This window comes from Buteo buteo, chromosome 4 (assembly GCF_964188355.1).
Source record: "Buteo buteo chromosome 4, bButBut1.hap1.1, whole genome shotgun sequence".
In the NCBI taxonomy this organism is placed as follows: Eukaryota; Metazoa; Chordata; class Aves; order Accipitriformes; family Accipitridae; genus Buteo; species Buteo buteo.
Genome location: NC_134174.1, coordinates 65582143 through 65654025, shown reverse-complemented (window position 1 = coordinate 65654025; position 71883 = coordinate 65582143). Strand labels below are relative to the sequence as shown.

The 71883-nt window shown below is 41.4% G+C and overlaps 1 protein-coding gene across 6 annotated transcripts; it reads left to right on the top strand.

Moving 5' to 3' along the window:
• The first annotated feature begins 13572 nt into the window (after positions 1-13572).
• Positions 13573-61889, top strand: CHST15 (carbohydrate sulfotransferase 15). Of its 6 annotated transcripts, XM_075026575.1 has the most exons (10): positions 16582-16653; positions 17265-17528; positions 17628-17737; positions 41545-42623; positions 43382-43721; positions 47597-47743; positions 52604-52760; positions 56846-57002; positions 59871-60018; positions 61232-61889. In XM_075026575.1, the coding sequence occupies exons 4-10, from the start codon at positions 42036-42038 to the stop codon at positions 61420-61422; spliced, it is 1728 nt and encodes a 575-aa protein (XP_074882676.1). In that variant the 5' UTR covers positions 16582-16653; positions 17265-17528; positions 17628-17737; positions 41545-42035; the 3' UTR covers positions 61423-61889. The 6 variants fall into 6 exon arrangements, with proteins under 6 accessions (XP_074882674.1, XP_074882678.1, XP_074882677.1 ...); XM_075026577.1 differs by lacking the exons at positions 16582-16653; positions 17628-17737 and adding an exon at positions 13584-13646 and having other exon boundaries at positions 17268-17528; XM_075026576.1 differs by lacking the exons at positions 16582-16653; positions 17628-17737 and adding an exon at positions 13618-13646.
• The last annotated feature ends 9994 nt before the right edge of the window (positions 61890-71883 follow it).

The following is a 71883-nucleotide window of genomic DNA, read 5'->3' as shown; positions in this document are numbered from 1 at the left end:
CAGAGAAGAACCTGCTGTGAGTCCTTCTCCACCCTCCCCAGGGGAAAGCCCTCGGTCAAACAAGTGGGACAAAAGCTGGATTTTGGTGAATGAGGGGTAGGAACAGAGGTGTTCGAGGCAAGAATCATCCCTTGCAAGCCAGAATGCACTGCCGTCTCTCCGCGGCACATAGGTAATGGGAGTAAGGTCAATTAAAGATGCTGAAAACGTTCCCTGGAGAAAACCAGGCCCCAGCGAGTTCAAGCAGCTGAATTTATGTCATACGAATGCTGCAACTTGATTTTCTGAGGTGGTTGGAGACCCTGCAGAATCACAGACCGCACTGACCTGGGCTTGGCTTCATCCCAACCCCCTCCTCCCAGTCAAATTTAAAAATCACACTCATTTCATCCTATTTTTTATTCCCTGGGCTGTGAGTTCAATAGTCTAGTCACACATAAATATAATCCAAATCTTCTTCCCGTACTGTTTTAGTTGTTATCACAAAAAGGGCTTAGACCGAAAAGAACTTTTACAGAAGATTGTTGATTCTGCTGGGATGGATCAAAGCTAAATCTGTAACATGGAGAGAAGAGAGAATTCAAATAGTAAGGAAAAAGCGAAGGCATCTGGAACATAAAATAAATGTGTTGCTTTAGCTGTGGTTCTTTCACCTCTATGTTTTATCGTGTTCATGTTCTTATTACTTGAAGTAACATCTCCAATACAAATTAAGCGTAGTACCTGAAATAGGAAAAAGCTGCTCAGAACCTTCAAAGTAAGGTTAGCGTACTTCAGAAAATATTTAGCGGAGCAATGTTTTCAAGGTGCGTATGCCAGAACGGTATTGAGAGCGGTGCTGTAACTGATGGAAGTCATGATTTAAAAGGGCAAAGTCCCCCCCTTGGGCTGACCCTGTCCCCACGTCGTGTCCCATCGCAAGCGCAGCCCGAGGAGCGGCGGCTGCCCCTTCTCCTCCCAGCTCTGTATCTTAACCAGGCCGTGCCTGCCAGGATACCTGACCCTCTTTTTGTCTTCCGGAGCAGAAGTGTGAGCATAGGCTTTATATTTCTCTGCAAGCACAGGGCAGCACCCAAGGAGGAGGATGTGAAATGCAGCACCCAAAATCCATCTCCAGTGGGGACCATCAGCTCTCTGAGCACAGAAGCTCCCATGAGCCCACACTTTATTTAAATGTTTTTGCAAGCCCGGGCACCAACAGAGGGTCTTTTTGCTAAAAAGATGAAGGGAAATTTCAGCAGTTTCTGCAGGACCAGCAGCTATGCAGGGGGTGTCCCAGGCAGAGCTGGGGGACAGCAGAAAACCCTGAGAGAACATGGGAATGGCTCTGGGCAACAACACGGCTCTGGAAAAGAGCAGGTTGGGATGTTAGATTTCCTCCTGTGATGAGAGCACTACAAAAATTACTGAAAATAAAGATTTACGGGTATGTGGGATGAGCAGGTATTCAAGTAAATACTTGAGCATTGGTCCAGTCTATCCACAAATAAAATCAGTGAACTGTGCTGGACCAACCAGACAGGAGGAAAACTGAACCTAATTAACATTACACTCTACCATAATGGTATTTCATGTCTTTGTACATGTTGGAAATAAAGCTTGGAGTCCAGGAACATACTATCTTGATTGTACAGCCCACATGCATCATGGAAAATCTTACCCCAGAGTCAATTATCTCAACATCCAAAGCTGAGGGGAACAATCTTTTTATGGCTGGCCATTGGAAAGAGCACAATGCCTTCAACTCCACTGAAAAGAGTTCCCTGCAGAAAGACTACACTGCAAAAAAGAAAAAGGCTTGGCGGTGGAACTTCTCTGGTTGTACCTTCCTAAGAATTCAATTACTTTAGTCAGAGATTGCATCCAATTCAATTAAGACCATATATGTCACTAACTCTTGTCCTCACACTGTTTTGTCCCAGCTTTGGGACAAAAAAGGGGAAACTCTGAATAAGGGAGAGGACTTCTGGAGCAGCTAATAACCAAACTGCAGTCCTCAGCTACAGTGACAGGGGGTATAAGAGGTTGTTGGCCCAGAAAGTTTATCAGAGGTCACCTTTTCAGCTCTCCAGCAGCAGAAAGTACCAGGAGCCATTGCTCAGCTGGTGACCACTTTAAAAGAAAAAATAGATTGTCATTTTCCCCGCAGCAACACTTGCCAGACTCAGCTGCAGCCCGGCGGTGAGATTTCTTGTTGCCTAAGGAAGTCTCCAGCCGAGCGGCAGGGAACACAGCGTACGGGCGGAAAGGACAGCTTTTTGTTTTCCTTTGCTTCGAGACCGCTCTACCTTTGCGTAGCTGCCGGCCCTAGAGCCTGGGTAAATAGCTGAGTATAAAGCTAATCGCTTTTTTTTCCTGGGAAAAAAAAAAAAAAAAAAAAAGCAGGAATAAAACATTGATTACAGAATGGGAAATCGAAGGACGTGCCAGTAGGGAGAGGAAGAGGAGAGCCCAGTTTGGGCTGGGCAGCGCTCCCGAGGGCTGGGTGGGAGTCAGAGGAGCGGAGCAGGGCGGGCAGCATCCCGCTGCAGCCCCCCGGGGAGGAAGCCTTAGCCAGGACAACAGGAAAGGCTCAAGAAATGCAAAGCCGTCGGGACTAAAGCAAATATTGCAACTTGGAGTGGAAATGCTGATGTTTGAATGAATGGTGCCACATCGGTTCTGGATCAGTTTTGTTTCCTTGAAGGAAGCGGGAAATGGACAGAAATGGGGAGTTTTCTCTCGCAGCAGACCTCCCACCTTCAATAAATGTGTGGGGAGCGCGAAGGGAGTTCACAGGGCCCTGGCGACTGCCGAGTGCCTCCTGAAGTTCACCATTCAATACTTTTATGTTATTTGCAGGTAGTAATCGACAGTGGCAGTTTAATTAAACAAAAACAGCAAGACGGTTTCTTGCTAAAAGGGCAGACAATAATCATTTTCTAGAAATGGATCCCTCCAGCTCTCACTGAGGATAAACACTCAAAGCACTTGCAAATTCTGATAAGTGACTTCAAGCCTGCATTGTTATCTTGCTTTTTTTTATACTGTGAAGTTGTTGGGAGGAATAAAAAGAGCCAGAAATCTTTATTATTCTTCCTAAGGGATTCGTTGCATTCTACTTTGCAATGCTTCATCATATTACCAATTTTCACTCTACATGCTTTTAATAAATACTTATTGTTATAAAGATAATAACACTCTTATCACATTAATGACTTTGCAGTAGTGTAAATGAAAATGAATATTAATAAAGTTAACAGTAACCTTGATACAGTAGAACACCAGTAAGTAGGAAATTTTCTCAGTGTTTTATAGTACAAGAAAGCTTTCTTTTCTGTTTTTTCTCTGCCGGCATTGGAAGGGAAAGTATATGAGATAGAAATTTAGATATCTGTGAAAGAAGCTCAATGATTATTTCCTATTATAGATCACTGCAGCCTGTTTTATTAAAAATATCCTCTCAGCCCCAATTCTTCCCTGAGGTATTTCTGCTGCCTACCAGCACTGCAATGAATGAATGAAGGCACCATATGGGCACTTGTCTTCCAGCATGTATGTAGGTCTTTTGGGGTTCCGCATGGATCCCAGCATATGGGTCAGATTGACATTTCTCTTTTGATCCAGATGAAAAAAAAAAAAGCAACAGTGCTACAGCAGCCTTTCTAGCCAGTTCTACATTTTCTCATCTGAACAGCTTTCCTTTTCCATCTTTTTTTTTCCCCTATGGTTTGCATGCCAGCTAAGATGGAAAAGGATGCTAGCGCATGATTTTGCTCCCGTATGGTAAAATAAAGCAAAGCCAGAGGTCATGTCCCAGGACAGCCTCACGCCCAGGGAGTTGAGAGCTTCCAGAAAGGCACAGATGTCCTGTCCGTGGGTGATCTCAAGGCCAGAGCACTTGGTCTGCCACGGCCCAGAACCACTGAACTGGCTGTGAACAATCTCTACGTTTGATCTCCATGACTGTGGGAGACACATCAAACATTTCTAGAGGTCTCGCTGCTTGGTGTGAACCGCTGGAAATCCTGGACAAGTGGACAAAATCCTGAAATTGCAGCCCACCAGAGAAGAAAGTTTGTGGAAGCAAATGCATCATAGAACTCATTTAATAAAGGAGTCAACCACACAGAAGTTTGCTCCCTCTTACATTGCATCACTCTGCATTTTTAAAAAGAGTCAATTCCAAGTAAATCATCAACTACAGGGATTTTTGCATCCCTGTATATTACCCAAGCATTTTTCTTTGTTCACATATAGGCTGAATTTGAGATTGGGAGCACACAAAACTGAGTACCAAAGCATTTTGCATGATTTTACTACAGCATATGCTGTGCTGACCTAAAAACTCCTATAGGAGCAATTGATACCAGTAGTTCTACGTTCTACAAAAGAGAGAATAATCTGTTCTGAACAAAGAGCGCTCAAACATACGGTACTTTGTTAGTCTAACATGAGAGGTATGCCAATTTGCTGAAAGTGCAGTCAGAGGGAATAAGGATATTGCAAGATTTCGAATACTAAGCACAGAGATTTTAAATTTAAAAACCATGGGTTTACGTAAGGTTAAGCCTTGAGATTTTTAAGTCTACAAAATCTGATAATTGTAAAGTTATTGTCCTCATTGCCCCGAACCCTGTCACGTTGCTCATTTGCTTTCATAGTTTGTGGACATTTTTACACACTAAGGCATAAATTTAACAGAATAAACAGTAATGTAAAAAAATACAGATGGCAACTGCAGAGCAGGCAAGCGTTGGTTCTGAGAATGAATTGAACTTTAAGGTTTCCTGGTTTAGCAGATGGCAGATCTCAGGCCTGACATGGCATTAATGTAACTTTCTTGAGTGCAATCTTTTAGTGGAAGGAAGCGCGTGATCAAATTCACAGAAAAGCTGCATCAGCTGATGCTGTTATGTTATCCGAAACGTTCACTGATAATAATGTCTCGACAAAAAGTATGTATGTGTGGATATGTAACTCATCTCAGATATCTGGGGTTGGCTTTCCAGTTTGGGGAAGGTAGCTGGGTTTTACAATGGGATGGAGAGTATCGGCAAACACCTGGAGACAGAAGTTACGAGACATTCACTATGAAGAAGAATTTATTGTACATGACAGCCTAAATAATGTATTTCTCTGTTTCTGACTGGGTGGTAGACGTGAATAAGAAATTGTGACTGTATCTCTGTGGGAACCTGTACTAACTCAGTCAAGGACCTCTGGAGAGCTTAAGGAACTGTGCGAGAGCTCGACCTCGCTCTCAGCGCAGGCTTTTTCTTCCACACTTTTACAACACTGTTACTAGAACTGGGTATAAATGAAATGTAGATGCATTTTATAGGAATACATAGATTCCAGCAGGCACATTCACCTCTCTACATTGGCATTGCTAATCTGTCTTTCTCCACCACTCTGATTTACAATAGTCCTTAAAATGCAGACTAAGACCTCTCAGTAGTGTTTATGTCACTGTCATGTTTTCATTTTGTCTTGCTATTATGATTGCAAGCAGTCAGAAGCTGGCAGCCACCGTCTTAAGCATAAAAGTGAATCGAATGAATTAATAATGGCCAAAGGGTATCGTGGCAACCAGAGGTGTGAAGGAAGGTGTTCAGCTTTCCAAACAGCATGATTAAATATGGCAATATAATCTTGGCGAGTTAATACAGCATCAATTGCCCACAACTAACACGATAATTTTACCATCCAGAAATACTCCAGGGAAATAAATGTTTCTCATCATTGCCAGGAAAGCCGAATCATTAACGAACAGAATGATGATGAAATGCAGAAAGTCTTGGTTCTTGAGCAAAGCACATTAGTTTCTGGGACATGAGGCTCATTTGTAATAGGGATCTAATTCATATAATCAACACAAAGACTAAACACCGAAGAGGAGATTTTCTGAAATAAAGATTGATTTCTGTGCCACTCCTTCTATGTGAAACACACTCACAAACTGTATTTTTGTGTCCAGGAGCGGGTATTTAGATGCCTAAATATCCATTTGTGTATACCGATGGGCAGTTTGCCTGTGCAACTAGAAGAAAAGCAGTAGAGAGATGGGTTTTCCAAATCCGAACTCCCCGGTGGTGCTTCTTGGCTGTCACTTTGAGGAGAGCTGGCTCGGTGTGCTTCTCTGTCCTCAGTATTTTTGGGTAGAATTCACAAGCCATTGAAGAGCTCCATGGCACTGGTCCGAGCTCATTGAATAGGGATGAGACTATCTCTCTGTCTCATCTGCTTTATAGTAATGCTTGACGTTAATATTTCACTTTCCACCTGAAGTTCTCAAAGCTCTTTTCAAGCTTAATTAAGGTTCACATCACACTTAAGAATGAGGCAGATATCCTAATGACAGGAAAAATGAGAATAAGAGAAGCGAAGGGACTTGCTCAATATCACCCAGTTGCAGCTCTGAGACTGAAACGCAAAATCTTAAGTCTCGGTAGTTTGCTCTAACCACTAATGAATAAAAACGACTGACCATATTGATAATTAATAGCACTTTCACTGAGCTTAATACATGTAAAGTGCTGCTGAAATACTAATTTATTCACCCTCGCTGATCACTGGGAGTATGCATGGTCTTCATCCTCCAACCCACTCCACTTTGCGTATGTGGAAAACCACTGAGTTAACCAGATGCTGCTCCGCAGTGGAAAGCTGAGTGTGGAAATGGTTGCAGGATGAGGCACGAAAGAGGATGCTGACAGCGTCTGGCTTTCGACGTGTAACCCAAGTGCCTGATGTAGCGGTGCTTGAGCCGAGAACTTGGTCTCCCTTACCGCCAGCAGAGAGAAGCAGGCTCCGTTAGAAGCCCATTCAAAGCGTCTGAATTAGAAGCTATTTCTCTCTGCTGAGCCTCTGGATAGCCTAACATTAGAGGTCTCAAGCTAGACATGTGAATATTCTCCCTTAAGTGCTTATTATTATTCCCATTTTGCAGGTGGGTGAACTGGAAAGGACAGGACTGTGCTAAATTAAGTGAGCTGCCTGCAATGGTTAGGCTTCCTCTTTGCTTCCCCATAAAACCCCTGGAAATGTGTATGAGAAGAAGAATGCAAAGCTGAATAAATCTCCAGGGAATATGTTTAGGTTGTAAAAATACAGAGACAGTATCGAAATATCTCAAAGTGCTCTTGGAATATATGGTGAGTCATGAGCACTGTATATTAAATGGTCAACGCTTATTCAACAAAAGTAATTTCTCATGCGAGACCACAGGAGTCACAGGAATTGGCTTTGCACCAAACTGCCTGATTCAGCAAGATATTACCAGTGTGCAGAAGCTCTGCTGTTATGTTTCAGCTTTTAGGCACCAGGAGAGAGGAAGTAAGCAGCACGAGGAGAAACTAAGAGATTCCTTACAGATTCAAGTATGGCAGTGTTTTAACTGTGTGAGTAAAAACTTATCAGAAAAAAATATGCATTAAGAATAGATAATATATGTATGAAATTCATCCCTCCCATGCTATTTCTTCAGCTTGTGTGATGGAGACTGAATTTTATCTCTCTGTATTCCCCATCTCTGGTATTCTTTCTAAAGCCAAAATTCAGTTCCAACTATGGTAGTCATTAAAAATTATAATATAAGAAAGTGTTTATCACTTCTATCATTGCAGGTGTACTGGAAGAATGATTGCAAATTGAAATGACTTTGTAACGAAGCCTGAGTTAACAAAAAAAAAAAAAATAAAGGAAGAGAAAAGGAATATTCATTTTTCTGAAATTAACAGAAAGAATAACACTTGGAGAAAACATTTATCATTATGTCAGCAAGGAGGTATGTGATTTATCTTTGTAATAATGGTTTTCATAACTTTGAAGGTAAAGACAGTTGACCTATCTTGGTATTTTTCATATAACATCTAGCAAGTTAAATGACTTTATTTGTGTGTCTAAAATGAGGGCTAATCTAGCAGAAGCATGCTTGGAAATTCATCCCTCTGCAGCTGTGCAGGATCAGGGCCCATCCTCTGGTCCTGAAGGAAAGAAGCGTGGCGTGGGCCATCTCTGCACAAATAAACCCTTTTCTTTGACAAGCAGGCTGACCTCATGCATTGACCTCATTGGTGACGTCATACCTACGGGAACAGTCGCTGACCACACTGTTCCCTGAACCAGGTACCATCTGGGCTGAAATGGAGAGTGCAAAAGCATGCCAGAGTGGGACCTCATAGCTGGGCTCCAGATTTTTCTTATCAGGTGTGAGGGACGCCCGGGGTCCCCCTTGGATCCCCTCTCGTACGGTCCAAGGTTTGCTCTTCCTACATGAATTTCTGTTGCAACAAATGGCAAGTCCATACAGCAAGCACTCATCCCACAAACTCAACATTAACAAACCAGCCTTGGTACTTGAAATATTTATACATTATAGCTAAAAGAGACAGTCATTTTTTTTGTCCAGCAATGCGAGGTGTTTTTCCAGAATGTAAATAATTCTTAAGGGAAGATTCATATGTGCATGCACATCCACGGACGCATATTATATGTATATTTTTTCCATGCCACAATCTGGTTTTTCTCAGCTCTGAAGCCCCTGCTGAAGGCTGGAGTTTGCAGGGAACTTCAGGTTTAGGCATGAATGAGAAGCAACAGATGGGAAAGAGGAAAGGCTGGAGTGTGCAGGGAAAAGAGCTTCTAAAATACAGTTCATCTGATTTTTCTTGAGGTAGCAAGAATGGTCAAAATTAGTTAAGGAAATAAGGCACACATATAATCCAAACGCTCATTAAAACACATCCCTGATCAAATGTTAAATACTTAATTTTGAATTCAGGAGCTGGAGGAGGAGTAATAAATGACATGAAAGCAGAAACTCCGGGCAGTGGAGTGCACACAAAATGGCCCAGTGACCTACAACTCTCTACCAGTGGCTCAGAGACGAAATATATTAACATACATAATAGATCTGGAGAGTGACAGTTTAAATATATGACACAGAGGGGAAAAGATTATTCTGTAACAGAAACTAAACGCCTCCAAGAGTAACACTCTTCCCTCCTTATTCACAAGAGCGATACGAGACAACAGGGTTGTTCAAATGGGAAAGGAGAAGCCGGGAGCAGAGCTCCCCTTGGCTGCAGTGCCTTTCACCAGGAACCACATGCAACGGCGTCAAAGAAGCCCCCTGATCATTTTAGCAGGGATCTGAGAGGTCTTAGAGCATCTTTCCCCATTTTGTCTGCTTCTTAGCCATCTCAAGCTCTTCTTTAATCAAATCTCATAAAGTGTTACAGATTTCTAAAGTGGTTTTTTTTTTTTTTTTTTAATTAAAGCAAACAATTTAAATAAGATCCTGAACAAACCTAATATTCAAGGTCCTTGGCTGCTGGCTCACCTAGTTTTACTATTGCTGTGATGAACCCTTGGATGGTGTCACATACCTAAGAGTTATAGGAGCAGCAGTGTGAAACCCTCAGGCTGTGGGCACACGTGAGCTATTTCTGGTGGCAATTTGAACCCGTCTCCATTTGTCTTCTAAATCGTAACTCCTCATTCATATTCCTTTAGAGAATCACAGCGCTGTGCACGCATCAGGTTTAAAAGCTTTGCCTGCCCTAGGAGCCACATACACGTATTTCTGAAAGCAGCAGGCTTCAACCAGCTTCAAGCCGCCTCGTTGCGTGCGGTGCCACAAAAGCATTATGGTAATTCTGTGCGCTGAACCATTTAAAATCTATTTTAATTGATTCCCAGCTACTTCATGATTCCAGCATATTGTTAAATCACTGGTAGATAAAAGTAGCAGGAGGTAACATCTTTTGTATAGCTGCAGGGAGATCACACCTAAAATAAGGCATTAAATTCTGGGTAACCTCATTGCCAGAGAGATGCAGACAAATTGGAAAAAATTCATAGAAGAGCAATAAAAATGATTAAGGGTCTGAAAAGACTGAGTTATGAGTGAAGATTAAAGGAACTTAATATATATTGCTTGGCTAAATGATGACTAAGAGGGAAACGATACCCTTCAACAAGTACTTGGAGGGCATAAATATCATGAATAAAAAGGAATTTTTTAGGGCGCTGAAGGACATACAACTTGGGATAAAAGGAGGCCGTTAGGCAAAAGGAAACTGGCTCTTGACATACATAATTAAAATCTAACAGACCATTTGTGGGAAACTGAATTCTGACACATTTTTCTAATCATGTTTCAGTATTAATTTTTGCCTACTCTAGGAGAAAAGGCATTGTCTTCCATTACAGACCGAATGAGAACTCCCAGGTGCGCTCCAGGGATGTGCATGTCAAGAAGAATAATTCCCAATCCAAGTTGGGAAAACAGCAAAAAAGCATTCCGAGTATTTGAAGGTTGATATACCCTTTAACGAGAGGCAAAGGATGTATAAGATATGAAACCAGTGATCTGTATTTTAGGAATGTGTCTGTTGCCAGGATACCGTGGGGAAAATAAAACTAATAATGCATTTCTTTAAAACACACACATTCCATTAATTCCAGTGAGAATTATACCAGTGTTTTAATGGGAGAACAGACAACTAAGAATAGTAAATCTTTCTGCAGTTTTCTCATAGCACCGACTCACAGCTCAGAGCCCAGCCTCGGAGTTGGCGGAAGAGCCGAAATAGTCTCCAGGGGTGTCAGGGTGCCGTGGTTGCTCATCTTAACCCCAGCCGGTGTTAGAAAGCAATCGTGCATTCAACAGGATTGAACGTCTGCGTGAAATTGGGCTTTGCTGTGTCTCTGCTCAGCAGAGCGGCTCGGCGACATAGCAGTGTAAATCCTAAAACTGTTAAGTACAACATATATATCACCTTGTGGTTTTTCAGACTTACTGCACGGAAACTCCCCGGCTGAATTTAGAGGTCCCCACCCAGTAAATTCTTTGCTTCCAGCTCCAGCTCCCCCTCTGCTTTTCTGGGCAAAGGGGGAATCTTGAAGCTGCTCGCTCAGGCAGCTCCGTTTGCTCCTCACAGCTCATGGCAGAGGGGGGACAGAGACGTTTGGGGGAAGTTTTTTGTCTTTTCCTGTCACAACCCACATCCGTTTCTGGTGCTACTACAATTTGACGTAAGGGTATCGGTTTATGCTGGTACCCTGTAACGACATCCCTCGAGAAAAGCTTCGGAAAGCGGTGCCTGGTGATGGGAGGTCATGGGAAAAGGGCTCCCCAAAAGCAGCAGGAGGGGGAAGTAAAAGCATCCCGGGTGCTTGCGGGCAATGAACTTCTTCCTCGGGTTTTTGGGTTTGGGAGAGATGCAGCACAAAGCAGAATCTGTCCGCATTTCTAACCCCTCTCTGTGAGAATAACCTAAAGATGCTGATGCTGAAATAGGCACGTGGAGGAAGAGCAGTTCGTTTCCCCGGATTAGCATCCCATTACAGCGGTGCTCTGAGGACACGATCTGATTTGTTTATCTCAGAGTTAAATCTGGCTAGAAATGTGCAGTTCTGCTGCTGTCAGACCCAGCCACCAGCCCTCTGCGCCAGACTTCTGCCCCAAACCGTGGTCGGACGCAAGAAGGAATGACTCCCCTGCGTAAAAAAATCACCTTTAAAATTCACATGCTTGCACTACTAATTGCATGCCTGCTTTTCAACACTGCTAAAGGGTTCTCCCATCTTTTTTACCAGATAAGCCTGCTCAGAGCTAAGAAATATGTACCAACTCCTTTTAAAAGTGACATGATCCTTCATAAGTTGCAGAGTAAGCATGGCAACCAGCAGAAATCATATTTACAGAGGTGCTGGTCAGGAGGTTTCGTTCATGAAAACCAAACTAGTCAGAGAAAGTTTTACTATAATTTCTATATTGAAATCTCTTAATTTCTTCCCTCTTTGAACATCTCTAAGAATGAGAATTAAAGTCCGGTCTTAGTTTTTAGATTTGTTTAGACTATTTATTCTGACTGCTCTTCTGACTATCGTTGTTCAATTAATTAGTTCCTGGACAGTGATTTGTTATATTTTATTTCCCTCCCCATCTCAGCAGGTAATGTTGAAGATAGTTTGTAAGTGTCCGAGAGATGGACAGACACAACCTTTATGGAGTGCCTGAGAGTTTGAGCTACCACATGTAGATACCGCCATCAAGATACCTACTCCAGCTGATGGCTGTGAGGAATAGCATGGACAGAGACTTCCCCAGGGAATGAAGGTCTTGTTTTCATGACAGCTTGTCTGAAATTTTTTTAAAAAACACATAAAAAGGAAGGGAGTATAATTATGCAGAAATCTGGCTAAGCATAATTGCTATTCGGAGCATCCCAGGAGGCCTAAAAAGGCCTTGGAGGGCAGCATATTTAACCCAGACCAGAAACACTGAATGTGAGTGAATATTCTATAAACCACAGGTTTCACCCAGTCAGGTGTTTCATTCCGTGAGGTTTTTTTAGCTAAGAATTAGGTGAGAATCAGATGTGACCTGAGGAGAGATACATACGCTGTGCCGTAGGAAACTTGTGCCTGTGTGATTTTTAAGTGAGTCTCTTATTTATATATGGTCTTACAGGTATATAATCACCCATTTGAAATCCTTAAACTTCATAGTCTCCTCCCAATCATAGATGTGTAATTTGGAAGCTTCTGGTTTGTATTTTACTATTAATTTACATATGGTTTCACTTCAGAGCAGATTGCCACAAATTTGTGTAAATTTTAGACGCTTCTAACCAAAGATGACTTGATCACGAAAGGAAAATACTAAAGCACAGTATTCACTGTTCTTTCATACTTAGCTAGGCTTCATCCCCTCAACTCCTTAGAAATAATGTTGCTGAATATGAAACGTGCAGATCTAAGCCCAGCAGCGGGTTGACTTAGTGTTAGGAGGGAAATAGGAAGAGCTGTTCTCCTCCAGCGTGCTCACACGCCAGCTGCGGACAGTCACAGCTGCACAACAACTTCTGATACCATCAACGTTGCAAGCGTTGCATTAAACCTTCGCCTGAAACTGCGCCCTACGTCGCCGAAGGTATGTGCGTGTATCAGACGGACGACCTAATAAGCAGACTATAGGTTTACATACATGTATTTATGTATACGTGGTAGGATCCTCTCGGCTGGGAACGAACCTTGCGCTTACTGAGAGGAAGATTTTGGCTTCTCAGCCAACGTTTGTGCCGTTGCCATTTCAAAACCGGGACCACGGCGGCGCGTGCTGCGTGTGGTCTGCGAAGGTACGCAGCGTGAAAAGTCCGATTTGCTCAAGCCACGGAGACCTGGCAGCGTACGAGCAACGGCTTGACCTCTGACTGGTGTCGGGGTCCCCCCCCACCCCCCAAAATTTGGGATGCCGCCCATTCCACCTGAACGCCCTTTGCACGGGACGGCTCCAATTCCCTGTAGGCTGGCTCAGGCGAGCTCCGTCTCTTTCCAAAAAGCTTTCAAGCAAGCTCAGCCTGCAGCTGGTGCTGGGAGGGGGGGAAGGACGGATGGATGCTCCGGCCGGACCCCCGCAGCCCTCCCCGCGGATCCCCCTTCCCTCCGCGGAGCCGAGCGGAGCGGCAGCTACGCCGCCTCCCGGGCTGCGCAGCGCGGGCGGGGAGAGACGCGGGGCTGCTCCCTCCCCCTTCTTCTTCCTCCTCCTCCTCCTCCTCCTCCGCCCACCCCCCCCCCCCCCCGCAGGGCAGAGGAGGAGGAGGAGGAGGACGGAGGAGCGCGGTGCGGGACAGAACAGAACCGAACCGGCGGAGGTAGGTGCGCTGGGAGGGCGGCCGTGGGGATACTGGGGGGGGGGGGGGAAGAAATAGTGGGGGGGGGGGTTGGCTCCCCAAGTTGGAAGGCGATGGGACTTTGTGGGAAGTTGGGCAGCCGGCTCGGTAGGGCTCGGTACGGTGGAGAAACCCCCCCCCCCCAAACCCCCGGGAGTGCGGGGGTCCCCGGTTCTGGAGATGCGGGGATACCTCCGGCTGCCCCCCCCTTCCCAGTCTTACTCTAGGGTGAAGGCTGGTGGTGCCTTCCCTAGGAAAAAGGGGGGGCCGGGAGCCTTCCTCCTCCTCCTCCTCCTCCTCCTCCTCCTCGGGCGGGTACCGGGTACCTCGGGTGCAGCATCCCCCGGGGCTTCGGAGCGAAGGTGGAAGGGGGGACACACACACAAGCTTCTTTTAAACCGTGCCCCCGAGCAGGTTAGTGCTCCGGGGAGGGCGGAATGATGACAAAAAGAATGTAATTTGCTGTCATCTCGCCGGGCTGCCTTACCGGAGAACTGCTCCTGGGCGAATTGAGCTGGTTTTTTACGGTGGTTTGGGAGAGAAGGTACTTGTGAAGCGGTTTGATTTGAAAGATTCGTTTAATTCCGGCAGCGCAGGCTGCCTAGAATTAAGCCGTGGATGGATGTTGCCAGTCACTGATGCATATTTTTAGGTGAAGAGGGGTATTTCTTAAATGCAAGCTGTTGGCTGTTAAAAATAGCTTCGTAGCATGCTTTTGCTGAGAATGCAGTCAAGGTTCAGTGACGGGTTATTATGGTTAGAGTCTGTTAAACAACAATTCACCAGCTGAACTTTGGTGGTGTCATATACGGTTTTGTGTTTTGGTTTGGGTTTTTTTTTTTTTTTTCTGTGCTGCTTCATTGTAATACTACAGCCGTACTCTGCAGTGAATTGACTTTCTTAGACACAGCTAGATTTGTAGGTTAATAGGATAGATGATAGTATGTCTAGGCTGGTGCAGCTAAACACCTACCAAACTTTCAGATACAGAAGTGCATTTGTAATTTTTTTTTTTTTATCATATGGTTCTATCGCCTAAAGTTCTCTTCATATTGATTTGCTTGCATATGACATAAGAATGGTTTCACTTCTTGAAGCATTAGCCAGACAAAAAATCATTATCATCTCCTGTAGAACAGACACGTGCCTTTTGTATTTTGTAACTAAGAAAAAGCAGAGTAGTCAGCTGAGCAGGTTAAGGATAAAAACGCAAGGTTTGCTGGAACTGTTCAGGAAGAATAAATATTTTTAAGGTTTGACTGAAAATCATATGCGCTTGTTTGTGTAAACAAATCCCTAATTGAACAACACTGCACTTGATACTAACTGGGGACTACCTGATCTCTGGCAAAAAGGGAAATCTCCATCAATTAGAGGTCACAACATATACATGAACTATACATATGCATTTATATCTATGCTATTTATATACATTGATTGTATACACACACACACATATATACACACACTCAATTATAAACAGTAAATACCAATGGAATAGTTGTCTTGAAGCTTTTATTTTGTCAGTGATTAAGCTGTTGTCACACATTTCTTGCCCTGAGAGCTTCTCTGCTGCTGCTGGTGCCATTTCACTCTTGGGCATTGAGTCAAAGTATTCATCTGGCTCTTCACATGCCAAAAGAAAGAAAATCAATTTGAATGCAGAAAAGAGGAAACCACTCGTATGATGATTTAGCAGTGAAATTACCTTCTTTTTTTTTTCTGAAATCAATAACAAAATAGTTTTATGGTTCAGATTTTGTAACAGGAGAACTAATCTCAAATTCAGAGTGTGTTGTTTGGTGGTTTGTAAGAGGAACGTGGTGAAACAGTGGAGATTTACATGACAAAACACTTCATTCCAGTAATGCAATGGAAGACAGTAATGGATTTTGTCTTCTTTGCTAAACTAAAAGTAGGTATCTGGAAACTGTATAAATGAGAAGGTTGAAGCAGACTCTCGTATTTGAATTATTTCATGTGGTTGAAGTGGAAGGATGAAGTTATGTAATCCACTAGCAGCATTAGCAAGGATAGGATTATGTAGGCATAATCATAGAGATGCAGATAAGATACTGCTTATATTTTAACATTATTTTAAGCAACCTGCAGGAGGAGCTCTATGGGAACCAGGAGTTTCAGTGGGCAAAGATTATGTTGGTAGCCCAGGTGATTTCAGTGTTATCACACATGTTTTTAAAGATGGACTGTGTCCCAGTACTAAAGTATCTCTCAAAGTATTGGTTTATATTTAAGATCAAGTTGTTAGGTGGATGACTCTTCCAAAGTTCATAAAGTATTGCTAGCCATGATACTACAATCCCTCCACCCCCCAAAAGGATTTCTTATCAAATTCTTCTGCTGACTAGGAAGGCAATCCTTCTTATTGTTAACTACTTCTCCTATGCTGAGTGCTTCCTCCTATGTTCATGGGAGCAAAATTTTAAGAAGTTATAACTCACTGTTGTGTTTACCATCATGCCCTGATATTTCTCTAGAGATAAGCTAGCAGCAGCGGTCTGATCTTGCCTAAATGACATATGGATTTAAGGTAGAACATCCAACTGTGTTTCTCTCTCGCTACAGATACATCACTCAGGAGAAGAAAGCCACAATTTAAACAGGTGCCAGTATGCTCCCTCTCCCTCTTAACTCTTAATTACTCTTAACCATTACTCTATCCTTAAAGGCCGTATATCCCACAGTCAGAAACTCCAAGGAAATGTGCTGTTAAATCATTCAGTGCTACTCTGGATACTTGGGTGATGTGAATCACCCTGTTTCCAACGTCTGACAGAGTTTGCAGGAGCTGTACCCTAGTTTGAACTGGGCTCCTTAATTGCTGTCTGCAGGCTTCAGTTCCTCCCTTAACCCACCTCTTTTTCTCTGTACCTTGCACAGTGAGGGATAACTCTGAATTCCCACCATACTCCTTGGCTGGAGTTATGTTGCTCAGCTGGAAGAATCCAAAATGCTGTGGAAAAACAAGGTAGATTTCCAATAAGAGAGCATTTTTTTCACTGCTTTCCCGCACAAATTAGTATTCCTTATTTATTTATGTGTTTTAGTGAAGTGCACTGTTTTTCTTACTGACGAAGTGTGGTGCCAGATTTGGTGTCTAAATACAGCTATTCACGCAAGGGGAAGGGATCTGTAAGCTTCTACAAGTTCTTATCGCAAAGCAGCCTGATTTACACCAATCCGTCCACTTACACTGCAATTTCACTAAAATTAACTAATTATGTATAGCACTGCTGATCCATTCCCTTGAAAACATGTAGGGCTGTCTGTGTATCTAACAGCAAGCGTGTTGTACAGTCACACTGGCCGTTTGTCCGTGCGACCTTCTCGTTTGTGTTTCCCGGGCTGAAAGACACGATTACAATTCTGTCCCGGTTACTCGATTTGGTTTTTACATGCGAGGGAGACAGGAAAGCTACCGAGGAGCTGGAGTGCGGCAGGCGCGTTGCAATGGGAGCACTGTAATCCTTTGATTACACAGCTGTGCCTGACATGCCACTAAACAGCACTTTAGGGGCAAGCAGTTAATGTAGCTTTGCCATGGAATATTTATTAATTTATGTTACACCTGGTTTCCAGCAGCTGCTGAACGTGGCTCATAAGCACCAGTTTTAAGGAGCGTGGCGTCCTCTGTAAGAAGAGATAACCAGGTGATGCGCGCGATACCTTGCGAAGGTGATGGGCGTGACATCTTGCGAGAAGAAACAGAAAGATGATGTCCAGTTGGGTACCGGTAGCTGATGGCAATGACGAGGCAGCTGTGCTGGTGGCGAGAGCCCAGATGTGATGGCGAGAGCCCAGATGTGATGGCGAGTGTGAACAGGAGCGAGCGGTCCATGGCAGGTCTGTCCCAACACCGTCCCTCTGTCCTCCTGTGGCAGCACACCAGAGGTCATGGTCCCACCAACCCTAACCCATTGCCCTGCCTCTTCTCGTTCCCAGATCCGGCTTCTTAAAATTCCCACAATAGCTTGAACTGGCTGGAACGCATGTTTTCCAAATCTCTAAAGTGGCAAGCCTGCTGGTTTCCTTGTGAACTTACCAGAAATGAGGTAGTACACATAAACTAACTCAGCTCCAGAAACATTTTTGGAGCTCCTGGTGCAGGAAGCCTTCCTTGCTTGGTTTGCAGAAAGAAGCTAAAATCCCTACACCATTAGGGATGGTGAAAAAGGCACTTGGGCTGCCAAGGTGCCTGCCTTCTGTGTAGTGGGTTTCCTTTGACATGAACACAGTCATGGGAAGAAATGTGGTGGGGAAGTGACACAGACCTTTATTCCTTTATATACCAAGCGCTACTAAATACACACTTCTAATTCTAAAACTTAATGTGCCATCGTTTGGACTCATCAAATATGCACACCATTTTATAAATAAGTATGGGTTTTTTTAAGCCAGCTCTGTATCTAAGGCAGGTTGTTCCTCACTGTATAAGGTGCAGATCTGTACCTAAATAGCAAAATACTAAAACTGACATTTTTTCATTTGCTTCACGCCTTCCAGTAGGGAAAAATAGGTTTCACAAGGAGATATTTTTCCTGTAAGAAAACCTTGATGTTCAGTGTGGGTGAATGTACCCTGCTATCTTACCATAAAATTAGAAAAACTGATGAGATTGAAAAAGACCTTTTTTTTTTTTTTTTTTTTCTCCAATATATTGGTGCATGGCTTAAATCTGCCAAGTTTAAATTAGAGTTGGTAACTTCTCAGGATTGCATGGAATATGGGGAAGGACATTTCTTTCAAATAACAGCAGTCACGTTACAGGTGAGTTTTAACTGGGAAGAACTGTGAGATCAAACAAAAAGAGTGAAGATAAAATGTAAGGCTGAAAGATGTACAGAGAAAACAAGACAAGACTGCCTTGAAAAATGCAGACTTCTGTAAGATACATAAGAAAGATAATGAAGATTTATCTGCAACATGTCTACTTAGGGGATGGAAGAAGCCTGGTAGATGCCTGTGTTGAAAGAGTGCTATCAAAGTGGGCAGCATGTTAGAAGTCAGTTAGCAATATTGGATGGTTTCAGATGATTGAAGATGATAATGTCCTTATAGGGTCTACGTGCCCAGTTAGAAGTTCAGGTCTTGGAGCAGTATGGGGAAAAAAGCACATAATTAAAGTGCTTTAGATCTGGCACCAAGTTAGTAGTGAGGTACCAACAAATAGGAGAGACCTCAGGAAAAAAATAATAGAAATCAGGATTCTGGAAGGTTTTGCACATGATTTGAAGAAAATGTAAAAGCCCAGTATTAACCTTGCTGTGCCTAAGCTAGAATATAATGGCCTGTGAGTGCCAGAATTTATTATTCCAAAGATGGAGAAGGACTCTGTTTGACTGGTGCAGCCAGGAGGTTTGACTGTGTAAAGCTAGAAATGGGAGGAAATGGAGAAGGGTAGTTTAATAGAATATTAAGAGTGTATATCATGTAATAAGATGGGTTTGCCTGCAGGGCCAGCTCTTCACAGGGGACCTTAATCTCTGAAAATTCTTAAAAGCAACATGTTTTTGCAAGTCCATCAACTACCTTATCTAATATTCCTTTCCAGCCTCTTGGATTTTGTCTACTTGCTAGTTGAGAAATTTGTCTTCCAACTAAGCTATGTATGTATTAAATAGATAATGTTCAACAGATATTGTTAGTGTTAAATAAGTTAAATGGGTAATGAATCTGAAATTTCTAGGATTTTTAGGGAACACTCTGAAAGGTCAGCTTTTCCTAGCTTTTCACAGATTTATTTCACCATGTTAGGCTAGCGGTTGTGCTCCTCTTCTGTCTTCCATCCCCGGTTAGTGCATTTGCAGGAGTGCTGCTGTACAGTTCATCCTTCTGCTGAAGCCTGAGGAAATTTCCTGGGGCCATTTCTGGAAGGTATTTTGGATGCTGCTTCGTTGAAGTGGAAGAGGAGCAGGCTGCACGTGTACATCAGGTTTTAAACCCATGCAGAGCTGATGCCAGTTCAGCTCCCCGAAGGAATATGGGTTCACGCCGTGGGGTTGTGCTTCAGAATCAGGGACTTTTTGCTTGTTTTGTGGCTCCCTGGAGCTCTAGCCTGGGATAACATGGTGATATCTGGGTGGTAACTGCATCCATTGCAAGTGCAGAGGTCAGATAAAAAGGCTGGGTAGAAACACTGCTGTGCATTAAAGGCTACCGATAGAAATTGCAACACGAGATACAGTGGTGGTCTTTTCATTTAAAAAAGACAAAAACGTGCTCTAGAGCACTTCAGCACTGAGTATTACAGCTTTACACCCTGAGCAACTCATCGGAGCCATTCATAAAGTAAATAATTTAGATGAAAAATTTCATAAATTATAGAGCTATGAAAACAGTATCTCAGGTTGAGGATTAACTTGCCTGAGGAAGAGATAAGGATAAATCAGAATGAAACCACTATTGCTCTTGACATTTAGTAGTAGAATTACTTTGCAAAGCTATTTATACCAGCTTTAAAACAGTTTCAACAAGAAATGAGATGTGAGAGGTGAACAGAAGGGAATGTTGGAACCTAAACTCATCCCTCTCATTATAGGAAAGAGGAAAAATTCATTTGTCTAACATCAGGCTATTTTAAATACTGAAGTGTTTAACTCTTCAGAGAAGATTTTTGAACATTGCTAAGGAGATCAGCAAAATTAAAAATACACAGCATAGTAAAATTGAATATATATTGGTATCCATGGAAATCCCACGTGGATTTCTCTTGCATTAGGGTGGATCAAGAGTAATTCAGCTCTTGGTTTTCAGTGGTGTAAGGGGGACCAGAATCTGGCTCCTCCAAACTGTGGGCACTGCAAATGTTTTCTGGTTGTTTTGGAGAAGTTCAGAGTCCTCTGCTCAACGAAGTGTGTGGCTGTAGTGGTAAGACTGGTAAACTGGTCTTAAAGCAGTGGTTTGCTGTAACACTCTAGTACTTCACAGTGAGTAGCTTTTCGGTTAAGTCCCCACTACTTTTGGGTTGGTTTGGGTTTTTTTTAAATAGATTTCAGTAACTCTTTGGGTAAAATAAGCTTCTTAGATGGCTTCAAATCACCTGCTGCTTATTTCTGCTTACAGCTTTAAAAATTGAGCGTTGGTGTTGTTTGATATCAGAGTTCCAGTGTTGCAATAACTCATTTTGGTGTGATACAGGGGAATGCATAAAAAGCTTCTGCTGAGTTTTGATAGCTACTTCTTTTAACGGTACCCATTAAGTGGGTGTAGTAATCTATCCGGTTTTCCAGTTTTTTATCTTGCCGTACTAGTACATTGGGTAATAAATGAAAAAAAGCACTAAAAAATGTACTGTGAAAATACAGGTAAGCACGTAAATATCAACAGTGATTTTTGTTGGACTATTACAAGTCCTAGATTCTAAGGCTTTTCAGCATTAGAAAATGAACTGAAACTTTATGACAATGTGTATTTGTGCATTAAAAATACTTGCCTGTTACTGAAACAAGAATATCCCAACCATAATCACTAAAAATTTTACAGTGCAGTATTTTTAACAACCTTCTTTGTGTATTTTTAAAGATAACAAATAATTCCGAAATAGCAAATATCATTAAGTTGCATTTAACACAAAAATTGAGTGTTTCAAATGAGATAATATAAATGCTGTGTTCATTCCAAACAGCAATTCTCAGGATGAACCTCTGGCTTCATTAAAGTCAATGAAACGTCTTCCTGCTGACTTCAGCATGCCAGGATTTGAAAAAAATAAATTGAAATGGGATCTTAAAAAGTTTTCTTCTTGATGAATGACTGGAGCTGAAGTCATTCAGCCGTACTTTTCTGTGCATATGTTCTTCAGTTCGGCCAGGAAGTCTTAAGGTGAAGATAATGTCTGGTGGGGATGAGGGTATGTGAAAAGGAAATAATAGTTCTCTTTGAAATAATCTATCAGTAGTTGTGTTATCCCAGAGGTCCCCTTCTATTGAGATACTGTAGTCGTGGGCCCATTTCAGTGCTAAGGGAAGCTGACTGTGCAGGTCGACGTTCCTGTTAAGGATATTTAGGCCTTAAAAGTGATGGAAAGCCCCAAAGTCCAACTCTTTATTTAAAGTATTGCATTTCTGCATTGTGTGGGTAGGAGTTTGGATGGTCTTTTGCATCAAGTGCAGCATTCAGGCATGGTTTTAGGGACATTTTTAGCTTTGTCCTTTTGGCATCAAGGATTTTTATGTAGCAATTGAATAGGAGGAAGGAATTAATTTGATTTAGCGATGTCAGACTGAAAATGAAGTTCCTCTTAGCACATCCTTCGAAGAACGCTCAATGGCTCTGGATTTAGCCTGCCATCCGCTTTGTTTTTGTAGGGATATTTTTGAACTTCCTCTGCTGGTAAATATTTAGAGTCTGTTTATATTTCGTCTGATGTCTGTTAGATAGTGCTTACAGTTTTTTTTTCCGTAAATACTTATTACTGAAGAAATTGGCGTTACAAGCCTTGAAATTGCACTGCTAGCAATTTTGTAATTTTAACAGAAGCTGACTGACAGTATATTTATTAATTATCCAAGAGAGGCTTATAGCTTTCTAAAAGAGAACTTTATTTCTGGGCTGTAGGTGTTGGAAGGGGAGCTGTAATTGCTTTATGTCTGGAGCGCAGGTTCAGGTGCAGAAGGCTTGGCTGGATTAGATGTGACCATCGCTGAGGATCAATAAGGTGGGAAAAGTGGAAAGGCTGTTTCAAATTTGTAAAAGTTTTAGTCACCAGGATGCTGCTCAGCTCAGAATGAAATTTGCAGCTGTTTCTTTTTTGTTTAATTAAAATCTAATGAAAAACAATTCGGAGAAAGCTGAGTTGATATGAGTGACTTTGAGCACTTGAAGGATTTCCTTTGCAAAATCCTGTGCAGCCTTTTCTTACAGCCTGGCTCGATACGATTCTCATTGGTGTTGCCCAACTAAATCTTAGTGCTGTTTTGCTATGCCTTGCTAATTCCTTTTTGGAGTTGTGGTTTTCCTGATGTGAATATGACAATCCCACTTTAATCAGATAACAGCAGTTGTCACTATGCATAGGGATTGTGATGCCTAGGAGTCTCAGAAGTATCTGTGTCAAAATGAATAAATAAAACATCTAAAAAGCTTTACGAAGAAGCAGTAAACTTAAAAATTGAATTAGTTAGCAGCACTGAAATGAGCTGCCTTATTATATTACAGCATATAGCCACCAGATGTCACTTATTTTGTACACCACTGTGCTGGGGAGAAATATGCCCTTGGTATGTAAAAGGTAAAAAAAAAAAAAAAAAGGCAACTTTCTACAAGTGGCTTTTTTTCTGTTCTGTTTTGCCAATTCATAATTGGCATCTGTCTTCCTTGATAAATATTTTCATCGTAAAATAGATTGTATAGATTCGTTTCTCACAGATAAAATAGACTCGTGTTTTTTATGAGCCTTAAATGTCAGCAGTGACATTTTGAAATTCTGTCTTTAAGAAAATAATTAATAGGCTTACTAAATTTTCAGAAGGATGAAAGTACATGTTATGGAAAGGACAGTTTTATTATTATGAACTGTACTATCATTAAAGACACATTAACAAGTGGCTTAAATATATATTCATCTTCAGCCGAGTTGAAAGCAGTGAGATGAGTCTTAAAGTCATGCAGGACTGAAAGCAAGGTGGAAGTACATGTCGGCAGGGGAAGGACCACTTCTAAAATCAGAGAACAGCATCCACTTATAGAACCATGCAATTCATCCTCAGAGTTTAAAAGCTTCAAAGAAAAGTGTAAATAAAGATAGATAGATGGGGATCTATCTCTAAAGTGGAAAAGGAACACTTGGTACCCAACACAAAGCTGTTTTTCCCGACCCCAATGAGCATGAACAGTATCAGTGAGCAGGATGAGACAACTAATTGCTCACCAGTGAGAGCGAGAAAAGGGTTTGTGATCTGGGTCACGGTGTTCAGATGTGGTTTTTTCCTCCCATTACCCGCAATGCTAAATTGAGAGCAGACCCTCTTCCATGGTCGTATAAGCCTCGTGCTCATTTATTTTTTGGTCTGCACTCAAAGGCAGCACCGTTAGAAAGGGGAAATTTAATTTTCTGGACTTGAAGCAGAAAGACTGAAAATTGAGTGATTTCCTGAAGGGTAATGATTAGTGGTTGTTTTTTTTTTTTTTTCCACTGGTAGTAATGTAGTTTGTTTTTATGTTTTAAATGTATTTTCTACCTCAGATTTCAGTATGGGATGGAGTCATACTCGTTCTGTGGATCTCATGCAGGTTGGAGGGTGTAAATCCATTGCTCTGAGTGAATGATATGAGGGTCGCTCTCCAAATTATTTTCCTTTTGAGTCCTCAGGAGCAGCTGTTTTGTAAGACTACCTACCTTCATTTTTCATCTGCGGTGAAAAATGTACTCTAGCATGGCATTCACTGGCTGGAGGCAGAGTTTGACAGAGACGTTTTTTCCCCACTTTTCTTCTATGCTTGAACAGAAATAGAGGTGGGCAAAGCCCTCCTTAACTAATAGAAACAGTGCTGACTTCTAAATGCAGCAAATGAGTGTTTTAGCAGCTAGTATGAAACCAATTATATTAATGAGGGTTCCAGTGCCTTAACTGAGAGTTGTTTATGAGACCGAGGGTTTCACTTCCCAGCTGCAGGTCTTACACCATTGCTCCCGAAAATGCCACCTGCCAGGTTTGGCCCCCACAAGTGCTCGCTGCTGCCGTCATGCAGAGGGGTCCCGGCACGGCTCTGCCATGGGGAACGCGATGGCAGCTTGGGAAAGTTGGAAAAATTACCTTCTCTGTCTTTTGAGCTCATGGAAAGACTGAAAGTCGCTCCCTTTAATATGGTTACTGGGGGAAATTCAGCGCTGTCTGCCTTAGGTGGTTTATTTCTAACTGGATTGCTGGTGACTTTCTATGTTGTACAATACATATCTGAATTTTGTTCAAAGTGCCTCAATCGCCGTGTAATGGGATTCCGAATGGTGAGTTAGGAGATTTAGATTTTTCTTGGGCTTCTACCATTTTATGCCATATGGTAGTATAGGTAACACACGTCAGTACTCTGTCATTTTGTCATCCACAAATTGAAAAGCGCTCTGACATCTGCCGTGGGGAGTTACTCCAAGAAAGTGAGCACTGTCCGTGCCCCAAGGATCTGATACACATAGACGTTAATCAAGCTCTGAGATAGGTTTGAGTGCACTCCAGCATCCCCCCGAGTCTGCTGCATATGGCACGAATGTTTGCAATGAAACTACCGCCTTTACTCATTTAATTAGTTTTTCAGGTCGGACAGAAGCTTCTATATAAAAAGATGAATGAAATAATATATACGTTGTATTTAAATGTTCACGTTTGGAGAATACATTTTGTTCCAAATCAGTTTTGCTGGCATAGCTTAGCTCTGTACAAGTAACCTTTAGGAGGAAAAGTAAGAATAACTTCAAAGTCAAGTTTTCATATGTAAAGGAAGAAAAAGCATATAATTGTGAGGTTTTCTTCTCATTTGCTATTATTATCAAACTCTAGTTTAGAAGAGTGAGCCATGCAATAAAGAAACTGAGGTGTATTATCAGCATATGATTTATTTTTTCACTTAGTGAGAACTGTGAAATTTTCTGAGTTTATAGATTATGCAGAACTTCTGAAGTCACTTGCTTTGATATAAATGTTTTGGATGCTGAGGGCATTTTGGGGGATTTAAACATGCAAGAAAATTGTAAAGTAAATCAAATGGTCAGCGGTGAGACTATAATTTCTTTTACACACCTAGGATGAACGGTTTTCTAGCATGCCTAATTTCTCTGCGTACTGGTGAAGTAACTGCTATAAAAGCAGCAGGACTGACTCAGTTATTCACATAGTAGGTTTCTTTTTTGTCCACTAGGAAAAGTTTGTCTGTCAGGGCTTGAAAACCGATCCCTGGGCACCTTCCCTTGTTGACCCTGCGTGGTTCGAAGCTCTGCTCCAGCCGTGCAAAGCGGGACCCGCTCTCCTGAAGCACATGGGAGATGCAGAAGGGGATGCCAAGTCCTCCTTGAAAGCGTAAGCAAAGAGATGAACTGGTAGAACAGTTACGTTGCCAAAGGGTGGAGGGTTTTCATGGGGAGAGCACCACAGCAATTCATGATTAAAAAACCTAACAGAAACAACCAATTTGGGGGACGACCTCCTTGCCCAGAGTCACGGAGGCTCCTGCCAGCTGCTGAGTCACATTCCTGAAGCTTTGATGGAAGACGTGGCATTTCGTGGCACTTCATTGCATGTTGCTGTCTTTAGATGTGGGTGTGGAGTGATCTTTGTAGAAGACAATGATTGATACGGCTTTTCGCGGCAACTGCTGTGTTTTGTTAACACTGTTCTTGAGGGGGGAAAGCGTTAAAGGAAACTGAGCACGGGCCAACATCTACAACATCTTATTTCTGAAACCATACAGCTCCTTTTGGTGACCACTGAAAAAATACGTGTAACTCAATAGCATTCTTGATACAACAGGTCAGTATAGACCCATTTTTCACATTCTCTGGATCTGAGGCACTGAAAGAACCATTGTCTCTGGAGCTGCAGTTTGGTGCAGTTTGGACCGAGCTCTTCTGCTGACAAATACAGCGTATTTCAATACCATTATCTGCATATAAAGTGCATATTTCCTCATTGTTTTGTAGTGGCTGTCTCTCACATTTGAGAAATGAGCACTGCTTTCCTAGAATGCTTGTGTTGTCACTTACTTGATAGGGTTTTAGGGGTTTTCCTTGGTGTTACTGTTTATAGTAGTGCTTAGAAACCATAAATGGGCTTGGAGGCCATCTCTGCTGGCCTAAGACACCCCAGTAAGCTTTTATTTCAGTGTAGTCCCTGCTGCAGACATATATTAAGGAATTTCTAGTTTAGTTCACATAAAAAATATTCCCTTCAAATGCATCTGTACGCTCTTGATGTCATCTTCGTCTCCTGCGTGCCTGAAAGCTTTGAAGGCATTAGCAGCCTAAACCAAGTTATTACATTAATCACATGAAGTCAAAGATTCATGTCTTTGACTCAAGATAAAGTAAACACTATTGGCAACAGAGAAATTTAAGAGATGGAAATGCATTTCAATACTTGGGAGGTATTTTTGCTGGAGATGTTTTTTGGCTAGATACGTTAATCCTGCTAAATTTGGAGCTTACAGGTGCTTGCAAAGTATTTTGTGGAGCATATTCTGGAGATGCATCTAGTTCACTGCAGAGTTTAATACTGTTAATGCTCTATCTCAATTTTTCTGCATTAGAAACTGAGCTTTTTGGGTTATCATTAACAGTCATGCTTCTATTCTTGCAAAGCTGGCTGCCAACTGCAGTTGATGGAATTTGTTTCATTTTAGATTTCTTCTGTGAATTGCTTCAGTAAATGGTTTATTTCAAGAAGTGGAACTCGAGCTCCAGAACTAGTGTTGATCTGATTTCAGCTGCAAAGTCCTAAAGCGACTTCATGTCCTCCTCTATTTGTCTAGAACCAAATATATCAATAAGCACTGCTGTTTAAAAATAAAACCTCATTTTAACCTCCCACTGCTCACTTTTAAGTTGTGCCCTGCTACTCCCAGGGACACAGGGATTTTTCAGCAGAGTGAGAGCTTTCTGGCCGGAGCAGAGAGTTTGTGAACAGTCGCTCACCCTTTCTCTTTAAAACTGCATCCTCTGGGCCATCTCAGGAGATGGTCTGTCCCACGGAGCAAGCAAGAGCATCCCGGCCCCAAGCATCCCTGCACAGCACCCAGGTGGTGTTCAGGTAGGGGTCAATAAAGACCACCATGTGAATTAGGCACTTGTGCCATCTGGGAGGTCCATCAAGGGTGGGATTTTTTTTTTTTTTAATTTCTCAATGCGAGATCTTAAAAAATGAATTTTGAACCCTCTGCAGTTTAAGCAGAGGAAGAGCGGAAGGTTAGTTTGAGAAAATCTCCCTACAACAGAAGTAAGTTAATTAACATCTCCATTGGGAAAAAAGTCTCGTAGAGAGCTTGCCTCAGATCGCCTCTGCTCCGCAAATAAAGACCATCTAGTTTGTTAGGCTAAATGTTGCCTTTATGTTGCAGAAAACATTGCAGAAGAGGCAGGGTGTGAGGGAGCGCATGCCAAATTTTTCTTGGTGCCTTCATCGTTATGCAGAGTTGGTTGGGTTTGGGGTTTTTTTTCCTGGTTTCTTTCCATGGAAATTCAGTAAAGAAAGTTCTCAGATTTTTATCTTGTTTGTTTACAATCTGCAGTCCAGCTAAGGGCAACGTAAAGCATGAAAAGGTATTTGTGGTTGTGTTCTTTCCAAGTGGAAAACAAGTATACTGAAGCCAAACATGGGCAAAACCTGCAGGAATACACAGTCAAGTCAAGGGAGTCGGGGACTCAGTGGCTGAGGAACAGATTTATCTTATTATTGTTCTGGATATTACAGTATTTACTTACTGGGTCCCATACATAGCATGGCTTTTTTTTCTTTTTGTTACTACTGTCGTAAACAGGGGGCTTCGTGCAGTTGCAAGATTACCGGGCTGGAGTTTACCATGTTATGAAAATTGTATTTTTTTGAGAGGCTGGTGAAAGATTGCAACATGTTCTCTTTCTTGTAATAACGGAAATCAGTAAATAATGAAAATATTTGAATTTCTTTGAAGTTTGTGATAGAAGTGTTGTTCTTTAGCTGTGATGATCTAAAAATATGAAAGGACAGTAATGAGTGTTTAAACCATTATCAAATGGCATTAGGTTCCACATCAAGAATGTGCTCTGCCTATAAAGATATATGTTGTTAGCAACAGAAAACAGAGTATAGCCATGCAGAAACTTCTTCAGAATGATGGTATCTTGTAAGCTGGTTAGTAAAAATTTATTGCACTTTTGTGCAGTTAAAAAGCACACGATACGGATGAGTGATGGAGTCTAAGCCTTGGATGAAACACTTATGAATAGTGGTAGGACACTTTGGAAGTAAATGTTGCTTGACTTATGCAGAATAAACACTTTCCTAAGATGCTGAAAGCAATATACTATATTCCATCAGACGGGTTTTGCTTAATTAACTGTAGCCAGAAGTTACCTACAGGAATTTTATCTGGTGATACTGTGTTACTCTTACAGACATAACTAATCAGAAATTTCTTGAGAATACTTAGACCTTTTGGGGCATTTTCACTCGGACTTTGAATCTACTTCGCTTTGGAACAAGTGTGTAGGTTCTTGGTACTTTAATGGGCTGAGATTGATCTGCTGGGTTGTTGCTTAAAGAATTGTCGTGGTTTAACCCCAGCCAGCAACTAAGCGCCACACAGCCGCTCACTCACTCCCCCCCCACCCAGTGGGATGGGGGAGAAAATCAGGAAAAGAAGTAAAACTCCTGGGTTGAGATAAGAACGGTTTAATAGAACAGAAAAGAAGAAACTAATAATGATAATGATAACACTAATAAAATGACAGCAGTAGTAGTAAAAGGATTGAAATGTACAAATGATGCGCAGGGCAATTGCTCACCACCCGCCGACCGACACCCAGCCAGTCCCCGAGCGGCGAATCCCTGCCCCCCCTTCCCAGTTCCTAAACTAGATGGGACGTCCCATGGTATGGAATACACCGTTGGCCAGTTTGGGTCAGGTGCCCTGGCTGGGCATGAGAAGCTGAAAAATCCTTGACTATAGTCTAAACACTACTGAGCAACAACTGAAAACATCGGTGTTATCAACATTCTTCACATACTGAACTCAAAACATAGCACTGTACCAGCTACTAGGAAGACAGTTAATTCTATCCCAGCTGAAACCAGGACAAGAATTAAAGTTGTTGAACATTTATAAAAGTTACTACTAAGCTTGGAACACAGTTTTTGCTTTTTTTTAAAGTATTGAAACAAAGCCACAGTTGTGATTTGGCATCAATGAATAGTTTTTGTTGACTAATTTTTGTTTGAATTTACAAGAAACTTTAATGACAGACTCTAATACTCAGTTTGTCTTTTCAGGACGCAGCTGTGTATGTTTCCTTTCACCCACTCAGCACTAGATGAAAGATGAAATGCCCTATTCATGAAAAAGCACTTAACATAGTACTTATGTACAGATGAGAGATGTTTTTCCATCCATTTTAATGTATGTCTCATGAAGAAGGTACCATATATGAGTCATAACAAAAAATTTCAGATGACTGTGTTAAGATAGTAAAGTTTATGGAGAAAATTGAGTTTGGAGGTGGAGGAAAATCCCTTCTCAGTCACTAAAAATCAAATGAGCAGCTGTTAGCATATATGTTGCTCTAGAATTGTCACAACAATATTGTGTTTAAAGCAACGTTAAGTATCACGTAGACCGATCCCCTGCAGAAAGACTGCTTATTTATGAAGCGTGAAGGTATATCAAATGAATTCTAGTAGATACCATTTGGCTGCATTAGTGCATGCAAAAACATTTTACCACACCATGAGATAAACAAGGCACTGAAGGCATTACGTTATGCATATTCTATTTATTCCATATAATGTTATTCATCCCTCAAAAACAGCCTTAAATTAGCAGCTGATCTCTCACAACCCACAAGATTTAGCAATTTGCAAAGTGGCAGTAAGTATTAGATTTCAGATGGTGGAAAGAATATGTTTCTCACTTTAAATCAACTTGAGGTAGCAGCTGCTAAAATCAAGTAAAATCAAATGTGTAAAAAGAACAAGATGGTAATCAGAGTAACATAACTGTGAATGCCCACTATTTTGCTGCATGCCGAGGCTGAAAATGCTTGGCAGGACCGTTGGAAATACTCTCAGAACATTTTTCTCCCACGTGCTGGGGCTGGACCGGTAATCAATACAAGAGACAAAGACCCTTGCTTAAAATAAATCTTCAGCACTGAAAGATCTCTTCCTGCAAATTCAACTGTGCTACACTAGCTCTCCGTCTCTTCCCCAAACAGGAGTCAGCTGGCACTCTGAAGGTGAAGATTTGTTTTTCTGTAGCACAGTGAGGCTTTGGTGTTCATCTCCCCTAACCTTAGAGGTGTGGATGGCGGATGCCTAAATCTGAGGCCGTCACTCAAACCTCACATTGTAGCTGACACAGAGAAATTGGCCGTCCAGAGCAATTTCCTCGTGTTCAGATAAGGTGATGAAAACGAGCGTGCTGTCCTCACCTGACTGAGCTTTGCATGAAGGGAAACCCCATATCTCTATTGAGCAAGTTGCTCCAGGAGAGCTATTTGAGTAAATTACAGCGGTATCTGTCCAGAGACCCAAACAACGAAGCAGGCTTGGAAGCCTGAAAATAAAGCAGGATGGGCAGCTGTCAGAAAGAAATGCGTAACAAAAAATGGCCTGCATATTGTAAGTGAACTCTGTCGATACTAGACCAATTCTTTGCCTCTGGAGTTTTCTGAAGATAAGTACTTATTTATTTTTATTTATTACAGCCTGACTGCAGGGCGTATGGGAGCTGTATTTAGATATGATATTTTTTCCCACCTGCCACCCACAAACCCCCTGGATTTGTTTGATAAAAATATCTGGAGTGGAAGATCTTCATAACAGATTCAGCCTTCATGCTTCATGTTTCCCTGTTGCATTAGTACTTATAACAGGAATTTGGCTGATTCGTGGGTTGATTGTGTGATTTATTCCTTGAAAGAGCATGTAGGTAAGAATTTCTATTATTGTAAAGTAATGTGATATCCTGTGTTGGCAATGAAACTTCAACGGCTGTTTGATCTTCTTAAAAATGTAATAAAAACATTTGTGGCAAGACCAGCCTTATCACATCCAGTCTCTGCACCTCAAGTTGTATTTCAGGTGATCCTTTTACCTTTACTGTGAGCTCTTCGGTTCTTTTTCTTTTGCTACATAGCAAAAGAAAATAAATATGGCAAATTCAGCCTGAAGAATTCTCACTGATATTAAATCACTGAATAAGTGATTTAACCTTCTGTGTCTGTCTTCATCTTATTTTTGACATCGGGTGTCTTTCCAGAGATTTAAGAAAATGCACTTTTTCTTAGCAAGGGGTAAAAGTTAACTCCCATTAGCATTGGTATTTTATATCTGTTCTGGCTTTTAGTGATCTGATCGTTTTAATGAGGGACTGACTGTTTTTTGTTAAATAGATGTGATTTCTGGTTGTATTCTGAATACCAGAACTTTTAAATCTGGTTCCAGATTTTGGGGAAAGGAATCTGTAAGCCCCACAGAACGGATGCATCAGTTTATCTCTGTTTTCGTGGGATGACCTCAAGGACTGTGTAGGATATATTGGGAGGTTGCTCGCAGTTACTATGAGAATCTAAAAAAAAAAGAAAAGATACTGAACTTCAGCCATGCATAATGATTTCAGAAGCTGGCTTAAAATGGCTTTTCTGTGACAAGACACGCACTGGAGTAATTTATGTAAAGACAAAGTTTTTCTACAGTGTGCAGTTTTTTCACATTCAATATAAATCTGTCAGTGTTTCTGTAGCAAGACACTATGTGAGATGCATAGAAACTAAGTGAAGTGAAAAGATGAATTACTGGAGATGTTGCACATCATAGGCAGCAAGTTTTGATCAAGAGTTGAGAAGCCAGTGCGTACCGTAGGCAAAATTCTGCTCTGAGCATCCTTATAACTACACGCGAACAAAATTGTGCTCCATGTTTGTACAAGAGGAAGGACAGAAATACATTGGTGTGAGCTCCACCTTGACGCAGGATGATGGATTCACGGTGCTTGGGACACGTGGTGCCACAGGTTGGGTGGCTGGCACCGGTGGTTTTTTTCTTCCAGGGCTTTTGGACCTGCGTTTCTGGAGAAGTCATTACAGTGCTGATGTCCCAAATCCCTACGCTTCTCTTCAGCTCTCATCAAACCTTCAGTACAAAACTTGCATGGGAATAGCTTTTGGAAAATGACCTTGACCCGCAGGGGTGACTGTGGATTAATTGTTGGCGAGGTCTCATCCCTGCCTTAAATGTGGAGGAACCAGTCCGTTGTCTTCTAAACCTATATGCTAGTTTAGATCTGACTGGGAGACCATAAGATAGTCTGGAGTTTATCAGTAGGCCAGAGGTTGGCTGGCTTTGGTTCTGTTTTATTTCCCTGCGTGGACTTTTTCTTCTGCAAGTAGCCCCAAAATAAATCATGGGTCTGATTCGAGACTGATTTAAATCAGGTGAAATAGAAAGAAAAAACAACACAGAAGTTGTTAAATTTTTTAGTGATATTTTTTCCTCCTGAAAAACAGTTTAAATTAAAAATGGCTAATATCAAGCTTGATTATTTTCACATTTTCAAGGCAAATCAAACAATAACATGTCAGAACATGTAGATGTGGCATGTTAGGAGTGCAAGAAGCTGGACCTTCGTAATTTCTAGGAACATGCACAAGACTTCAGGTGTCGTAACTGGTTTCTGGGGGAAGGCATGACCATGCTGTAGCTGATCCAGGACAGTCTCCTGCTCCCCTTCCCTCTCCCCTTGCCTTTTTTCCTTGTTTCCAATAATCTGTTTATTCAGGCAGTGTTTATGCCCCAACTGAGTGGTGATTTGAGTTCAGTAACTATTTCCTGAGCATTGCAGCACAAATCATAAGAGTGGGTCCTTATTTGATTGAAATGACTACCATTAACGCTGATTTTAGGGGAGTTTGCTGATTTTTTTTGCAAATGGAGGGTGTCCTTTGTTCCATTCTCACATTTTCTTTGGAAGTATATCGATGAGAAAGGAGCAGAGCGTGGTTGGATTAGATCTGGAGAAAGAACCCGGCTGGGTTATGGAATAAGCTGCAGTTATTTAGGCAAGATTGCTGATTCAGTGGTGATTCAGGAGGTTTTCTTTGGCTTTAAAAGACTTCAGAACCAGGTCCTTTAAAGAATATTTTACTCTTGAACAAGGGTTCAGCAGTTGTTCAGCAGGTTGAATGTATAATCATGGATTATGACCACATAATCTAGTTTTTAAAATATAACTGGTTTTCAAGTAGTTGCCTTAAAAATGTTTGCAGTGGGTTTATATAATTTCTTGGGAGTTGCATTTATTGATTTTTTTTTTAAATTAGGATTTTTAAGCAAATAGCGGTGCTTTACATAACTTCAGTCTGCAGGAGGTTGCTGAGCTTTGTAATGAGTCCTGCTGCTTTTCTAAACCACTGCAATAGCTTTTTTCTTCTTTTTTTTTCATTCTTTTTTTTGCAAGGAGGCTGCAGAGGTCGGTGATTCATGATTCTCATTTTATTGACATATCTTCTTTCTGGCAGCTTGTTGATTTCTCTGAGGTAAATAGATGTGAGTTCAAGCAAAGTTTATTTCCAAAAATGTTAACTTGAGGGGCCAAATGTGTACAATAAGCAGGATAGAGAAAATCTACGATTACTCCTCTCCTTTCCTAAGCTCATTTTCTTTTTTTTTTGGTCAGTTTTTTATTACTCATACTGTTTATTTATTTAAACGGTACAACCTGCCCGCTAACAGGATGAACTTCCTCAGGCTGTACAAATACTTCACTACACTTGTACAAATACTTCAGCTTGTTCTGAAGAGACCATGTCTGAGAACAAAATCATCATGCAGCCTGTAGTCTGGTTCAATCCTTATACCTTCCAGTAAGCTCGATAGCTAAAGAGTATCCATAATGGTAAAGTTTTGCAGGTTTTTTTATGTGTCTGGAGGTCATAAACGTATCTTGCACAGGCTGAAGAATTGCTGTTGTATGGGGAGAAAGCTGGTCCCTGCTGCTATGGGCCACGTTGCAATGGTTGATGGAGGAATGGAAGAGGAATTATGTGGTTGTGCTGCACCACTACTAAATATTGCCTTTTTTTTTTTTTAATATATGAAAATTTTATGAAGGTTTTTCTCTACCATCCTCACTCTGCCCTTTCGTTTCCTTTCTTCTTCATGTGAGTCATGGAAAGTTTATCACGGTACAGTTGTGGGCAGCGTTTCGCCTAGAGACCTTGATCTTTTTGTGACTAATGACAGCCCTGTCTTCACAGGAACTCGAGAGTGAAATATTACCAAAGGGAAGTTCATTTCTGGAGTGTTCATGGAGGGTGTGGGATCAGCTTTGCTCTGAGATTTCAAAACACATTAGCAGCACAAAAAGAGAACTTGAATTAAACAAATCTTCCTGATTTGACAGGGAAGGCACTTCGGCAGTAAGAATATTTATCCACATTAGTGAAAACAATTGGGAGATTATGCATAAAACTACATAACTCTTACTCAAAGGATGGCATTAGATATTATTAAATTAGGAGCCATGTCCTCCTTTAGAAGTTACTGACCAGATGAGATCCAGCAGTATTATCTTTTCCCTTATCTTTTTTTTTTTTTTTTTTTAAGTTTTTGCTAAAGGTGCTTATCCTTATTTTTATAGCACCCGTAGCTTTCATTTAAAAAAAGAAGAAGGGGGGGCAAGGGCTTCCTGCTGCAGAGGACATGTTCCACATGTCTGCTTTGGGTGATGCTTCAGCTGAAGCATCTTCTCGTGGTGCAACTGCTTCTCATCACAGAGAGAAATAACAGACATCCCAGCAGCTGAAAGTCCTCCCATGGCAAGGAAGCCACAGAACAAGAACATGAAGTGCTCTTGCGTTTCCATGTATTAATAGTTCTCGTTTTTCACTTTTGCTGAGAAGTAACAGGATTCCTTGGGAAAAAGAACCCATTTTTTCTCAGCTTTAATAAGCACATCATCATACAAATCCTTGATGTGATGCCTGAGTGGCAATAGGAAAATGGACAGAAAGAAAAAAGCCAGTGTGTTTTGTGAGAGCGCGGAGCCTGTCCGTGGGAGCTGCAGCTGAGGAGGATGCTTTGGCTGTGCTTCATCCCATCTCGCCTGAGAGCCGGTGGATTATTTTCTAACTTGTTTTAGACATCCGTATTTTAGGCTGTGACCTGCCCAACAGGACAATCTTAGCGCAAATCTTCAACTGGCACAGATACTTCTGTCCCTCTCTCCTGCCTCTGGCCATGGCTGGTAATAAATGCTCAGTGGAAGAGTATATGAACAGGTATTAATAGCTTTCTCCAAACCCCATCCCTTTCTAGCTTCTGGGAATTGAGGATAGCAGCCATTGATAGGTTTATTCTCCATAATTGTTTAACGTCTTTCAAATCCATTGGTACTTTTGGCCTCAATGAGTTCCACATTTTAATGATATGGTGTGAAGAGCTGAAACAAAGTGCTGTAGCTCCGTTGACATGAAACAGAGAAACAGTTATACATCAAGCTGAGAAATGTGTTGCTGGTGTACTTGAAGTGTGTTTATAACAGGTTAACAGCACGCCGCTCTTTCATGTGGTAGCAGGAAAAGCTGAATATGGCTGAAAGTAACAAGGCTAGTATAAAATTTAGCCTTAAGAGTACTAGCAAAAGTTTGTTTTATCTTGCTTTTAAAGAATTATGAAAAAAAGGAAAGCACATTAAATATTAAGGCTGGTGACCTGAAAAATAAGACATACACTTAGATGTCCAGAAGATGCGTGTGCATGTAAAATCTATTCCATCTGTTTTATCTTATTCATAGAGGAGGAGAATTTTAGTTATATGACTGAGCATATGAAAGTAATTTCTTTTTATCGCTATTTTAATTACAGTCTTCCCTTACAAACCTTTAAGACAAAGGAGAGCAATTTTATGAAATGTTTATTTAACAGAAATAAAACAGAATTTCAAATATTTTCTATATAGTGAACAAAAGGATGTGAATGATGAAAAATCTTGCAGGTTTTATTTGTGGTGGAATTTATCTTTTTACCCTACTTAGCTTCCCACATGGCAATGAGTAGGACATGGTGGATATTGCATTTTCAGTAGATTATTGTAAGGCTCTAGCAGGCGGCTCTGCCATGTGCTGTTTGCTTTTGTGGTACCTGCAAGTGTTACCTGCCAGCCTTCTCTCCCGCATCCAGCAGCCTCCATACCCAGCGGTTCCTCCTGTTATCTAATGAAGGAATTGTGTGGGGAAACTAGCAAAGAAAAGGTCTCACCTGTATGCTGTTAAGTTCTCTGTTGTATATAGATATATTTGTTAGCTTGAGTCAGCTTCAATTCGAGACAGTGATGCAGGTCCCCTTGGCTTCAGCGGGAGTACACTGAAATCTAAGATAGCTATTCATTTTTTTTTTCCCCATTCCATTGTGTGTCATATCTTATATCCATGTTTCCTATTTAGGAGATTCCCAAAGATCCTCATTTTTACGAGGAGGATTGGTTTTGGCCAAGGAGCTTGAAAAGGTTTATGTTGATTTTGTGGTTAGAGCTGGTATACATTTATGTACAACAGACAAATACCATATAGACATGCTCATAAATAATTCACCATCCACTTCAACAAGAGGAAATTACATGCTACATTATTCAACAATACACAAAGACACTGCTTGTTGTGTAAAGAGAGTATTCTGCCAGTGAACCGACAGCAGTTTTGCAACTAAATGTAAAAAGACATAAATGGTTTATTACCAACTCAAATCTCATAGCCGTTCCTCTGCCTGCAATTCACATCCTTCTGCTTTCAGTATTGAAATACAAAAAAGGTGAAGTGTGTCTGTGGCTGTGGTTCTCACTACTGGAAATGTTGAATGGAAGAAACAACAATAAAAAAAGATACTGTAGATGTCTTGATTTCGTGGGGTGAATGAGGAAAACGAGGGCTGCTTATGCTGGGAAAGGATTCTGGCCTTCTGGTGAGCATCTTTCATCGCATGGTAAAAGGTTGGGGAATGAACTTTTGTTAAAAACCTTCTTGGTAAAGAGGAGAGAGTGGCAGAAGGGAATTATATCCTGACTTTTCTGTGTTCATTACAACTGGGTTTTTTTATTACATGAACATGAGAGTAGAAAATCATGTAAAATGCTATGTCTGCAACTAGCGGTTACTAAAAAAAAATAAAATCAACACCTCTATTAGCTGAGTAATATGTCATATTGCCCTGCGGTAGGTCGTCAGACTGATCATCTAATTAAGCAGTCTGTTGTAGAGCGTATGCATAAGTTGGCAGAGTTATGGTTGCTGGTGGAACTTTAAATTTTCCCGCATGACTGGTGTGATTAAGATCTCAGTTTTACTATAGCCTAAGCATATTTCTTTTTTTTTTCTTTCTTTCCCTTGCATCAGCTTCCTGATAAAGCATTTCCCTCAGCTGTCAAAGATGTAGTTAACATAGTTTTTCCTTAAGTTTATAATATTTGTAATGGAGTTTCATGAGGAGTGTCTGCACTTGGAAGGGTTTCGATAAATTCCAGTCCATTTTATTAACATACAAATGGACATAAGATAGGACAGAGAAGCTTATGTGGTTTTTCTAAGGTCCTGCACTCTGTATTCATTAATGTATCTCTGATGGCTCTTTTTAAAAATTTGAGAATTAATGTCAAATACACAAGTCTTGAATTGATTCTGCAAGACTGTCAGATAAATCCGTTCAATCAGTATCACTGAGCAAGTTTCAGATCCCTTTTAGAAGAGAACTGGAAAATAAATTGGATTTTTTTCAATTTATTTTCTAAATAGACAGTGCATAGTGACTGGTCCCTCTGAAAATAAACAGCAAGGAGCTAGAGAGCAGAGGTCTGGGAGAATATTGAGATACTCACTGGGTGTCAAAGTGGAGGAGTTCAAGGTGGAAGGATTACATGAAAACAAATGTGTAGCACATGATAAATTTAATTGAAGTGATGCTGTAGGGTACCTTCTGGTTACCAGATGTTTTTATAGCTACCACTGTAACCTGCAGTCCCTTCTTTGTGCATATTTTTGAAGAGGCGCTTTTCTCACCTCCCTTTTCTTATCTTTTGTTATGAGGACTCTCATCTCCATCCTCTCTTTTTCTCCAGCCTGTTTTTTGGAACTATCTCTGTTTTCATGATTTCCTCTATTTCCTCCGTGGATGATGTCCAAACCTGCCCTGATAGTACTTCTGTCTCCTGCCTCATTGGTTTTTTTTTTTCTTTGAAGATCTTTGCTGAGATGTCTTATTGCTGCCTGAAATGTTTACTTGCACGATGGAAACTTTTCACTTCTTGTCAGGACCTCCCTTTCTCGTCCTCCTCCTCTCCAGCCATTAGGACCATTGGTGGTGTTTGGACAACTGACAAGCTCTTTCCTGCTTTAAATCTTGGCTCCTTTCTGTAGCTTCTCTTTTTCTTTTGGACATTCATTTGGGGCCGGGGGGGGGGGGGGAACTGAGAAAGCATAAACTTTCTGGGTTTAATATTACACACATGAATCTGATTTAGTCTCTCTAGTCATTCAAACTTCTGTCAGAATCATCACAGGTCCATTTCTTTAGAGAAGTTTTTAAGACTAGTTTCTTTGAGAAGTCTTACACTGCTTTTCTTCCCTTTGGTTTAAATATAGTCAGTAATGATTATGCTACGGTTTCTGTCTGCCTCATCTGACTTGTAGAATAAACCCATTAAGGAAATATTATTTTTTTTGTAGGGGTGTATTTTGCAAATACTTTTGTTTGGTATTTATCTAAATAATTATTCTTGATTCCTTGAGACACAGCCTGCTTGCTCTGGTTGCAGAAATACTCCAATATGTGGCAGTGTTAGGTGGGAGAAACATCAAGAATACAAATGATTTTACAAAAGCACTTTGTCTCATACCAAAAATGAAGCTAGAAGAACAATGACTAATGCAGGATCTGAAGTAACTGCCCCATTTGATCTGGACACTTTTGTAGGCATGAACCAAGAGTTATTATCTAAAATTGTAGCAACGTTTCTTAAGAATTAAAAATAAGTGTTGCAAAAGCTAAAGGCAAAATAGCCAAATTCTGGGACTCATAATTAGTAATGATTATACGTCTATGATTTGATGTGTTGTAGGAATAATCAGAGGACCCTTTGTGTATCTATTGTATTGTCATGAGAAGTTATTTTCGTTATTGGTTTGTTACACAAACATGCACTTCAGAAATGTGTAAGTCTGTGTTGTTTCTTAGGAACCAAGGGACAAAGTCAGACAGGAAGATTTCTGCTGAAGACAGAGACGTGCAAAAGGATGAGTTAAGTTAGACGGGTTTGGGTGGAATGAAGAAGACTGTAGGATAGGGAGGAAAGAAAGATGTTTGGAAACAACGCAGAGAAAAAGCATTTCTGAGCCTTAAAAGGAAAGAGAAGAGATTTTTTGCAGAGAAGGAGCAGCTACTGTGGGTCCAGAGAAGGGAGCCACTGGCAAAAAGTAATGAGAAAAAAATTTGTACGTGGTTACCGAGGTATATTTAGACTAGGACAACGGTACCTATATGAGAATTATAATGGTGTTGATTTTTTTTGTGTTACTCTGACAGTACACTAATTTTTCATAAGTTTGAATTGTCAAACATCTCTCTCTTTTATATTTTGGTTAAGGTGACTTGGAAATGCATTTTTATTTAAGTAGTAAAAGTGAACGTTAGACCTTTAGACATCCCATACGCAATGAGCGGGTTCTGTGGTCTAGTGAAGTTAATTATAACACAGATTAACTTAATCTGAAAAATAATTTTAATTAATTAGCATTTCATCATCCTTAGTCCTCTGGGCAAAAGATATCTTTCTGTTCATGTAAAACAGTTGTGCGCCTGAATTCTTCCAGCTCCTTCACCTGCTGCTTTTATCTGCAATAAAGTGTTATGTTTTACGTGTGGAGTCCGTATGCCCTTTATTGACCTCGCGCAAAAGGGACAGTCCTTTATTTCTGTTTTTCAGAGGCAATATCGAGCCTCTTAGTCACAATATGGTTAAAACTGTTTGTATTGAACCTTCAGGGCAATTACTCAGGTTAATACTGGGGTTGTCGGTGGAAGGGCTGAGAAGTGACAAAAGCCAAAATAGAAGTTCCCTGTCAGAGCCATATATTGCTACTGTCCCTTAGGTTTTCCCCATCTTCTTCTTTTCCTTTTCATCCTATGCCAGTTTATTGTTTTGCTTCTGACTTTTCAAGTTTGTTTTAAAATATTTCCTGTCTTTAGTTCCCCCAGAAAAGTAATTCTACAAAATAAAAATGCTGATTTTCTAGTATATAGAAGAAGGTTTGTTAACAGTTGATTTTGACCTTAAAATGTGGGTAGTTCCAGTAAGGTATTTAATAAACGATGAAAACAGAAATTCTAGAGCACCTATGCATAAATATGCTTTAATTAAGACCGTCCTTAAGCTGATGACTTGTTTGTGACTTTAAGTGTCTCTGCTCTGAATGCTGCCTGGAAAGCCAAGCACGGACATGCTCAAACCAAGACCAAAGCTTGACAGTACTGAAAGCATCTTGGTGACTTGGGAATACATCACGGGTGGTTACTCTTGTCCCAGAATCATTTGGTCCAGAAACCAGAGATTCTGTCATGAGCCTTCGCTCGTGTCTATTATTTAATCTCTTCAATTTGCTGAATGTTTTACTTCTGGCTTTGGGGGTTTTTGTTTGGCTTTTTGTCTCATATGCTTGAAAGGAGACTGTTATCTTATCCCTGCCTTGTTCTCTTAACTAGGGTCCTACCCCACTTCAGGACAGTTAATTTAAGGTCCCCATGTACAGATGGAGTGTAAATATTTAAACCTGCGTTACTGGACACTGTCCAAAAACGCTTCCATATATAAAAAGCAGATTAAGATCTCTTAGATAGGTTAGTGAGCAGCTGAGGGAAGTCGTGTAGTGTTACCTGTGGTAGCAACTGTTCATTGATGTGAGCAGACGGGTGAATGAAAAGAAAGGGCAGCTCACGGTGAACTTGAAGCCAAACTTTTCCTGGGTTTAATATCATGAGTGCTGCAATTAATATACTTGGCAAATAGAAGACATCTTTCAAATAGCATTGTGAAATTACTTGTGCTAGATCATGCTTTGCTATGGCTTTGAATGAAGGTCAATGTAGATATTATGTCTGCTGTTCTGTGTGTATCTATATATATGTTTTTGTTTCTTTAGGTTGTACAATGCAAATCTTTGAAACCATCTCTGGGAAGATGAAGCTTCCAGTAGCAGCAGTCTGGTTTGGAACCCGCTTGTCTTAAGAATACCTGGGAATTTCTACCCATATTTGCCTATTCCAGCATAAATCAGAGGACAATGAGTTATTTTTATTTTTTGCATATTTTCACGCTACGTAACAATTTTTCTTCCTTCTCATTTTGTTCAATGGGAAAAACTTGAGCCAGTTGTGTAGCTGATTCTTACTTCGCCACATTCCTCTTTCTGAGCCAAATTCTTGGAAACCACATCACAGTACATGTATTTTTATGTGTTTGTTTTTTTGGTTTTTTTTTCCCCTTTATGTGACTTATGTCACTTTTTGAATGCTTTTACCTATTCTGGTTTGAACCTGTCCTTTTGTGTTGCTGAGTAGTCGTAGAATCACTCAAGGAATCGAATAATTTCAGACTTACAGAAGATGACTCATATGCTTCAGAAACATTTTTATGGCTGTGCTTGGCTCATTAATACAGGAGTTTAACAGTAGTAATATGAGGTATTGCATTAATTGTTGCATACATTTATTACCAAATGACTTGCACAGACAGTGTTTCAGATGCCGTGGACCTAATCATAATAACCAGAAGTGTCCTGTTTGCAAAGGAGAAAATAAGATCCCTTTGTACACTGACAGCAAGCAGATGAAGTTGCTTGCAGTTTTGGAAGTAAGGACTGATCACAGGGAAAGCTGGAATGGATTTTTCTGCTTAAGGAAGGGGAAGCTATGCAGCTTAATATTTGGGTTGATTATAATGACTCTAGTGATGGCATCCTACATACTGACTGGAGCCAAACATGGCCTGTTGCTAATATCGTCTCCCTTCCATTACGGAGCTTTTGCTAGCAATCCAAGCTTAATGGACAATGAAAGCCTTAGTGACATGAAAGACCATTACCAGCCTTCTAAAATGAATATTTCATATGTAAAGGATTATCCAAGCATTAAATTAATTATTGACACTATTACTTCAAAGATAGAGTTTATGACAAGACAGCGCCCTGATTTAGAAGAGCTGAGGAAACAAGAGCCACATGTAAGTATGAGTTGAAGTGTGTCTTAAACTGCTGTATACTTGCTTATTTCAAGACTTTTGGGTCAATCTTTTACTGAGATTAAAAAAAATGCAACTGCTCAGAGGTTCATACAGTGATTTACATCATCTAGAGCCTCCTGATTTAAACCAGCTGAAAAGTTGATATTGTAGATCACGTCCTTCTGAGTCATGGGCAAAATAGATGGGTTATATAAATGGTCTTGACATCTGAAACAAAAAATCAGACAGTCTTCCGATAGCTGTACAATCTCATTGAATTTCTACCTTGTCTCATGCAAAATCATTCTGACTTAGATTTGCCAGTCACCCTAAATGATAAATAAGAAAAGAGCCTTTCTAATAACTGAATACCAGTGTGCCTCCCTGAAAATCCGGTCATTGCAAACCTTGTATTTCAGAGTTAAAAACTGGAAGTTAATTTGATTTGAGTATTATGTGTTTGACTTTAAAAAATAATTCCTGGGGTTGCAGGGGAACTGGGGAATTATTGAGGTCCTTTCTGGCCTTAAAATGAAAGGATTTGTAAAGCTACTCCTCTCCCAGTCCAACTGTTTGTACAGGATTTGATTCTGGTGTCATCAGAAGAAATAAGTTAGGTCAACTTTGTCGTTAAAAAAATAAGGGTTAAAAATGTCCACATAGTGTGTCCATTGTGTTCTCTTACTGTGCTAAGCTGGAAAAGTATAACTGTCAATTTTTTGCTGCATTGACTGAAATTGTTGTTCTTTATGTTGCAGATGTTTTCGGTAATTCCTAATAAATTCCTTCCAAATAGCAAGAATCCCTGTTGGTATGAAGAGTACAAAGGAAACACAACCACAGATCCTTATGCAACAAACTCCTATGCACTGTATTCAAAGCGCTTTCGAACCATATTTGATTACCTCAGGAAGGTATTTTGGAACCACTTGTACCATTATAAGGACAAACACTACCGCCTGCGCTGTCTCCCCCATTTCTACATCATTGGCCAGCCCAAGTGTGGGACGACGGACCTGTACGACCGGCTCAGGCTGCACCCTGACGTTCGCTTCTCAGCAATCAAAGAGCCACACTGGTGGACAAGAAAACGGTTTGGTGAGTAAACGTGTCCTCTGGCGAGCTGTCTCTATTAAACTTTGACATTTCTTGTATATATTTGGGTTGTAGTTTATGGATTTGCTGCATATTGGCTTGCCTTGAAACCACTGAAGTTAGTATTTTTGAAAAATCCAGGTGGTGTATGCTCGGTAAGTTCCAGCCTGCTTTTGTTTAATGATGTTTTGCGTTAAACTTTTCAAGATGATGCACATTTCATTTGGTTTATTTTCAGTGGTTTGGAAAATCTGGGAAAAAAATAAAAACACTAGATAAAACCAACCCTGTGAATTTGTTAAAGCAGGAAAAGGAACTATTAAGTTGTGATGGGAGATTTAAAGAATAGCAGTGATAGTTTTGTATTGCAAAATTCTGTAAAGCCTTTCTTACATGAATAAATGATGGGTCAGTATTTGAAATGTGGTGGCTTCAGTCCTTATGGTTCAATAAAAACAGCTGTGCTTTGTGGTAGGAGTTTTGTTAGTGTTGCAGCTTTGGTCAAGCACTGAGCAGTAGAGATGCTCTGCATGAGAAAACTCTTTCACACTGAGGAACCTGCACATATTTTTGATGCTCTTTGCCTGGGTGACATCAATATTTCATGAAGTGACCCTTCATCTCTGAAGACAGACTTGAATAGTTGAGGTTACGGCCTGCTGGAGCAAAATGCATCCACCCCTCATGATTGCACCTTCAAAGGGTGTCTGAGGGCGGTGGGGCTGAGCGCATCATTTTATCCGTCTGAAGTGTTTATGTGCTTCTTGTTCTCTCTTCCCCGGGTGCCAAGGAAGGTCAATCTTGTGGTTAGAGACTAGATGAGACGCAGAAGACCCATTTTCAATTCCGGACTCTGCTGTGTGCTTAGTGCCTTCCTTCAAATGCGGATGCGTATAACGCTTGCTGTATTCCACCCAGGCTCTGGATTTTCCCACTGTTGGGTCTAGCTGTTAAGCGCTGGTATGTCCTCACTTTACATGACTTCAGTATCAAAGATCACAGGCTTTTCAGTGATATTACTATTTCCAAGAGGAAGATACTGGTTATTTTATGGTGACATCTTCACTTCTGTTTCTCATTTGCTGTTGCTTTACTGCAGGCACTGCCTTCAGAAAAAGGGAGAACCTAGCACTGTGAGGTACATCATCTGATGAGGACTTTGCATCACTACTTTCCTTTGTTGCTTTTCTAAGCTTCCTTGAAACGGGAAACTGTCTCTTCTAATGAACTGCTGTGGCTAACAAGGAATGACACTTTCTGAGACCGGGACACCTTCAGTGATGCTTCTGTTCTTTATTTTGCCGTCATACCTTCAATTCTTTATTTCTCCTGCATGACATGTTGCTGTTTCCATCTCCCTTCCCTGTGCCCTGGAGCCCAGAAGAACCTCTAAGCTCCTGCAGGCAAAGCTTTGTTCCTTGCTGCTCGGTGAGGAGGAGGGCTCAGCCACAGAGCTGGGATTTCATGATTTTGCTGCGTTCTTAAGAGTTTGTATTTTCCTCCTTCACAAATGCCATAAGAAAGTGGCTAAAATAAGTATTTTAGACATTTTCTAAATGTTTGGTATAAATTAAGAGTTAAAGCAATATGATGAAAATACAGTTTTGCTTTTGAGATAATTTAGTTCAGTTTAGGAGGTACTGGAGGTACCAGTATGAATTGAGGAGTCTGACAAAGCCAAATGAGAAGCATCGTGGTACCCCCTGAAGCCCCGTGAGAAGGGGGTTCATCGACGAACTCGTTCATCACAGTCAGTGGCTGACTGAAGACAAATGATAAGAATTACCTCCTGACCTGAAGGTGAAAAGTCAGATCAGTGAAGAAATGTGATTTTGGACTTGGACACCTTCCAGTGCTAATGCTGTTCTGCTGGTCCCTGGGTGTGTAGATGCAGGGACTGGCAGCAAAACCACCTGTGGAAGATTGTGTCTTCCATGAGACTGCTGGCAGGAAAGGCTGAACCGAACTGATACGTTAAGCTAAAATCCATTATACTAAATAGTTCTCTACGTCTACGTTAGCCTCAACATAAAAGTTTGGAATTAATGTTGGAGGAGGTAGTGCATCCAAACTCACTAAAGCAAGACTGGACTCACTAAAGCTCAGAAGTGGACCTACCAAACAGGCAGAAGAGTGTCAGAAATCAGGCTGGAGTGCATATAATTTGAGAACAAGGATGATTCCTATCTCTGTGCTGGCATTCACAAACACTCCACTCGCACGGTCTTGTGGTCAGCCACTGGGGATCAAGTGCAGATCCTTGAAGAGAACATTCGTTCCATAATTAAATGTTTTGAAGTTATTTTGTAAAGCTGAAGAATGAGGAAAAATTGCAGAGCTTGTGATCTCATGGAAGGGAGACCTGTAGAGATGACCTTCTGATCTCGCAGGTTGTCTGCCATTGAGAATGAAAGATTAAGTTTGCTCCTGGTGGCTCAGTCTTTCATTCTGCCTTAACAGTACTATTAAAATGGTTACTATTAAAAAAAAAAAAAAAAAGAAAAAAAAAGATAAAAAAAAGATAATATGACAAATAGGCTAGCAAGTGAAACCGAGACAGCCGCCTTTATAAGCCAGGTAGTGGATATGACTCCTATGCTCCTGGCTATTAACTTGGTTTCATTTATAACATTTATCTGGACAAGAAAGTCTCTTTGTTCTATGGCACCCTCTGATTCAGTGGATTTTTATGAGACTGACTAATTTCAGCTGAAGCTAAACAGCCCTCCTGGGGAGGCCCCATTTCGCAAATCACCACTTTCCCGTTTTGCTGGGGTGGTTGATGTTCTACAGGACTTTGTCCCAGCTTGACTGTCTCTCTTTCCTGGCTCTTAGCCACAATTTCTATTCCCATGAGTGGCATGGCAACAAACCAAGGCAGACTGTAGCACCATGCTTATACTCTTTTTTTCCCTCAAAACAAATCAAAATACACTGCTGAGCTTTCTTCTACCCTCATTAAATCTTACTTTCCTAAAGGGGAAAATCAGAGGGAGTGGACAAAAGAACTCCCTTGCTGAGCTTTCCTCTCACATAATTGATAATTATTGGCCTTGCAGGAACAAGAAAGGGAAAGCTGAGAAGTCCTGCTCTATACTCACAGCTTTGCTCCTACACTGTTGCCTTCACAATACTGTCCTTGACCACTGCCTGCTTGAGAAACTCTCTTGTGGGATGGTAAGAAGCGAGAACGCAAAGATGGACACGGGGAGCATGTACAGACAGCGGAGAAGCGAGACTAGATTTGGAAAGAAGAGTGGGAAAAGGAGTATAAAAATCACAGATGTGGCTCAAGATGCTGAAAAATGTGGGAAGAAGGTGATACTGAACACACCCTGGGGTGTAGGGAAGGAGAGGAGAAAAATAAGACATTATCGTGGAGCTCTGTTTTCGTACTTGTGAAAGACAAAAACAAATGATTTCTCAGTTTTCTGATTTTGATAAGTACGTGTTGATTTGCGTATTTGGCATCAGAGTCTGTTCTCAATACAGTAAATCTAGTGGGAGTCCAATATTACTTCTGTTTATATTGGTGCAAATGAAAGCAGAATCTGGTCTTTTATATTCATTCCAAAAGCTAAATTTAGAAAAAAATAAATGCAAGCTATTCATGCAGGAACTATAAAACAGAACACTTAAGATATTTCCTATTGCTGTGAATTTATGGCTTAATCGTACAGTATCTCGAATCTCAGCTACTTCATTATTGGCACTTTTATCTGAGTGTTACACTTCATCGGTCCAATTCTGTGCTGACGTTAGCTGGCTCAGTGCCAGCCATGCCAATGAAGCCGTCTTGGTTTACACCCGTGGTTAATCTTGCCCTGCTATTATTATTATTATTTATTTTTTAACTTCTCTCTTTTTGCTGTTTTTAGGAATCATTCGTCTGAGGGATGGATTTCATGATCGCTACCCAGTGGAAGATTACCTTGATCTGTTTGACTTAGCAGCGCATCAGATTCAGGGTGTGCTGCAGAGCGAAGCAGCAAAAGAGCGTGGCGAGATGAACAACATCATAATTGGTAGGGCAAATACAGCCTCTGAAATATGTTTCTGTAGCTCCAGGTTGGCAGCATTCACAGCTGAGGGACGAGAAGGGCATTTTCCCATGTGCGAATGGTTCACAGCACAGAGTCCCTGATGCTGGTTTTCTCTGGTGTGCGTGGATAGTGCAGAATTTCTTGCCTTTTCCTGGAGGGTGGTTATTTGCTTTGTTAAAAAGTTGTGATTATCTTTAGAAAATGCCTGAGCAAGCAACGAATGTCTGATGAACATCAGCATTTAATTAAATCTTTTTTAAAAAAAAGAGTGAGAATGACCTTGGTGACTCCTTCAAACGTCGTTTTCATTTTGTTTTCATTATGAGGGGTTTGCCTGTAGTGACAGGATTGTAGCTTCAGGTTCAAATGCTGTAGCAATGTGTCTGGGATAACACTAATGGTGGTATTACAACATACGAGTGCTGTAGAAATCTTGTAGCTGACTGGAGACAGTTTCCACGATAGCAGCACAGCTTTTCTCAAGCTCCAATGTAAGATACAGGTAGGAAGAAGGACCACCATTTTTTATGTCACCATCCCTATGTAGTCGATGGTGGACTGAAATAAATACGATTAAACTCCTGAGCTGCTTTGTTAACAGCAATGATAATGCAAGTTTCAAGAGCAGGAATATAGAGAGTCAAGTTGAAGCGCTCTTGTGCTGTATTTCTTGTCAGGCATGGAACTTAGAGGCACAGTTACAGGATACTGTTTGAAGATAATCTTACAGTTTCAGTTGATATTAAATCACCTGATTGGCATTACAACTGGTTTCGCGGTTGTATTGCACCTTATGGAAGACTGGGGTCCAGAGGGGGATGCCTGGATTGCTTTCCATGACACACAGCGGTGGATCCGCCGTGCTCATCCACTGTGGTCCATGGTGCCATCGGTTTCCAGTGCCTATGAGGAATGTCAGCAGAAACTTCTTAATTCTGCTTTTGCTGGCTGCCAAAACCAGAAAACTGAGAGGAAGAGTATTTTACCAGTCTTGGTCTGTCACCTCAAGATTTCCCTGGGAAACCAGACACATTCCATGAAAATACTAGTTGTGCAAGAGACGGTTCCCTGGTGAAAAGAGATGTTTCAAGTAGGCCTGAAGTCACTATTCTACAGAAAATAGAGACAAGATTTTTGCTGCCTGCCCTCAGAGGGAATGCCCTCAGAATAACCTTTTTTTGGCCGCATTCTAACAAAAAAAATTAACCTATTGTTGAATGGATGAACTGGTGGCAATGTCTTATGTTGTTTAAACCAGAGACTTGGCTGTAATTAGATTTGTTCAATACTTCCTCAGCCTCCATTTAAGTCTATCATTCACTTTATTAAATATTCAACATTGAGCAAAATTTGCAAGATGGGGTCTTAAGAAATGTTGCCGTCAAGGACATCTGCAGATTTTCCTCCTACTTACAATAATATCTCCTGTCCTTTCATGGGTGAAGTGCTTATACTAATTAAATTCACTAATCTAATTGGCAACGTACATCTTTGATTACTTACCTCCTGTTACAGCTTTTTCTGGAGTTCACTTTGTGTTTCTTTTTCCTGTAGTCTCATTTCTTGTTTCATTAAGGTTCTGTTCGCTTTTCTTATTAAGTTTACAGGAAAAGTCCTGAATGATTATACTCATTAAGTCAGTCTTTTATGACCTTGGTTAAAAAAAAACAAAACAAAACAAAACTAAGTAGTCTGAAATGAATCTGTGTGAATATCGGGTTTGCTTGGAATCCTCCATTTTCTTATTTCAGATGGCTAGAAAGAAAAATCAAATTAAGACTATAAACATTTCAGTAGTTCATCATGTTACATTATTTTGAAAAGTTAAGCTTCTCTGTATATTATACTTAGTGGGTAATAATTGCATTTTCCCACCAAAACCAACATCCTCTTAGAGATAAACCAAAGAGGACAACAGGGATCTAGCCTGAGGCATTCTGAGCAGGCCTTGTTTATTTGTGATCATTAATAGGATAAATTCAGAGGAATGTCTTGTGAAAACACAGTATGATTTTAATCCGCTAATGACTGAGTAAAGAGGTTATACATCTATTCCTTAGGCAATTTAACAATTCTTATGTTCTTTAAGTTCATAAGAAAATTAATACATTTTTGGTTGCACTGCAGTAATTTGACGTAATTACTATAGCATTGATTAATTTATCTCTAGTTTAGTATGGCTCGTTCTCTTTGCAGATATTAAATCTGTTTTACAAACCAGAAAGGACTGCCATCAAATTGTCAGGAGTATTTTTTGGCTGCTTCAGGAAATTAAAATTATAAGAGTCAGCAGAGACCAGAATGATGGGGGTTTTTATTCCCCCCCCACACCCCTTAATTCTTGACAGTCATCTTATTTGGGGAAGATTGGCCTTCTTGAGCCCAGGCTATCCTGGAGTGACTGCATTAGAGCAGCACCTTCAGTCCCTGTTAATGCTTTAGCGTGATTCGGTCATGTGCCTGTGATCTTCCCTTGCTTGTGCACTGCCTGCAGATTTTTGATGGTGGCGGCTGATCCAACAATGTCTATGGAGTCTTCTGGTCTGTGACGTTAAAGGAATCTGCCCATTTATGTGTAAATGCACTGATTTTATTTAGTTCAGATAACACACGTGTAAGCGGATGTTCTTAGGTTCGCTCACTATATATGAGCTAATTGGGATAAATTCAACAGAGCACCAAATACGATCAGAGGTCTGCAGAGCAGAGAAGTATGAAGGAAGATCAGAAAATCTACTCTAGAGAGGACAGGTGGCTTGATGAGGTCACAGACTTTAATCTTTGGCATGATTTAGGCAAACATTTTTGAGGGAGCAGTTTAAGTCTAGCCGTTCTTGTCACAGAGATGTAGCAGTGACTTTCCAAGGTCGCTCTCGTCCCAGGAGTGCCCTGTTCTGTAAATCCGTGTACGCAAGTGCTCGCACCCATTTGCATTACACCGTCTTCTGATAGCGCAGAAATAGCTGCATGATGGTTTTGTGGTACGGCTATCTCAGCTCGTGTCCTATATTTAGTCTTTTGTGTTTCTGCTTCACCCAGTGTGGGAGCTGGGCTAATTGAGTTTTAATTGACAAGTCAAAGCCCACCGATGATTAGGCAGTGCTTTGGCTAATTAATTTAGAATGGAAAAGCAGAGCTGTTGTGGACACCCAGCTTGAGCCAATGGACCTGATCTCCTCCTTCTGAAAAGAGGCAAAATGAACATGACAGAAGATTAATGTGTTTTCTAACAACTCCCAGACTTTATTAATGAATCACATTATGTTAAGCTGAAGTTTGGAGCCAGTACCTTTTTCATGTTGTGTTTTGGCCATCTTTTAAAATCTTTATTGGACTTTCCCAGGAAGAGGGGGGCGGGGGGGGAATCATGTGCAAGTCTATAAGCCTACAACATTATTATTTTTTCATCTCATTCCTTTTGATTTGAAAAACCTCATTAACAAGAATTAGCTCTCATTAGACTGTCAAAGAGTGGAAGTTTCCAAAAGCTTCTGTATATGTTTTATTAAATGCTAGTGTGCCACATAAATGCCAGTATTACTTAAAAAGATGGGGAAGATTACACAGTTCAAAACATCGTATCAGATCATTTATTTAGCAGCTGAAGCATTGTATACCTTGTTCTGGCAGAGATGCTACCGACTGTGTTTCTCCCTGTAGTATTACATTTAGAGTAAGCTTCTTTAAAAACTAAGGATGTCAGATTCTGGCATTTAACCAAATGTGTTATTTATTCTATAGACCTTTTGTCTAATAGTAAGTAGTTATATTTGACTTAATCTACATGAATAATTGTAGTTCTATAAAAAAGCTCTGATAATGGGTAACTCTCAAAAAGGGGTATTTCAAACCGCAGTGGCACAATTCAGCTCGTTAGTGTAGGTTTTTTATAAATATGTTTCCTATAGAATCATAGGATGGTTTGGGTTGGAAGGGACCTTAAAGATCATCTAGTTCCAACCTCCTGCCATGGGCAGGGACACCTTCCACTGGACCAGGTTGCTCCAAGCCCCATCCAACCTGGCCTTGAACACTGCCAGGGATGGGGCAGCCACAGCTTCTCTGGGCAACCTGTGCCAGTGCCTCAGCATCCTCACAATGAAGAATTTCTTCTTTATATCTAATCTAAATCTACCCTTTTTCAGTTTAAAGCCATTACCCCTTGTCCTATCACTACAGGCCCTTGTAAAAAGTCCCTCCCCATCTCTCTTGTAGCCCCCCTTTAGGTACTGGAAGGCTGCTATAAGGTGTCCCCGGAGACTTCTCTTCTCCAGGCTGAACAACCCCAACTCTCTCAGCCTGTCCTCACATGCTCACTGACTCTCCTGTTTATGTTCTAAACACTATTGATCTGCTGAAGTGGCGGTTTCCGCTTTTTTCTTTAGTTTGTGTCAAATTGTACGATCTGTTAGCGAGTTACTTCCCTGAGATCAGGAGCATTACCCCCAAACCTACAGAGAGCACGGCAGGTCTTCGGCAGCGATGAGCTCCTGCCTCCTCGCTGGAGGGTGGGCCAAACCCCTGAGCAGTCTGTTCCAGCCCAGACCAAATATATTTGCATGTGTTAACCGCTAACAGGAAACGGTGTGGTTAGCGGACAGTAGTATTTCAGGTGGAATTACATAAAACCTGCCTTAACCATCGCTACATTGACAAAGGTACAAGGCAGTGTGATTGATCTGGCTCTGGGGAGCATTAACTTGATCAATTTGCAAGAACCAAAGTATGTTGAAATTAATAGAGTCAATTTTAATCAGTCTACACGAGTTCAAAACTCAGCTGATATCCACTCCAATACAAAGAATGAAATGAGTTACTAGCAGAGATGCTTTTAATTTCCAGGGGAGGCCAGTGCCTCGACAATGTGGGACAACAACGCTTGGATTTTCTTTTATGACAACAGTACTGAAGGAGAACCTCCCTTCTTAATCCAGGATTTTATCCATGCCTTCCAACCTACTGCCAAACTTATCATCATGCTGAGAGACCCTGTTGAAAGGTGAGTAAGGATTACGTTGCTAAATACGCAAGAAAATTTTCTTACTACAATAATTTTATTCGCTCTCGCTCTCTTGGATGCAAATAAATGTTCACGTGGTGTTTGACACAGGTACTTGGATTATGAGGAGAGCTGCCAAGGGGTTTTATTCTGTGTATTTTGGCTTATGTAATTGTGATAGTGTTTTAAAGAGGAGCATGTGAGTATAAATGCCACAGTGAGTGCCATGCATGGATATATGAGCTTCTCTGAAAAAAAGGATTTGTATGTTGCCAAATGCAATATAACTCCATTACCTGAGCTAATATGCCCTGGTTCTCAGCAGGGCTGACTAGACAGCGTATGGCACTGTATTACAGGTCTCAGCATAAGTGGTCCTGTGAAGTGCTTCAATTCATGTTAAATAATAAGGTTTATGTCTTCAAGGGGCATACTGTTGAAAATGACTAAAAGATTGCAAATAGCTCCAGAGTCAGCAAAGGATACAAACTTTTTTTAATTTTAAAAATGTTTGGTGCAACACTTATCTAAATCTTCACTAGGCAAGTTTAGCTTACACAGCCAACAGCTACTTTGGAGTTCATCCTTGGGCGTCCTGACTTGGTTTGCAGTGAAAGGGCTCTGCTTTTCTGAAGGTGCGGGCTGTTCTTGAATGGTTCTCCATTGCGTTAACCAGGAATCCCCTTCTTTCCACTCGCATTTTATTTTTTCTCTCCAGTCTTCCTCCAGATTTCTGGCGCATTTCTTTCCACTGTGTCCTCTGAAGGAGGATGATAATGATGAGGGTAACAGGGAGCGTGGAGGGGATGGAGGCAGAGTCCAAAAGGATCAGACCAAGGCAGGGTGTGAATTCCTTCTCTCTGTAGCTCCACGGGGATATCGTGGATACTTCGGGTTAGGTCAGTGCTCGAGGGCAAAGCCCCAGCAACGCCCAGCAAAGCAAAGGGGATGCAAATGGTGATGGGGACCAAGCTCTGGTGAGGGCTTGGGTGCTGGGAGAAGAGCAGACGTGGGGTGCTCGTGCAGGGAACCGTACCCCACTGCCCGGCGGGGACGGATGCTCCTTGACGAGCTTCCCCGCGGGTTGGACGTGGCTACCGGTGAGAGGCAGAGCTGTGAGAGTCCTTCCCGTCTCCCGTCTCAGGAAATACAGCTCTCAACTTCTAATGGCATCTCCTGACCTCAGGATTTAACAGATGGTAATTTTATGCGAGAGAGCTGGCTGAAGTGGCTTCCTCATGTAAATTACCGACAAATTCCCTGATTGCTTTAACCACCCTCTGTAATGTGGGTGTAGCTCTTTGCCAGCTTTAATAAGGGTGAGATAAAAAGTCAGCTTCATCTCCCTTACTGTATTTATGATAAATCTCTTTCTTCTTGTTTATGATTCCCTGTGCCCTTGTTGCTGATAACTCATCTGAACCGCAAGGAGCAAAAGCGGCCGTGGCAGAAGGGGCAGCTCCGTCGGCGATGCAGGGCAGCGGGGCAGTTGCTTTGCAGTAGCCAGGAGGACCTGGGTGCTGCACAGGGTCTGGGACAGGGTCTCATCTAACCTGCACAGGGTCTGGTCTGTCCCCCAACGGGGGATATTTGGAGGATGGCAAGGGTTGCGATGGTGGGTGTCAATGATGCCATTATTTCATTGTAGTGGATGGTGATTGAGGGTAATGATTTCAAGTAGCCCGAACAGCTGAAATCCTAATCAGCAAAGGTTTTATTTCCAGGCAGATGTCCTCAGAATTAAAAACAGATGGAAAGAAACAGAAAATCTCAACTGCTCTGTGGAGAGAGAACTTGTCTTCGAGAACATAGTTTTCCATAAGATGTCAGCAAGTCTTTAAAATGATGCATTTATTTTAATGGATGATTAGAAATACTAGGCAGCCATATTAAACCTTTTAGATAAAATTGCAGCTGGGCCCATTCTGATGCCTGCCAGCTGACTTCCCCCCAGCAAGAAGCTTTTCACCTGCTCCGCCAGGAGCAGTCGGTCCTGCCATCCTTGGGACAAGCTGGGCAAGCCCGAGTCTTGTTGATGTACACGTTTTTCTGCAAGCAGGAGATACTGTTGTGGCCTCATTTAGTTGAAGGCGGCTGGCTTTGTCCCTTAGTTTCTCCCCAGCTTGTCCTCGCACCCTGTGCTGGTGGGGTGGCTCCTTGATGGGTGCAGCGTGAGGGATCCAAGGTCTGCCGTGGCAGAGGGAGAGGGGACACGTGATGCCATGGTTGTGGTCCTCAAGCACTGGTGGGCATCGCTTTGAAATAGTCTGCCTGACCGGTCTGGTCCAAGCTTGGTACCCTCCCTCCGCTCTGAGATGGAGTTTTTTCATTTAAAGAAAACTGTCTGAAGTGCATTTGCCAGACTGGGAAGAATGGGATAAAAATCAGAGTCTCTATCTTTCTTAGTTGGTGATACCTACAGATAGTGCTGGGTGCCTCTGCCTCATCTTCTACAGTTCGCTATGATTTTTCTTTTAAAAACTGTGTAAAAAATGATTTTAAAGCATCCTGCAACAAATATATCCCTTTTCTTCCTTTCAAAATGAAGAGAGAGTCGTCATTTGTTTCATACGGGAATTAAAATCCTGTTCTTTTAAAACACTAACATAAATAATGAGTGCAGAGGGGCTATTCCTGTGCTTAAGTGCTTTGCTGGATTAGGGCCTAAGCTTTCTAAATTAAATGATGAATTTTTAAGTACCTGTGGAAATCTAGGGAAGTTAAAAAATAAATAAAGTGCAATACAAAAGGCTACTGCAGCAATAAAATGAGACCTAAATAAATCAATTTTTTTAGATCATTTCTTAGACACCTGTGTTTTTTGAAAGAGGCTGAAAGATATCTAGGATTTCTTGAATTTTGTCGAGAGGTGGGTGCTATGGAGGCATAGTATTTGTGCTGCAAACACACTTGGAGAAGTGACTCCTCCTCAAGTGTTACAAAATTAAAACCCTGTGGCATTGTTGGGGTTCTGGTCATAGTTTCTAAGCCTAAATACAAAAAAAAAGTTAAAATACCATGGTCAGCAGTTCTAATATTTATGCCGTGTCAGAGCATTTCCTTTATCTCTGAACCATGTTTATCTTGGAAAAGTTTAATCAAGGTTTCAGGGATTAATGCTAAAGTAGATATTTTACTTGCCTGTAGATTTTGGCTTGTTTCACTACCCCCACCCCCAAAGGGATTTGAATTTAGATACCCTTTTTTTAAGTGATATTAAGCAATTGTAAAACTTGCGCTAAAAACGTGCAATGAGGGGATACTCCTCTGCTGGAACTTACAGAAATTCCTGTTGCTGGTGGCTTTTGCTCCCAGCAGGAGCTGATGCAGGGGCTCTGCTGCCCTGCAAGCTGCAAACGTGCATGGACCAATGTCCCACTGTCCTCGAAGCCGAGGTGGGACTGCTTGGGGAATGCAGCACTATGGACTGTAGCACAAATGTGAACCCTTCACCTAGCTGTAGTATTACAGCTTAAAAAAACCCAAGCGGTGGAATGCTGTAAATCGGAAGGTTTTGATGGAAAGTCAATCTAGGATTGGAGGTGGAGCTTTCTGCAAAAAAACTAGGAAATCTGGACTCTTTCCTACTCTTGATGGTGGCCAGCTTGGTAATCATATAAAAATCACTCTTTCTAACCCATCCCATTCCTCTGTTGGTTTTGAAATCGGCTTTAAGCTTTTGAGATGAGGACTGTTTCTATCCATGGCAGTGTGGAGCACCAAATATAGAGGGGTGCCAATGTCAGCTGAGACCAGCCCTACTGTTCGTAGGTAACACACATTTAAAGTATTTACACTTGAAAAATTTACCTTCAGGAGAAAATACTGGCTCGCACAATTACTAGGGTCAGGTTCCCAAGGGATGCTGACCTTGAAAGTAGGGGTGATGTTTAGCAACTCCATTCCTCTGAGCCAAAACCCTTCAAAATGAATAGAAAATGTGTCACTGGCTGAACAGGCTGTCCGTGGCACAGTGTGACACACATGTACCCTTTCCCTTGCTTCACTTAACTGATTGCCATTGTCATGTAAATAAATCTTCTTTCATTTCCTCTGTCCTTTACTTACACGTATCTCATTCGCAGATTGTACTCCGATTATCTGTACTTTGCAAGTGCTAATAAATCTGTGGAAGACTTTCATGAAAAAGTGGCAGAATCACTGCAGCTGTTTGAAAATTGCATGCTGGATTACTCACTGAGAGCCTGTGTCTACAACAACACCCTAAACAATGCCATGCCCGTACGTATTTCCAAGAACATTTGATTCCTTGCTTGTTTAATGGTACTTTGTGTCAAGGTTATTAAAATACCAAAATACTGTGCAAATAAGCATCAAGAAATAAAACTTTTTCCCTTTTCATTTGTAAAGCAGATGACATAAATATATATGTAAGCATGTAAAAGCTGATGTACTGGCTCAGCTGCCTCCTCAGTCTGTTCCCCGATGAATGCCAATAGTAATAATACAGTCTTTCTATTGTGCAAGCGTATGGAGAGCACATTTAGTGAAGATTACAGTTTAATGTGTAAGCTTTTTGCAGATCTCTCCAAAAAGTAGCTCTGGCAAGGATCTTTGTGGTGCAGAATTGCCTCAAAATCAGAATAAATTATATATTCTTTCTCAAGAAAAGACTACCAATAACTAGATAAAACCTTTCTCTTTTTTGAAACTGTGCACATCCGAAAATGATAAAAGGAAATACAGAAACTGCTGGCAGGGGAGTGGAGAAGTATTACAGGCTCAGTATTCCAAAATTCACATCTTTAGTGTAGAACTGACTTCAAATTTTGCTTGAGGGTGGAGAATAATATGGAAGAGGTTGACTCGAAGTATCATGTCAGGCCGGTTTGCCATTCAATCCTATTTTATTTGCTCAGGCTGTAAAGGACTCAGAGGGAATACTTCCCTCCTTTGTCTCCGGGGTGAAGTTAATTGCCTCCTCCACTCGATAAAATAGCCATAAAAGAGTGTATCGCACAGGCTTGAGCCCCGCAGCAGTAGGGCGAACAGGACATTCCTCTTACTTACCTTGGCAGGTAGAGAGGAGCTCCTCGTCTTTGATGATAGCCTCCAGGACCTCCACAGACACCAGTCGCTGCTGGGTGGTATCATCACAGTACTTTCCAGCCATCTGCTCGCACAAATGCATTTTTTTTTCAGTGTGGGGAGAGAAAGGCAGAGAGAAAACCAGAAGGAAAGTTTGTCCTCTTTAGCTTCATCCTTAGGGTGCAGAACCAATCTTTATTTGTTGTCTTAGGCAGGCGTCTGAAAAAGATACTTTTGAAAATGAGCAGAGGATGCCTCTTTCCAAAGAGCCACAAGCAGGTGTTCATAATAAAACACAAATGCTAACTGTGCTCCTCAACAGGCTTTTTTAGCTGTTTCTTCAGCCAAGTTGCTAAAGTCTGTTATGTGCATGGTTTGCTCCATACTGAAAAGGTAGGGATTATTTTCCCTGGCGAGCTCATTAGATTGCTCATTGTGCGACTACACCAGAAGAATTTTATTTTGTTATTTGTTAATATATTCCTGAAAAAGGAGAGCTGTCATAGACATTGTCGGTGCTGATAGATGCTAACCTGTAAAGAAAGGGGTGTTCGTCAGCTTATCCTCGCTTAGAATCAGTGAAAAGTATATTACCCAGAGACAGGCATGCGGAGCCAGGGTGATCAAACTGAAAGTGCAAAAATGGATATTATTGAGGGAGAATGGCTTGGGAAACTCTACCGCTGCCTTTGATGTATAGGGGGAAGCACTGGAGCTTTATGGAAAGAGGCAATCTGGTTCCAAAGAACAGCGATGAAGAAGTAGTCAGTACAACACACTGTATAGGGAAGAAAATCAAGATTCTTGCTGATCACAAGAAAACCGAAAATTATGGGGACATATTAGTTAAGATTACGGGGATGTACTAGTTAAATGCCTTTTTTCTGGTGAAAAGCTTTAAAAAAGATTGTAAGCCTGTGCGGGAAAGCGCTGCAATCCCAAACTATAGCATGCAGCCGATGCTTGCCTTTCCCTCATCTCCATCTCCCAGGAGAAAGAAAAGCAAAACCCACCACTGAGCTGCACGTTTGCCCCAGTGTTTGGTGAACTGGGGCATTGACTGAGGGCTGGAGTGCTGCCCTGCCAGTATTATTACATGTTAGGCTGGTGTTTTAATCAAATAAGACCTTTCAAATTCTTCTGTAGCACATGTATAAAGAAATCTGCTAAAGATGGAGGCTTATTGTTATAAGCAGCCAAAGACACACATCAGAATCATACATTATGATAATAATGACTTAGCAATAATTCAAAATATAGCTTACTTTACTGGAATTTAAGTGTCAATGTACATCACATGAGTCAGTGTAAGAAGCGAAAGAGTCTATTGTTATCTGACTTCATTGGTTCTGCGGTAATGCGACTTGAAGATGTTAAGTCTCTTTTATGAAAGATGCTTATGACTTGGGATTCATGTTTCTCTCTTCTGAGCCTGAAGGGATTTAGAAAAATATTTATAAGCGCAGTTGGAGGTTGGAGTTTTCAGAACACCAGACTACCCTTTTTATGTTTCAAATTGTTATGTAAAATTGAGGAGGGAAGAAAAACGAGATTAGGTCAGGACAGGCTGAAAAACTGCCTTTTCGCATCTCTGGTCTAACATAGTCTGGCGCTCTCGTTGCGTACTCAGACACTGTCTAGCAGCCGCTGCTGCTGCAGCTTATATCTAAATCGGATGATTGCAATCAGAGGATAAAGCAAATACACCCAAATCTAATTCCTGACACTAAATCGGAGTATTTGTACTACTCGTGGCAGTGCGATCTGGTGCAGTTCTGTGCTTTTACACAGACCTGTGGCTGAAGCAGCAAGCGCACAGCCAAGCCCTTAGTAAAAATCACATCTTTAACCAGCAGAGAGGCCATTTGCAAAGATTTCCTTAAGCTGCACTGGAAACAAGAGGAAGATTAAAAAATATTCAGATATTGTCTTTTTATGGTTCCTCGACAGCACATATTTGGGATTTTTGCCCAGGAGGCAGAGACGAGTGTTGGTTTGTTACTGCTAGAAGGTTGTAGGAGGAATTAATTTTTATTTGTTTTGGGGGTTTTGTGCTTACAGGTAAGGTTACAGGTTGGACTCTATGTTGTGTATCTTTTGGACTGGCTGACAGTTTTTGACAAAGATCAGATACTCGTTCTTCGCTTGGAGGATCATGCATCAAATGTGAAATACACCATGCACATGGTATTCCAGTTTCTGGATCTGGGTAGGTATCTTCTGGCTGTTTTGAGAAAAGTGTGAAAAATCATTATTATCCTCCTTCTATGTCATTTTTGCTTTATTAAGACACAAAGTAGAAGCATGGGGATCATCTTGAAGGATGCATTAATCTTGTTGCCTGGAGTCAAGCAAAACTAAAATTCCCAAATTCCCATAGAAAGGCTGGCGTTAGAAGATCTTAATAAGACTACATCAAGAAAAAAAATCAAACCCGTTCAGAATATAGGGATATATCTTACCATATGGAAGCCAGTCCCCCTTCTGAAGGCGGTCGGGGCTTGTTTGTCATGGGCTTGCATAGGTGCAAGAGCTATCCCACGCAATTTAAACAAATGGAAGTGCTACCGTGATGTGCATGCTGTCTCCAGCATGCACCAATCCAGAGTCTAAATCTGAGTATGATGAAAGGTTGCATTTCTAGCCGGGGAGAAGGGGGAAATTGTGTTTTTGCTGTGTTGATTGAGACATCTGTTGCTAATCCTCAGAGAAACGCTGGCAGACAAAATGTTGCCCAATGTTGATTTGACAGTAGCAAGAGGATGAAAATGTGGCTGCAAAATAGTCTGGCTGGTCCAAACACTGGTCTAGATGATGAGAAAGTTTGAATGTAGCAGATTGAGCAGATGAAGAGCTTGGCATCTTCTTCCTGAATATGGTTTATGCTGGAAAAGTCTGTGGATTTTTATCTTGCTGAAGTACATTGTCAAGGGCTTACATTTATTCCTGCAATAGGGGCACCGCTATATCTGTCTAGCACTTTGATCCTACTGACAACCTCAAAAACAAACAAAAAAAGGGCTTACCTGAGTGAGGTTTGTGGAGTTTCTACCAAGTATTGAATAACTCACATCATAAAATGAAGTAACAGTATAAAATAATTGTAACTCCAAAATGGACAGGAAATTATATTCAATGTCATAGTTGTTTTCTAAAAACAATTTTTTTCCGCCAGAAATGATTTATGCTGCTTGTTGTAAAGACGATTAATTAACGTGAAAGGAAAATGTATTATTTCCATATTTACTAACAGTGATTTATTTTACTAATCTAAGCCTGTATTCAATATTCTGAAACATCATCACTGCTAACAAAAATCCCATTTGTCTTCCCTTGGCAGACCTTCTGATTTAGTCATTTGTCTTCTTTAGCGTGGGCATTTTTGGTGAAATATTTTGAGGTAATATTCTGTTTTTCCACAGGACCTTTAAGTGAGAAACAAGAAGCTCTGATTACAAAGAGTCCTGCATCAAACACTCGACGACCTGAAGACAGAAGCCTGGGACCTATGCTACCAACAACGAAGGCAATTTTAAGAGATTTCTATAGGCCTTTTAATACAAAACTGGCACAAGTTCTTTTTGATGATGCTTTTTTATGGAAGAGGACATAATATGTAAATTTAGTGCCACAAATACAGTGCTTAAAGGAGTTTTTATTTTTTTAAATTCTATTTTTGTGCGTGGATATTTACATTTTTTTCCCATTCCAAAGAGAAGCCGATTGATGAGCTGAGACTCTCACCTTCAGTCAGCACACTTCACAACAGTTATACCACATTTTCCTTGTGAGAATGTAAAGCATCTTGCTTATCAGTTTATTGCAACTTCTTTTACCCCAGCAAAAGAGTAGAGTGGAAAAGCATTAGTACAAAGATGATGTCTTACACTCTCCACGGGGTTGTTGGAGTTTAACCTTCTCTAAGATGCTGCAACACAGAATTAGCATCGATTTCCTACAATTACGCTTATAATCTCATTTTCAGTATACGTTATTCATTCATTTTTTCAAACTATCAATGTCATTTAGTCATTAAAATTTTTAATTGAATTCAACCTAAAATTTTGTTTCTTTTTGTCAGCATATTCACAAATGGTCTTCACTCGCACTAAGGTTTTAACGTTCCTTAATTCTGAAACAAAGATAAGGGATAATCGCATTTACATAAATTTCCAAGTCTAATTTATATCATCAAGATAAATAGGCACAGTTCTTGTAAAAGAAAATTTTATATTCCAGGTAAGAATGGATGACTGAAATCTAAACAACAGGCCACATTTAGTGTTTAGTATAACGAATCCATTGTCTTACATATTTTGTTCATGTAAATTTGAATACTTATAATTTATTCATATCATTCACATTTTTTTCCCAGGAAACCACTAATGGGCTTGATGTAAAGTCCATTGCTGGCCATGGAGAGCTTTTACAGAGTTTTGTCTTAGGTCCTACACAATTACTCTTCTCCATTGCAAAGAAATATGCATTTTAAAATCAATATGAAACCTTGTTATTATATGCATAAATGGACAGGATGCAAAGTATCTTGTATCCTCATAGAAAGGATGTGTTACCTAATGAATTAGTTGCACATTATGTGTTACCCTCTTCAGGAAAGATGTCTACATCTAGTTAAAGTTTGAGATATGCAGACTTGAGAAAAAAAAAATTGAAAAGTTATAGAGAAACTTTGGTCTATCTGCAAGTTTTTTATTTGACTAAACCGGCCGTATTTCTATATAAACGCACAGTAATTCAATATTTGATTTCAAACACGCCCGGTTAGGGAGACTGTCAGCTACAGTCTGCAGTCTTCCCGCAGGTGGAACTGGCCAGCCTAGTCTACATCAGCTAGGGACTTTTTTAAGAGACAAATGAAAACGTTGCATGTTGATAATTTCCTTTCAAGGGCTGAACTGATCGTTTCTTTCCTGCATGTGTGTTGAGTGGGTCAAATGAAGCTGGTATCTAGCTAGCAGGTATCAAAAGCCCAAAGAATCATCTCTAACTGGCTCCATGTGCCCTTTCGACCTTTATGTTGGACCCCACAGTACAGCTTACTGACAGCTTCACAAATACATTTACAAATACTAAAGGGTAACTATTCACCATCCTCCTCCATAGGGACACATTATTCACCTCCTGTATTTCTAAATTGAGAAGTAATGCTGAAAACTTTGTGAATCCTGAACATTTCACATGCAAATATGATGGATGATGGGAGATTTTTTGTAACAGAAGTCCCTTTCTAGGTCCTTTGCCAACTGGCAATGAGCTGTTTAAAAAGGATTCAGTCTGGTGCTTGGAAAGCCTAAAATACGTAATTTAGGGAAGTAGTTCTAGACAACCGGAACAGAGTAGTTCTAGTTCAGAAATGCTTACAGACCAAAAATGGTTAGAGAACTGAGAATGGACTATTTTAGCAACACAAAAAAAGTATCGTGGCAGCATGAATCAGAAAATCAGAAAGAATTCGCCACTGTTTGCAAATGTAAAATTTTCAGTCAACAATTTATTTAACTAAAGACTTCTGCCAGCTGTGCTCTGAATTAGAGTCAACACTGTGTGGTCAGGATAACTATACAGAATGTTTGCTAACCTGATCTGCCATGGCCAAATATTTCCATATAGTTATCAGCTAAACCCATGATCCAATGATAATATCTTACCAGCCCTAAAAGCTAATGAATGTATCTGTTATCATTTAGTGTGAGCATTAATGCCATGAACAAATGACACACACCACTTTGTGCCACCCTGACGTATGGTGCTGAACTCTTCATTTCTGCCTGCAGACTTCAGCAGCCCACCACTGTTCAGGGAGATTCTCTCTGCCCCTTGCCTATGTATATAATCTAAATCAAAACACTCTTCACGGTCAAAATTTCTGTTTTAGGTTGACTCATACCCACCACCCTGCTAGATCAAGACCTTGCCTAGTTCTGACTCAGAGGAAGGAGAAAAGTTGGAGGTTCCCTGTACAAAGATGGACAGTGGTGACCACGTGTGCCCGAGGGTGGCTGAGATCAAAGAGCGAGCTGGTGGTCCGCTGAGTGTCATCGTGTTGTGTTGTAGCACAGGAACACATGGGGAAGGGGCTATAGCTGTAGTTCGAAGCCCGTGGTCCTTCTGAAAGTGAAGTCTCCAGTGAGGCTGCTTTTATGTCTCCAAAATACGATCTCTTAATTTAACACATTGCAACCTTATACTGTTGGGTTGTGGCGTGACTAAATATCAAAAAGTAGCACATTTATTGTCAAGAGGGCATCGCGGAGGTAAGGATGCTGCTCTCTAGGCCAGACTGTAAAAATAGTATTGATCTGTTGACTCAGAATAAAATAGCATTTGATTTTCTTGAGCGATGTGGCAGTGCTGGGTGTCAGACCCCTCTTCCTCAGCCACAGAGCCGTGTACCACTGCCATTCAGTGGCTTCACTCCAGTCTCCCAGCAAATCTCTACATAGGATAAGGCCCACCCCAAGTTCTTCCAGTTCCCTTTACCTTTCTGTTGACAATTCTAGCTGTGAAAAAAATCAGTATTATTGTTATTATTCACTGTAGCACTGAGTGGACCTATATCCCCAGAACAGTATTTTGCTAAGAAATTGGACTTACTATCAAGACAATCTATTTTCATGTTTGCCAAAGTGTAGCAGTGGCTCATTGCAAAGACCACAGAAAATGTGTGTCTCATACTGTGTTTTTACTCTTATCTCTGCTGAACAGAAGTAATCAGGCAAAGGTGCAGCTTTCCTGAGTGCAAAGGCACTGAGGAAAGGGTCGTTTCCAAATATTCTCACTGCTACTGCAGAAGAACGTGAAATGTGTTTTCTGTAAGACCTTGTGTGTTTGGGCCAAGCATCTTGGCTGGCTGGAAGAAGCACAGTAAAAACAAAGGATCTCCTGCTAAGAAAAACAGGCACTGGTTTACATGGAAAATGGTTTGTTGTTATCTGTTGAGTCCAGTGCACTCACTGGCTTGTATGCTTCAGCTTAATAAACTGAAGATAAACAGTGAAGTTGTCACAGTTCTGAATATATCTTTCTGCCAAGAAATTAATCCATCTTCCAACTAAGCCAAACGCTCTTTTATTAAAGACAAGGCACAACAGTGTCACAGAATGCTACTGCTGGTAGGTGCCCCTGCCACAGGCACGTTAAATGAGACATTTCATGAGCAGCTGTGGTTTCTGACAAAAATGCTTGTGTTGCACCACCATCTTGTGGTCAACACGGGCAATACTTCGTGCGGTGGACATGCATGGATTTTTTTTCTACATTGAAAAAAGGCAGGTGCAAAAAGAAAGAAATAATTTCCACTTCTTTTCAGATGCCCACAGGAAGAAAAATTCCAGTGCAGCCCAGGAGTTAGGGACTCGACAGAGAAGCACTGACTCTGCACAGCCCCAGCATCGCAGAATCATAGAATCGTTTAGGTTGGAAAAGACCTTTAAGATCATCAAGTCCAACTGTTAACGTAACACTGCGCAGTCCACCACTAAACCGTGTCCCTAAGCACACATCTAGACATCTTTTAAATACTTCCAGGGATGGTGACTCCACCACTTCCCTGGGCAGCCTCTTCCGAAGCTTGACAACCCTTTCAGTGAAGGACTTTTTCCTAATATTCAATCTAAACCTCCCCTGGCACAAATTGAGGCTGTTTCCTCTTGTTTTATCGCTTGTTCCTTGGGAGAAGAGACCGACCCCCCCCTCATCACAACCTCATCCTTGCGTTCCCTCCTGGGGAGCCGCCGTGGGGTCCTGCCTGTGCTGCAGTTTCCCACAGGGATTCACCAGCACAGACCGTCGTGAGCACTTAACCCCTGCACCGAGGGAATTTGTTGGGTCACCTTATTGCAGTAGTACTTCTAGTTACTAATAAGTAGTCAGCTCAGAGCACCTGCCAAACCGCTCTCAGGCGGTGGCCTGGGAATCCCAGTTTGCAGAGATGCTACTAAGGGCTTTGATCCATACCAGCTCTCTGATTGCGTCAGAGAAATGATGTCATCAGGCCAGGGAGATGCTTGCCTCTGCCGATTACAGCAGGGTCCTACTGGAGACCCCTGCTTTTAAGTCACAGCTTCTGGGAAAATTCTGCCAGCTCTCTGTGCTCCCTCGATCAATAGAAAGGCCCTTAAAATGATTGCTGGCATGGCAGGGGCTTAATGGACTGCCAGGCTGAAAGCTGCCGTTGAACATTAGAGGCCTGCTGTGTACGAATTAAGCTGCAGTTAGCAGGAAATAAGGTTTGGAAGAGACAAAAATAGTAATCAGCGTATCACGTTTCAGAGGAAAGACACCCTTGCTGTCCCTCACCCTCGTGGTTTCGGAGCATCCCTTTGGTGGGTGAAAGAGCTGCCCCTTCGAGCAGGTGTAGGTGCGTTGGGCTGGCAGGGACCCCAGGGCAGAGGGGTACTGGGCACACTGGGCTCCAAAAGTGTCCATCTGCCTTCTCCTGGTATCACCCACCAAATGTACTTTTCTCCAATGACGGCTGCAGGAAGAGGGGGTAAGATTCGTGTGCACATCTGTACCCCCATGGCTCCTCTGATGCTCGCAGGGGTGAGAAGTCCCAGTCCCCGGAGAAAGAAGCCCCAACAGGTGATGTGAGTGCAGCTGGTACCTGGGTCCCTACCTCCAGAAGACTCACGTTCTTCATCTTCTGGTTGAATCCCCAAGCCAGCGGCAGGATCCCCCACATCGCAACGCTCCCCGTTCCCTGCCTCCCCACCCACTCGCTCTCCTTCGGCTATGGGTCACAGGCATGGACGATCTAGAGGAAAAATGCTGAAAATACAACTCTAAGAGCTTTAAAATTGCTGTTGAGTTACTGAAGTAGCAGTTGCTGCGGTAATAACTTACTGCACGGCAGTGGTGGTACTGCAAATCTGCTGCACGGGACATCTTCCCCCAGGAAAACACAGGCAAGCACTGTCATTTACTAACAAAAGGAGGGACAGAATAATTCACAGTTCTTTCCTCAGTTTGGGTATGTCCCGCACACTTACAAATAATCTTTTCCTCTACTAATGAATGGGAATGAGGAAAGGGAAGGGTTGTGCTGGTACTCAGAGAACTGCAGTGGAAGAACAGCCTTAGAGCAGCTCCCAAAATTTTATTTATTTTAAGCTACAGAGGCCTAAGCCACGGATGACTTGCAAATAAATTGGGGCTTAGCTTTTGATACAGTTAAAACCAGTGCATCCTGATTATTGCAAATGTTGGGTTTCTCAGAGACCAAAGATTTGGGGCTGTCTGCATCACACATGTAGTGAGATGTCATTCATCAGTGGCTGCTCACCGTTTCACCAAGCAAGCTGGATCTTCTTCCACAATGAAAATTTGAAAAAAAGAGTTTGTAGGAAAAAAAAAAAAAAAGTGTTTAAATTTTTTCTTGGTTTATAGACTTGCTGAACACATCTGTAAGTCAGATAAGTGCACAATATAATTTAGATCATTCACAGCTTTTCTGTCTTCCCAGCTCAGCCCTCACGGTGACACACAGCACTTGTATATTTATTTGTAGGTATTACTCTGGGCCTGAACTGACTTCATTTAAGTGACTATTTCTTTCTCGGGTCTTCTATGAGAAGAGCGATTACCAGCTCCCCACTCAGGGAACAGTCACACTGCCAGTAAATAGGCATTAAAGCAGAAATACACTCGGATACCTCCAGCCAAGCTATCCCAGGCCTGGAAGAAGCCAAGGGTTGCCTTTTGTGCTGTGCTGCCCATGTGGCCCCAATTACCTGGGTGGTTAATTGGGTCTACACATGTTAGCTCTTCTCTAACATGTTGAAATCAGAGATAGAAAGCAATGAAAATTTCTCTCTGTTGATCCAAGCAGGGCACCTGGGCAGCGTGACCCTAAAGCAGGGCAAGGAGGCAAAGGCTGCGATACAACACCTACAGAAAGGGATGGAGAAGGCAGGGGAAATAAGGAAGAAATCCTGCAGTTGAGTCAAATGAAATCCTGGAGCGGTGAGACAAATCGATTGGGCAAAATTGCATGGAAGAAAGTAAACCCAAGCAAGGTAGGCAAAAAATAGAAGAAATTGGACAGAGAAATAAGCAGAAAGAGATGTATGGCTGTCAGATGAAAAGAAAAGATGGCTATTTTTGACCATCTGAAAAGGCTTAGGAAAGGAAAATAATGATAAAGTGGAGAAATTACGTTGGCTTGACTGGAAAGGTATCAGCTGAGCCCACCGGAGACTTGGCTTTTGTTGTGTGTTGCACTGGGAGGTCTAACCTCAGTGTCAGGAGGAACAGGGATGGGATCCACAGAAACGGGCTCCTCACCTCCCTCTGCCTGGCTCATACAACAGAGTCCAACACTTCATTTAGGCTTGGGAAGGAGCAAACTGCGTTAAAGGGAATAGAACAGTTATTGAGGGGGAAGGGCTAAAATAAGAATGGGAGCTACTTGACTGGATTGAGAGTCTGAAAGAGAGGCTAAATGCTGCATTTATAGCTAAGAAGAGAAAAGGGCTGGCGTTAGGAGAGTTCTCGGGCATCCTTCATCCCTGTGTGCAGGCTCTAGATGGGAGGACCCATCCCAGAGCAGGACTCTGGTCCAGAGGGTGTGTAACAGATGGCAAAACTATATTCTGCTTTTTTTTGTTGTTTGTTTTTTTGTGGCTCTGTTTGTGGGAAACCACGTTGGTGATTTTAAGTGGCAGGGTGCGATGATGCTGATGGAAGCAATGTGGGGCAGGAGCAGAGAGGTGGGGTGCAGCACGACACTTGCCAAAACCCAGCTGCCTGCACGTTGCCACCCCATCCCCTCCGGCTGCAGCTTTGAGGGGTCACCAAGCATTTATTTTCCAGGGGTGTAGGTAGGACCAGCAAGAAATGAGGCGTGATGAGGCCAGCAGCAGACCACAAGAGGGCAGGGCATATCTGGAAATTCAGCTGCAGCTGGAAAAGCTAGTGTGCAATGGCCAGACCCAGCTCCAGGGCTCTGCAGCACAGCCACGGCAAAGGACACAGAAAAAGAAACCCGGGGGAAAAAGAGGGACATGTCTGATGGTGACTGCAGCCAGGTGGGCAAAGCCTGCTGCCTTGGCTCGCAGCCTACCAGAGGTTGTCTCACAAAAAGCTTTTATCAGAGATTTCCCCAGAATCGCACCGAGCGATGGAGGGAAATAGGTTCTCATGCTACATAACACAAATGCATAAATAACTCAGCATAACTCAACATAACTCATATGTAACTCAACATAACTCAATATAACTCATATATAACTCAACATAGCTCAATATAACAAAAAGAGCACTGGGAGCAAAAGGACTGAACCATGCCCAGCAGTACAATTTACATGCAGCATGGCAGCAATGCTATTTATGTAGAGTCATCAGCATCATGATCCCCCTTCTCTCTCCTGCATGAGCCTACCAGGACTGCGGTAGTTCCACACCTTCAAAATCACTCTGATCCATGCTGCCCAATAAAATCCCTTCTCAAACCTCAATGCAGCTAATATGGATTATGAAAGTACCAAATGAAAATCCCACTTCCTTATTGCAACGGGCAAAAATAAGCCCAACTTCTTTAAGTTTAATATTTCAGTGGATTATTTAGTTATCCTGTAGCATGGTATATCAGGAAAAGGACATACAAATAATTCACCCCCACTGAAAAAATCCTTCTGTGAGACTTGCACACTAAGCAGTCCAGTCAGGTCAATATTTACTGCATCATTAAACATTTGCTAAGTTCTGTGTTGCCTCACAGTGATTTCACCAAACTGAATGGTGTTGAAGCATCTTTTGCTTCAGTAGTACTATCAAAAGAAGAAAAAACAATTTCTTAGAAACCCTATATTTAAGTAACACCTTCCAACCAGGCACATATGAGTCAGTCCTTGACGGTGCTGTGTCATATGGGCCATGGTGAATCCTGGAACATTTTTTCCCAACCCAAAGCTAAGCGTGCATGATGTCTGGCCTGATTCAAGAGTGACTATGTGCCTTTCTGAAACTGGATTACAAAGTGTATTTCATTTCAGCAGATGGTGCTGCAGAGTAACCCTGTCCTAACTGTGGCTGAGCTTTTGTAATACTATATTTGAGAAGTACTGGATTTATACATTTACATTGAGCTGGTTTTCAATTGTTTTCCTTTCTTCTGTATGTGCTACAGAAGTGTATAGTACTTAATGAACACCCCGGTAGGTACACGTTGCTGTATAATTAAAGGCTGGGGGGGCTGAAAGCAGCACAGCGTGAGCTAAGACAGGTATTTGAATCAGAACAATTCAGCAAGCAATCAAAATCCTGAGCTTCTGAAGCCAAAAGGTTCAAAGCACTTGGACTAGCATAAGTATACTAGCACGAGTATGATAAAACCTCAGGAGGCAGAAGCTGTAGGTGTCCAGCACCGCAGGAGGCAGGATTTGCTGAAGTTAACTGCTGGCAGAGCCAGGAAATTGGGAATTTTAACACTGAAGTTCAGGAACTGAAGTGCTGGAGAACTGGAGAAGTTGGGGCAGAGAGAGATGAAAGGCTCCAAGTGCAGCCCTAGCAGGGGTGGGGATAAGATGATTTATTTTAGAGAAACTGTGGCTTGTGCCCGAGTGCTTTGGTCCTCCAACTGTAAAAGGAATGAACTAGACAGAAATGTTCACTCTTGTCTTGACAGGTATCTAAGAAATTTTAGACTGTAAATGTTTAAAATTTGAAGTGCCCTCAGCTGTGGGTGTTTAAAAATCTCTTGCTGCTCTTAAGACTACTTTTTTGAAAAGTTGCGTATTATTTACTTTTTTCTTTACTTTCAAGAATGCTGCATCAAGGATTTGCCCCAGACAATAAAATACCCAGCTCACTGTTGTAGTCATCAAACCTAAAGGAAAGGAAGATGATCTTGCAGCTAATGCCCTTCCCTGGGACTCAGAAGGTTTTAATGACCGTGTCATCCCCAAACCCCCATCAGACCTCGAGGAAACCTCTAACAGGATAGACCTGGGCTCACCTTGCCTGGCAAACATCAGGAGGCAAACCAGCCACATTGGCTTGGCATTTACACCTAAACTAATATTCGCCCTGAGAGGAAAAGGTCACCAAAAATTCCTTGTCTCATGAGGTAACCTAGCACTGGAAGAAAAATAGAAGGCTACTTAGGAAACCCAGCCTGTGGCTGGGCAGGAGACTACACGTAGCTCTGGGTGAGAATGGTGAAGGATAGTCTAGAGAGCTTGGCAGGGCTTGCCTACAAGCACGGAGAGAAATTCCTCTGCTGCAAGGAGCTAGCCTGGTATTTGCTTGACTGGTTGCTTTAAAAGGACAAGGCAAAAGGGAATATGAGGAATGTAACTGATTAGAATAAGTAGCTTGAACAATATCCTGAGATATTTTAATACACAGAGCTTTTTATAAAGCTTTGTGTAGGTAGCCAAAACCTGGTTGTCTCTAAATCCAAGAACTAAGAAAACATTGGGGGGTGCGTGTGTTATTATTTTCTATACTTGGAAACATGCACATTGTTTAGGAAGTATAATTTTGTGTGCTTCTCCCCTATAGCCATTCCCTTCCCCTCTTTTTCCTGTGACTGATAAACGGTTGAACTAGATCCTCACTGCATTTCAAAAATAAATGTCTGCTATCGCACTGGGTCTCTGGCAAAAAAGGGGGGAATTTTCTGCATTGATAGTGGAGAAGACCAGAAATCTATAAAGAATGCAAAGCTCTGAAATAGTTTCCATACCGAGGCCCAGGCTTTTATGTAGCAGAGTTAGTGCTGTGATTAACAGCATCAGTTACCAGTGCAGCACCTCAAGTTTTCTCTGTGATATCTATGCAATATTAACATAGATACTTTGCAATATTAACATAGATACAGGAGCTTTCAGCATTATGCTATGCAGTCTTTTAAGAGGCCTTCCAGTTGACATGATGTTACGCTATCTACCATGTGCTTACAAAGAAAAAAACTTAATTTACTAGAGGATTTTACAACATATTGTCAGCCTTACCACGAAGAAATATCACATTTTTATTTAGCCCCATTCAGGCCTGGTTTTCCTAACAGGTTTGTCCTACTTTTCCTCAGAGCGACTGATTTCTAGACCGA

What these genes read in the sequence shown, in the direction of transcription:
- CHST15 (XM_075026573.1), top strand. Translation starts at nt 42,036, where the DNA reads ATGGCTGTGCTTGGCTCATTAATACAGGAGTTTAACAGTAGTAATATG. An exon ending in TGAGGAAACAAGAGCCACAT is followed by an intron (nt 42,624 to 43,381) that starts GTAAGTATGAGT and finishes TTTATGTTGCAG; the next exon opens with ATGTTTTCGGTAATTCCTAA. An exon ending in ATTCCAGTTTCTGGATCTGG is followed by an intron (nt 60,019 to 61,231) that starts GTAGGTATCTTC and finishes GTTTTTCCACAG; the next exon opens with GACCTTTAAGTGAGAAACAA.